The sequence below is a fragment of the Carya illinoinensis genome, chromosome 11, assembly GCF_018687715.1.
Source record: "Carya illinoinensis cultivar Pawnee chromosome 11, C.illinoinensisPawnee_v1, whole genome shotgun sequence".
Taxonomy (NCBI): Eukaryota; Viridiplantae; Streptophyta; class Magnoliopsida; order Fagales; family Juglandaceae; genus Carya; species Carya illinoinensis.
In genome coordinates, this window is record NC_056762.1 from 38,209,572 (window position 1) to 38,281,660 (window position 72,089).

General features: G+C 35.2%; 5 protein-coding genes and 1 pseudogene across 9 annotated transcripts; 4 read left to right on the forward strand and 2 right to left on the reverse strand.

The window, feature by feature from the left end:
* Positions 1–5,352: 5,352 nt before the first annotated feature.
* On the forward strand, positions 5,353–6,537 carry LOC122282471 (annotated as a pseudogene).
* Positions 6,538–15,511: 8,974 nt separating this feature from the next.
* LOC122282117 (zinc finger A20 and AN1 domain-containing stress-associated protein 1-like) lies at positions 15,512–17,489 on the forward strand. 2 transcript variants are annotated; one of them, XM_043094074.1, is made up of 2 exons: positions 15,512–15,769; positions 16,659–17,489. In XM_043094074.1, exon 2 carries the CDS (start codon positions 16,683–16,685, stop codon positions 17,208–17,210), a length of 528 nt encoding a protein of 175 aa, XP_042950008.1. In that variant the 5' UTR covers positions 15,512–15,769; positions 16,659–16,682; the 3' UTR covers positions 17,211–17,489. The 2 variants fall into 2 exon arrangements, with proteins under 2 accessions (XP_042950008.1, XP_042950007.1); XM_043094073.1 differs by having other exon boundaries at positions 15,514–15,769; positions 16,655–17,489.
* Positions 17,490–25,530: 8,041 nt separating this feature from the next.
* On the forward strand, positions 25,531–43,262 carry LOC122281331 (kinesin-like protein KIN-UA). 3 transcript variants are annotated; one of them, XM_043092728.1, is made up of 20 exons: positions 25,540–26,076; positions 26,868–26,968; positions 27,059–27,181; positions 27,736–27,921; positions 28,069–28,290; positions 28,419–28,572; positions 29,276–29,425; positions 29,961–30,049; positions 30,138–30,197; positions 30,298–30,501; positions 31,063–31,209; positions 32,157–32,291; positions 32,416–32,547; positions 33,601–33,736; positions 33,837–33,929; positions 37,050–37,175; positions 37,284–37,409; positions 42,122–42,265; positions 42,496–42,624; positions 42,706–43,262. In XM_043092728.1, the coding sequence occupies exons 1-20, from the start codon at positions 25,896–25,898 to the stop codon at positions 42,852–42,854; spliced, it is 2,787 nt and encodes a 928-aa protein (XP_042948662.1). In that variant the 5' UTR covers positions 25,540–25,895; the 3' UTR covers positions 42,855–43,262. The 3 variants fall into 3 exon arrangements, with proteins under 3 accessions (XP_042948664.1, XP_042948662.1, XP_042948663.1); XM_043092729.1 differs by lacking the exon at positions 30,138–30,197 and having other exon boundaries at positions 25,545–26,076; XM_043092730.1 differs by lacking the exons at positions 42,122–42,265; positions 42,496–42,624; positions 42,706–43,262 and adding an exon at positions 37,852–38,213 and having other exon boundaries at positions 25,531–26,076.
* A 2,667-nt stretch (positions 43,263–45,929) lies between these two features.
* On the reverse strand, positions 45,930–47,527 carry LOC122280894 (AT-hook motif nuclear-localized protein 26). 2 transcript variants are annotated; one of them, XM_043091998.1, is made up of 2 exons: positions 47,375–47,527; positions 45,930–47,105 (listed from the first exon to the last, which is right to left on the reverse strand). In XM_043091998.1, the coding sequence occupies exon 2, from the start codon at positions 47,046–47,048 to the stop codon at positions 46,158–46,160; it is 891 nt and encodes a 296-aa protein (XP_042947932.1). In that variant the 5' UTR covers positions 47,049–47,105; positions 47,375–47,527; the 3' UTR covers positions 45,930–46,157. The 2 variants fall into 2 exon arrangements, with proteins under 2 accessions (XP_042947932.1, XP_042947933.1); XM_043091999.1 differs by having other exon boundaries at positions 47,238–47,517.
* Positions 47,528–60,794: 13,267 nt separating this feature from the next.
* On the forward strand, positions 60,795–62,650 carry LOC122282586 (protein DETOXIFICATION 56-like). Its single transcript, XM_043094522.1, has one exon. It carries the CDS (start codon positions 60,929–60,931, stop codon positions 62,441–62,443), a length of 1,515 nt encoding a protein of 504 aa, XP_042950456.1. The 5' UTR covers positions 60,795–60,928; the 3' UTR covers positions 62,444–62,650.
* Positions 62,651–62,727: 77 nt separating this feature from the next.
* LOC122282587 (ATP-dependent Clp protease ATP-binding subunit CLPT2, chloroplastic) lies at positions 62,728–66,422 on the reverse strand. Its single transcript, XM_043094523.1, has 5 exons — positions 66,091–66,422; positions 65,952–65,990; positions 65,727–65,836; positions 64,034–64,213; positions 62,728–63,094 (listed from the first exon to the last, which is right to left on the reverse strand). The coding sequence occupies exons 1-5, from the start codon at positions 66,411–66,413 to the stop codon at positions 62,937–62,939; spliced, it is 810 nt and encodes a 269-aa protein (XP_042950457.1). The 5' UTR covers positions 66,414–66,422; the 3' UTR covers positions 62,728–62,936.
* Between the last annotated feature and the right edge of the window lie 5,667 nt (positions 66,423–72,089).

Here is a 72,089-nt window from a genome sequence, read left to right on the forward strand (position 1 = left end):
TAGTAGTATATCGTCAACATATAATGACAACATAATGAAACTCTTCTTGGACCTTTTGACATAGACACAATGGTCCTCTGTGATCATCGTAAACCCATTTGAAAGAACGGCTTGATGGAATCTGAGGTACCATTGCCTAGATGATTGTTTTAGGCCATATATTGATCGTTTGAGCTTGCACACTTTGCGCTCTTGACCTTTGACCACAAAACCCGTTGGTTGATCCATATAGATCTCCTCATCTAGTTCTCCATTGAGAAATGCTGTCTTAACATCCATTTGGTAGAGTTCCAGATCCATATTTACTACTATAGCTAGAATCAGGCGAATTGAAGCAAACCTCACCACTGGTGAAAAAGTTTCCTCATAGTCTATACCCTTCTGCTGGGTATATCCTTTCGCCACTAAGCGAGCTTTGTACTTATCTATTGATCCATCCGACTTGCGTTTGACTTTTAGAACCCATTTGTTCCCAATAGTCTTACGCCCTGTCGGTAGATCAACCAGATCCCAGACCTGGTTCGTCTTCATAGACTCAATTTCATCATTAAGAGCTTTCATCCACTCATCTTTAGTAGAAGATGAGAGAGCCTCATGAATTGTGCTAGGCTCATCATCATCATGCGGAGCTACCATAAAAGCTTCCCTTTCAATCTCAAAACGACGACGGGGAATACTTTCACGTGTGCTTCTACGTGGCTGAGATTGTTATGATTGATTGACAAGCGGTGTGCTCCCACTCAGATTTAAGTCCTTTTTATCATTTGTAGGAGTTTGAAAAATTTCTTCCTCATTCTCAACTAAATTTCTTGGAGCACTTTCCTCTTGTTCCACAATCTCATGAAGTTCTAAACTTCTATCAACCTCACCTCTACTTGGAAATTCATTTTCAATGAAGTCCATATCTCGTAATTCAATTTCAGTTATACTTCCATCAGTTTGTTTACCTATTAACACATACCCTTTAGAGTGTTCTGAGTACCTTATAAAGATACACTTCTTCCCTCTAGGGCCTAATTTCTCATACTTATGAGAAAGATCATGAACAAAACTCGTTGAACCCCATGGCCGCAAGTTACTCAAATTGGGTTTGTCGCTGGTCCATAGTTCATATTGGGTGGAAGTTACTGATTTGGAGGGCACTCGGTTAAGAATGTAGGCAGCAGTCAAAAGTGCATCCCCCCAAAAAGATATTGGTAGGTTTGCTTGCGCCATCATTGACCTAACCATCTCAAGCAGTGTTCGATTTCTCCTTTCTGTCGCGTCATTTTGTTGTGGCGTACTTGGCGTCGTTAACTGTCTTTTGATTCTTTTTTCATCACAGAGCCTTTTAAATTGCTCAAAGAGATATTCTCGTCCTCGGTCAGTTCTTAAAGTTTTTAAACTCTTATCCAACTGATTCTCGACCATTCTTAGATATCGTCTAAAACATTCCAATGCTTCATACTTATGGGAGATTAAGTAGACATGACCGTAACATGAAAAATCATCTATAAAAGTGATGAAGTAGACACCTCCGTGTCTTGCCCTCACACTCATTGGACCACAGATGTCTGAGTGGACTAATTGCAGTGGAAAAGATGCCCTAGTGTCTTTTCCAAACGGTTTTCTCTTAGCTTTTCCCGTTAGACAATGTTCACAAGTGGGCAAGATGACTTTAGCGAGATTGCCTATCAGGCCTTCTCTAGCTAATCGAGTCATTCTATCTTGCCCTATATGGCCAAGCCTAGCATGCCATGTGTATGATCTAAATTATTAATAGATGAAGAAAGAAAAGCAATAGATTTATTTATATTAGAATAAACCAAATCCAATATCATAAAACCGTCTTGAAGAAAAGCATTACCATAAAACACATGGCCCAAATGAAAGGAAACATAATTGTTTTAAAAAACAATCCGAAAACCAAGTTTTAATAGAGTAACAACTGAAAGTAAGTTTCGTCGGATCTCGGGAGCGTATAACACATTGTGAAAGAAAAGAGTGCGGTCACCCCGCAAGTCCAGCTTGTAGGTACCAAGTCCCAGTACCTCCACGCTAGTTCCATTTTCCACCTTGATATCACGGCTCCCAGTTGGAATCCGGTGATACTCCACAAATCTGACTCTATCTCGCGCTATGTGCTCGATCGCTCCTGAATCAACAGTCCACAAAGGATTGGAGTCAGCAACCATCACATGGCTAGTTACAAAAACAATGCGAGAAAAGTTAGAGTTTACCTTCTTCGGCTCAGTGCAGTCACGAGCGAAGTGGCCAATCTTTCTGCAGTTGAAGCACTCTAATTTTGACTTGTTTTTCCCGCGCTTGCCCCTCTTGGTGCGCTGAGAAGCTCCTAACACTTTTTTAATATGTCCAGCAGCTATTCCATTCTTGGACTTCTTGCGCTTAGGCCTTGATGCCTTGCACGGACCAGCATTAGCCACATAGGCCGTATGATTGGGCTTAGCAACCTCTAGGCACTCAGCCTCCAATTCCAAGTGACGCGAGACATCATCAAAGTCTTTGATATTCTCGTTATGCGTCAGGTTCTGGCTCATATTCTCCCAAGACTTTGGTAGTGATCTTATCACTGCCTGTACTTGCTGTTCATCTGTCAGGTTGTTTCCTGCCGACCTAAGTTCGCGGATCATAGTTGACATAGCCCTAAGATACTGCTTCATCGTGTGGTTAGAGCACATCTTATAGGAGTCGAATCTCATGGTTAATCCACGCAACCTAATGGCTGAAGTTCCACCAAACTTCAACTTCAAAGCCTCCTACATGCTTTGGGCAGTGTCATAGACCTCGAACTCACATATTAGATCATTGTACATGCTGCTTAACATAATTATGCGTGCGCACCGATTTTTCTTAGCCCATTGGGTATAGGTTTGTTGATCTATCTTGTGTTGTTCCGAGTTCCCTTCCCCGGGTATAGTAAGGGTATGAGATAAGGCCTCCAAGACCTCTTGCTCATCTAAGACATATTGGATCTTGCGATGCCATATGTCATAATTTTCTCCATCTAATTTCTCTCATTTGTTTAAGTCGGCAACAATATTCTTGGATGCCATTTCACTACAATACGCAAAGAATGGATATTACTCACACACCTAAGAAATCTGTCGCGTCCTTTCAAATTAGAAAAAGAATAATTTAGACATGTCGCAAGATCGAAAAATCGCTAGGCTTCAGAATCATCTCTTGCGCCACAATATCCAATTATTAGATTTCTAGATCAATTCCCGCGCAAATTTTTTAAAAATCAAATATGGGAGAATTTATCATCATAAATCTCAACCATACTCCCCCTATCTTAAGTAATCATCTAGGCCTAGTCACATGTAAAGACATAACCTACTAAAACTGCAATAACCTTTTGGGTCAGTTTACAAGGATAGCTACCCAGACCATGGCAACCTGTTGGGCCAGTCTACAAAGATAGTTCATATGAGACCATTACAGTCCATTTTTCTTGTTCCATCAGTGCATTTACAGTTCTTACTGGGGTCACCATGGTCTTTTGGCTATACAGTGCATTTACAGTTCTTACTGGGGTCACTGCAATTCTTTCAGCCTATCATTCACACTGATAATTCTAACTAAGACTACTTAGTGGGATTTTCTATTTTATCACTTAAAAGAAATAAAGACTAATGTCTAAACATTCAAGTCTAACATTCATAGATGATAAAATAATCATATTTTCACATGTTCAATACACACATACATGTTATCACATTTAATCTCAAAATTAAATAAAAGATCACATGTAATATAACATTATGGAAAAGAAAATAGCACGAAAACAAACAAATATTCACATGTTATCACATTTAATCCATAATATTAAATAAAAGATCACATGTAATATAACAATATATCTAAGCATATATTAAATCATGCCAATTTTTTTTTTATTCGGTTTTAAAAAAAAACTTACAGAAAAATAAAAAACACTGGGCTTAAAAACCCAGCCCCTCTTTTTTTTCTGCTTAAACCCAAAACAAAGTGGGCCAAAGGGCCCAAGCCCAACCCAGCCCATTAGAGGGTAGATGACTCAAGTCATCTTCTTCCTCCCGCAAGTTACTGTTCACATGAAGAGTAACTCGGGAAAAAAATTTTCAGCTGCCGTTTATGGAAGTCACCGGCACCTCTGATCGCCGAAAACTGCTTCCAGAGGAAGCTGGGTGCTGCCGTAGCACCGAGCCAGCGATGCTCTGGTGCTAGCAGCACCCCTCTGGTGTGCACAGCACCAACCTGGTGCGCGCAGCACCGAGGCGGTGCTTGCAGCACTACTGTGGTGCCCCCACGGTGCTCCGTGCACCATGGGCTCCCACCGGTGCTTGCTGCACCGTGGTGCACGCAGCACCATTACAGGGGTGCCGCGCACCATCCTCTGGTGCGCGCTGCACCGTCTGGTTAAGGTGGTGCGCACTGCACCACTGAATGCAGAGGTGGTGCCTTTTGCACCACCGTGTGTGGGTGGTGAGCGCAGCACCCTTTGGTGCGCGCTGTACCCCCACACATAAAGGTGTTGCGCGCTGCACCACCCTGTGTGGTGGTGAGTGCAGCGGTGCTACACAGAGGCTTAGCCCAAAAAATAAAAAAACAAAAAACTATTATTTTTTTTATTAAAAAAAATGCAGCACCACATGTGCTCAAATCACATAAAAAACACAATCACAGTTTACATGCATATGCCAAAAAGAAACTAGAAGCGATTATAAAAGCTCTGATACTAATGTTAGAATTGACAGCAGAAAGTACCTCAAGCTCAGATTATAAAGTTACTCCACAAGTTTCTTCAGATCGACAAAAGTTTTTACTTAGTGATAAAGCGTACTACTAGAGTAACGCTTTAACAATCCACAACCTAAATGCTATCTTAAGAGAGAACAAAAGAGAGAGTTTTTTCTGATTGATGATTCAAAATTAAAAGAGGGGGGGTTATATATAGCCCCCTACACGGCTGGCCTTAAAGGCCAACCTTAATCTGCATGTAACGCATGGCTTAAGGTAGAGAAAAGGATGGGTCTGCCCCATGTGGGCGGCCCTCCAATTAACAAAAGTTAATAGGGTTTTGTCGAATTCGAGAGGAGCAAGTAGGCAAGTGCAAGGGAGAAGAGGGGTGGTATGCTAGTTTGGAGGAATTGAATGGGCTATCCTTAAGTGCAGCGATTGCAATTAATGGAGAAAATCGGGATGGAATGAGTAGAAAAGGGATCAGAGATTCAGAAACCTTTTTTTTTTAACTTTTTTTCTTCCAAAGATGAAAGGATAGAGAACTGACAATGGTGTCTCTCGCTAAAGTCTGAAAACACACCAACCAAGATTATTATTAATTTTTTATTTTTTTTCCTTAGCAGATAGATGAAAGAACGTATTCTTGCCAAAGAGTACATTACTGTATTTCCAGTTGCCTTGTGTGCAGGCTCTTCTTCCGTAATTCCTTTTTGTTTTTTTATTTTAAAAAATGAAAAACAACCACGTCAGTGGAGTGGAGTGCACAGTTGCTCCTCAGCGTGACTGCTGTATGTAGCACGTCCCAGGCTGCTCTTTTTTTAGTTAAAAAAAAGGCTTGCATGCATGAAAGGGAATTGAAGTTGATCACTATAAAAATTTAAAAAATAAATTTATTCAACCGGCCCGTGCAAGTGCCAGGTAGTCTCTACATCACTTTAATAAAACGATGTGTTTTAATTAAAGCTGGCAGCAAGTGATGAGATGAACCACGCTACCGGTATTTGGTCTATCATCTTTAATGAAACGATGTGTTTCATTTAAATTAAGTCAAAACACACCGTTTTGACTCTCTTCTCCTTTTCATATGATGGTCTTCTCCTTTTCCCTCTAAACTTTTTCCTTTCTCCCTTCTCATTTCTTCCTTCTTCTTCGACTCCTTCACGCTTCTAAGCTCTTCTACAAGGTCATTGCGATTGAGATCGTGTCCGGTTGGTTCCGGTGCTCTCTATTCTGGCTAGACCTTCTGGACCCAAAAGACGTGGTCTCGAAGCTAATATGGTTTCCAAATGCGAGGACACCTACCTAGAGCTCTAGGAGGACCTTGCGCAGAGTTGGATTATGACTGAACCACTTGGATAGCAGGTGGTGAACCTCTTGATCAAAAAGGTAGTGTATTTCAGTTGCACTGGTTGAGCAAAGAGATACACATACATTTCGTGACGATCCTGACCAATGAAAAAGGATCCTCGTCTGAGTTCAAATAGTGTGAAATTGTGGTAACGTGCGGCAGGTCGGAGGGAGGGGACCTGCAATTCATGAGGGAGGTAAGCTTGCAGGTGGAAAACATGGATGGGAATCACTTGAGTGGGAAGGATGGTTTGGCAATACTTCAAAGAGTGTTGGAGGGCAAAAAGGGAGGGAAGAGAAGGAGCTAAGAGGAGAAGGGAATGAAAAGATACCAAGATTATTTGGAGAGAAAAGAGGGAGAGAAAAGCGAGAAAACTAAGAATGGAAGGGACATTAATCACATTGTGTATGATATTTGGGGTCTTGGTATTTTTCAGTTTTTAGATGTTTGTCTTGTGTAGATAAAAATCACGTCTTTATTTATTTTTTGTTCTGATTTCTTTTACTTTGACTTCATTTCTTTTGTGCAATTACATGCATGAATTATACTCCGATGGTCTTCTCAGTTTTAGTTTGATGAACCAAGTCACGCAGTCCTTCTTTCTTCCTTCTACGTTCCAGTCATTCTTCATTTCTTTTGGATTCCAAGCCAATGGTCTTCTCAATTTCTTGATTCTCTCTCTCTTTTTTTTTTAAATATTTGTTGTTAGATGCTGACATGGCAAATTGCAACATCACCTGGTTACGCAATGGTTTTACGTAGCAAAATTGAAAAACTTATCATAAAATTGAACACAATTTTTTTCATTTTTCGATTATTTCGCAATATATATATATATATATATATATATATATATTCTTTTCTTCCTTCTTGCCTCTTATAGACACGTTTTGAATCTTATTGAATGGGGAAATGCTTATCCCACATATGGTGGGCACCGATTCAGTTTTTTATTTTTTATTTTTTATTTTATCACTTAATAGTAAAGTAAATATTTTTTAATGAATTTATGGTTTTTATTTAGTTTTTGAAAGTTTTTAATAAGTTTAAAGTAATATTTGCGAAATTTTTTTTATAAAAACAACGAAAGAAAATTTACCTTCGATGACTCTCTCGGTGGCCTATGTAGGAGTAGCACCACCTTATTGAATATTTTCCTTGACATGTGTCATCTATGATTTGGTGTTTTTACCTGATCACATTCTTGAATCTGCTATTTCCTAAAATATTGGATTGTATTATGAAACTAAAAGAGAAATGATATTGCAAGAGAAAGAGGATATTGCAAGAGAAAGAGTTATTATTCAAATATAAAACTTGATGATATACAAGTGAATGATACCCATATATATAGGAGTACAAAGGAATAAGTATAGCTTAAGTCTTAATTGATGGCTCAATGGTCTTAATTAATGGTTAAAGATTGGTCTTAATTGATGGCTCAATAGTTTTAATTAATGGCTATGTATGGTTATACAATAAGTTTATAACACTCCGCCTTTGGATGACTATACATAAAAAAATATGTCTCGTTAAAACTTTATTAAGAAAAAACCCAGTAGAAAAAAACCCAGTGGGAAAGGAAAAAGAGTATAATATTCATGTATATCGCTAAATGCTTTAAAATTGTCTCATTAAAACCTTGCAAAGGAAAACCCAGTGGGATAAAACCTTAGCGAAGAAAAATGAGTACAATCAGCACAAGTTTTCAAGACATTACTCCCCATGAAAAGTGCATGATAATTGGTCTTCAAGTCTTCGCTTCCAATGTTCTGCACAATCTTCTTAAATGTTGTAGTTGGTAATGGTTTTGTGAATAAATCTGCCAGATTATCATTTGATCGTATCTGCTTGACATTAATTTCACATTTCTCATGAACTTCATGAGTATAAAAGAATTTAGGTGAAATATGTTTGGTTCTATCACCTTTGATATATCCTTCTCTAATTTGAGTAATACAAGCAGTATTATTTTCGTATAAAATTTTGGACTGTCATTAATCATTAGAATACCACACTTTTCTTGAATATGTTGAATCACTGATTTTAGCCAAATACAATCTCGACTTGCTTCATGAATTGCAATGATTTTTGAGTGATTTGAAGATGTAGCAGATAGTGTTTGCTTGACAGATCTCCATGATATAGCAGAATTTTTATAAGTAAATACATATCCTGTTTGAGATCTACCTCTGTGTAGATTTGAAAGATAACATGTATCCGCATATCCAATTAATTGTGAACTTGAATCATGTTGATAAAATAATCTCATATCAACCGTACATCGGAGGTATCGAAATACATGTTTAATGTCATTCCAATGTCTTCGAGTTGGTGCGGAACTATATCTTGTAAGTAAATTAACTGAAAATGCAATATTAGGCCGAGTACAATTTGCAAGATACATTAGGGCTCCAATTGCACTGAGATAAGGTATTTCAGGATCAAGAATTTCTTTATTGTCTTTACAAGGACAAAATGGATCTTTCTGCTCATCAAATGATCAAGCAACCATTGGAGTACTCATGGGATGAATTTTGTCCATATAAAAGTATTTCAAGACTTTATAATGAAAGGCCTTTGCATTGATGCGTCTCAATATTATGTACCAACTCTTTAAATGATGTAGTTGACAATGTTTTAGTAAAAAAAATTCACCATATTGACTCAAGATTATTAAATTTACTACTCTTCTGGAGTTGTGCTCTTCTGAAGTTCTTGTAAATAATATAGTTAGTGGAGAAGTCATCAAAATTAAGCCGCTAACCTCATTTTTCAACAAAAATGATGGCGATCTATTTAGACCAGACAAGCACCACAAGCTTTTACAGCTTTTCTGTAGCTGTCAGGCGCTGCAGAACTATGATGCTATATCTTTTGTCCCTTGTCTCTTGTAGAGAGATGCTTCATGAGAGATGCAGTGAAGAAATAGAGATGTTTTGTCATAATTTTCTCTATAAAAGAAATATTCAGCTCATTTTCATTTGCATCTCATTTTCTTCACTTTTCTGTAATTAGTCTGCATTCTTACTCTGCAATCTCTTTCTGCATTCTTACTCTGCAATGGCTCAGCAATCTTCTCATGACCAATATATGAGGTATTCTGCATCTCGTTTACTAGTTGTTTCTACTTCTAACGTAGGTGCTACAATGCAATATAATAACGATCTGACTAATAAGTCAGATAATGAAGCTATCTACGAGTTTGTGAGTCTTGGTACTCGATACTTATTAAGCATTGTCGCATTTTCCCAGCGACTACAATCCAAAACTTATGGCGTTAACAAACTCTACGAGAATATTTCTATCATTCAACGACTTCTTCTGGAGTCCAACATGAAGATAGGAGCAATAAAATAAGAGAGTATGAATTTAAAATCTTTACTTAAATCTTTTTTTCGATTGCCTATTCCTTTAGATAAGGATGCCGTGCAGATTCTTGAAGAACAAGAACGTTTAAAGAATGAGGCGAAAAGCCTTAAATTTCTGTAATTTTATTTCGAGATAATAAAATAATATTTCACAAATATTCATATTTGTGTTTCTATCTTCTGGTAGATGTTCTGTGTACTCTATTTTATTTCTCCTTTAATAATGCACATTTCTTACAAAATCGTAATATGAATCTGAAATATTAATTATATTTAAGAGATGGTATTTCATAACTAATAATTTTATTTATCTACCCCTTGAAACCGCAAGGGTTTCAAATTTATATTTCAAATATGTACAGTTTTCATGAACTCTTCTGGAGCCTCAATGACATTTAAATTATCTATATAAACTGAAATAAAAATTAATATAGATACTGAAAATATATTGACAATAGCTTATTCCACTTGTGTTTGGATTGTTTTAGATCATATAAGGATTTTTGAAACTTGATAGAATAAGTACTTTATGACTATATGCTTCATGCATTTCATATCTAGTAATCTATATAACTATACAGTTAATCATACATATCCAAACTCTCGGTAACTTTCAAGCTAATAAAAATATCAATATAATTTCATCCATTTTAAAAGTATATCAATATTTTTTCTGCGAGAAACCGACACATGATTTATATATCACATTTTCATTTCCTTTATACAAATATCCATTGATATTTACAAGTATCATCTCTTTAGATGTTTGGACTACGAGTTCATATGTATCATATTTTACTAGTGATATCAATTTTGCAGGAATTGTCTGCGAGAAATTGACTCGTGATTTATATATTACATTTTCATTTCTTTTATTTAAATATCCACTGATATTCAACAAGCATCACCTCTTTAGGTGTTTGGACTACCAGTCCATATGCATCATATTTAACTAGTGATATCAATTCTGCATGAATTGTTTCTTTCAAATTTAGCCAATATTTTTACGTCAGTATTCTTCGACGGTTCTTGGTTCACTTTCTTCATTACTCCTGGTAATGTCAAGTGCCATTTTATATGAAAATATGTTATCAATAACGATTTTATTTCTATCTAGAATTTCTCTAATATTCATGAAATGTATCGAGATCTCGTTATTTTCAGGTACCTGTCCCTTGAACCTCTTCAATGGAAGACATTTCATGAAAAACCTTTTCATGAGGCATTCTTCAGGAAGTTTATACTATTCAGGAGTTTATATGAGAGAATTTTATACATAAAATTTGGATAGATCTTATTGTTTGTTTTGTCGGTACGACCTCTTTAGGAGCATCAAATTATTTGTGCTTTTCTCTTTCGAAATGCTTTATCTTTTGTATCAATAGGTCTCGCATGCTTTTAGACATGTCTTATATTCATTAGACTGCTAAATTTCTTAATTGTCCTATGGGGACTTTAATCCTCATTGGGATTTTAGCAGCTAGAATACGAGATATTTTTATCTTATTGCATCCATAATTTAATTATTATCTGAACTTCCAGTTCACCTATGATAATCAAGATAATGTCGAATTATTTTATTTTATTTACTTTTAGAAAATTTTTCTTTCCACTCCTAGTGGTAAGACTTTATAGTAAAAGAATCTTCTGGTTCTTTTATGGACGTCCATATAAAAATTTATTCGACTTATCGTAATTGATTTTGGATGATCAAGATAATCATGAAAACATACAAATATTTTGAATCATATCACTTTTAATGTGTCATAATATTTGATTCAATAATTGTATAATATCATCTCAAAGAAAAAACTAGTAGTTTTTCCAATACGAGTTTCTGACCGGAAATTATAAAAGTGTTATAAAGATATTCATTATCACGTCCAATCTTTTAGTTTTTTTTGAATAAAATGCATCATTCTCTTCACTTCAGGGAATAAAATGATATAAATCCAATATCATTCTCTGAAGAGAATGATGAGGAACTATTAGGACGTGATTAATGATTTCTTAACAAAAGTTCATTACTTTGCGTAGCCACTAGAAGACCGGATATAAATTTAAAATATCTTGTAAACTTTCGCACTCGATATTGCTACTTCAGGAGCACATTCGAGGTATTTATTTTAAACATATATTCTTTAGTGGTTTTCTTTATACAATTTCAATTATGCAACTTCAGGTGCATTAATCATAATGAGCTTTTGGTACACGTATCACTCATTTAAACTATCTCACAAAATCAATAGATATTTTATTATGAGATATTCAATAAAATTATTGGTTTAGAGAGATCCTTCAGGAATGCTCAATTTCTATTCCACGATGAATCTTAATATGAGATACTCAATAAAATTATTGATTTAGAATGATCTTTTAGAGATACTCAATTTCTATTTCAAGATAAAACTTAATATGAGATGCCCAATAAAATTATTGGTTTAGGGCGATCCTTCAGGGATGCTCAATTTCTATTTCAAGATGAATTTTATCATCAATAATTCATAACAAGTATAAAAAGTAAAAAGAACTTGTATATAAACTATGTGAATAAAAATTTACCACAGATATAATTAAGATGTAAATTATATAAATAAATATAGAATTTTATCAAGTAATAATAATGAATATAATCTTTAATAATCATCTTAGAGATTGCAAATAATATATTGAAAAACTTACTTGAAGTAGAAGACTACTAACTTCAAAATCGTCATAATCTTCGTGCTGATAACATGTTATGAAACTAAAAAAGAAATAATATTGCAAAAAAGAGAGAATATTGCAAGAAAAAAAAGTTGTTATTCAAATGTAAAACTTGATGATATACAAGTGAATGATACCCATATATATAAGTACAAAGGAGTATGTATAGTTTAAGTTTTAATTGATGGCTAAAGAAATGTCTTAATTAATAGCTTAATGGTATTAATTAATGGCTAAAGATTGGTCTTAATTAATAGCTCAATAGTCTTAATTAATAATTATATATGTTCATATAATAAGTTTATAACAGGTTGGTTGTTATTCTCCATTTTTCATGCTTTCGTGCTCCTATTTCTAAAATCTTCTTCCTTTTTTACCCCTAGACCCAATTGGGCCCTACTCTTTTTATTCTATAAGTTGCCTCCTCATTCTCAAGTTCGGCCGATTTCTTCTTGGTTGGGCCTTCGGAATTCATGTCGGTGCTCTTTGGACCTTCGAGAAATTAAAATTCTTCCAATAACTCTGGATTATCGGTCTATTAAACCTAGGGGAAGATGATTATGATGACCTTCAGGCCTAGCCCAATCTGAGACTCAAAAGGCCTGGTGACTGCCTCCACGCACTCATTTAGGCCCAACAACAAACCTTAGAAGGCCCCATGTCTTTAAAACTGGAAGAAAAGGGTTAGGTAATATAATATGCGCATTTTTTTTTATTATCAAGTCCTGTGTTCTTTAATTATAGGAAGAGATATATCATCTGATTGTTTATTCCGATATTTTTTTAGTAGATGAAGTTTAGATATGGGAATTCAAAAAAGAGAAACGTTAATTGTACTTAAAGTGTATGTTTGAGATTACGGTAAGAAATATAATTTATAACTTTAAGATTTACAACTTATAATTTAAGTATAAATGTTACTATTAAAAAATTATTTATTATTTAGTAATTATATGTTTTAATCACTTTCAAACATATTATGTTTATTTATAAACAAACTAAACAAGTGTTCTCTGATGTAGAAGTTACTATTATTTAAATTTTTAAAAATTATAATCATATTTTTGAAAGTTTGAAAGTTGTAATTATCTGAAAATTGTATGGGTAATTTCATCCATTGACAACTTTTCTAAAATTCAGATTATATTCTGCATTATTAGAAAATCACGTTTGAGAAAAAGTATCAAAATTAATACTTTTCATCAAACGTGCTTTTTAGTTTATTTAAAATTAAAAGTATTTTAATATATAATACATAAACAACTTAATTTTCCATTAAAGAGTATTTAAGATTATTTAAATATTTTTTAAGACTCATATCCTAACCCCAAACAAGCCATAAGAAAAACTTACAAAAAAAAAACTTAATTATCTATATATCAGATATTAATATGCTGAAAATTATAAAATTTGAAAACTAATAAAATGAGTATTATATATAAAATTATAAATACATATAACACTATTATTTAAAATTGCTTATTTCTAAATAACTATTATAAAATAAGCTCTCACTTGACATTTTTATTGTTGAGTGACAATTTGTGAATGCATTAATATCACACAATCTTATCATGCTGATGTGGTATTATTAATGTGTTTTTGTGTTCTGACAATCACGCATTTGTCATAATCACTAAATATCTTTATAATATTTATCACCCATCACACAAAGACAAACGCAAAATTCGAGCTGTGTTTTACTCTTTTGCTTCAAATATCTCAACAAATATAATGTGTAAAGGTAATTTTTTTATTTATAGTCTAAGATAATTACATTATTAATAAAATGAAAAAATTATCAAAAGGGGTAAGGAATTTAAGGAATTTGACAAAAAGCAAAAACACTATATAAAATTATAAATAAAATGAAAAAAGATATTTACAATTGTGAATTATGCAATCATTACGTTTGCTTTTAAAAAAGTGAATAAAACATGGTACCCATATAAAAAATTAATTTTTTAATAGTGAATCACATTATTTTTAAAATCAATTATACGATATTTATGCACTTCACAATTGTATGTAAAATTATTCAAAATAAATTTTTTGGATTGTTTAGAAATATTTATTAGAGTAGACATTATAAGGTAGTTTGGATAGTAAAATGAGATGATATGATTTTATATGAAAATTAAAAGTTAAATAAAATATTGTTATAATATTAATTTTTTATAATTTTATTGTTTTGAAATTGGAAAAAGTTGAATTATTTATTAGAGTAATGTTATATAACCTTCCAACCTCCACACACATTTTTTAATTTTTTTTCAAATTTTTTAAAGTTTAGTTTTCTTAAACTAATTAAATTTTTCTATTCATTATCTATATATTAAATATTTAATAAAAGAGAAAAAAAAAATTCAAAAAAGCGTGGTGTATGGAAGTTGTGTGAATAGGTAAAAAGTTGTTTATCTTTTTTCTATTTATTATATTTTATGTAAAAATTTAATAAAAATTATCATAATAAAATGAGATAAAATATTTCTTATATCTAAATAAGAAAAAAATAAACATTGATTCAAATTAAATCTAGACAATGATTGGAGATCTCAAATCTCACATTTATGGTAATATTTATAGAGTAGATAAACAAAAATTAATTCCTGATAAAATGAGCATTAAAGCTAAACACCTATAAAAAAAACATAATCAAATTTGCACATTTCTAACATTATTTTGTAAAAATAAAAAAATAAAAACTGTAAAATATTTATACAAATTAAAAGAAAAAACTAATTAAAAAAAAGAAGAGCATGTGTTATCTATCTCTCGGATTAGCAAAGCAACGAATCTCTACCCTTTGTCTTTAAGAAAGTGTGGATGAGATTGTTTTGAAAAAGAATAAAATTTATGATTAAAAAATTAATTTTTTTTATATAAATTTTATATTAATTTATTCTTTTTAAAATGACTGCACGTTACTTACATAATTACGATTACAAATATCATTTCTTTTGATTGATTTCTTGCTCTACAGTAGTACGTATTCCATAACCCTTACCGGACAAGATCAAGAATATATATATATATTATAAGAATTCAAAAAGTTGTGGCAAAAAGTCAGATTGGTCCCTGGGTCCCCACCGGCTTTGTTATTCGTGAACCGGGTTCTCCTCGGCCGTACCTCGGGAAGAGGCTTGCTCGCCAAGATTTGTGTAAGCGAAAAGACCACATAAATTAGAAAGAGAAGATAGAAAAAGCAACTTTATAATTATTTGGAATAGACCAATTAGTCATTCGGGGCTCTACAACCAAGCCTAACCGTAGATCTTACGTCATGACAACATTTCAACTTCATCTGACAGCTAGCATTTGTTTAGTGATAATATATATTTATTTTTTTGGTTGGTTCCCCTTGTACCTGAGTTACACCGACATTAAAACAGGGGCGTGCCCTGGAAATATAAAAACGGGGGGTTGCCTCTTCCGACAATTTCCTTAATTCTCAGAGCCCTTCTTGTTCTATTGCTCAGGGTTCTTTTTTTCTTTTTCCTTGATATCCGAATCACCCATCCTCCATTATTCTATTCCCGAAAAACTTCCAATCCGAAGGGTCGAAGAGAAACCCAACCAGATAGAACGAGAGGGTTTGGGAATTCCCGATTGAAATAAGGTACGAAAATTTCTCGTCATCCTTACCCCAAACTTTTCTGTTTTGAGTTTTGGATTTAATCGATTTTCCTTTCGCCTCTCGTCCCGATTTGAGGGCGTAAAGAAACAGATCCGAGTGCTTGTTCATAAAATAAAATAAAATAAAAATGGATTTTTATAGGTTTCCATACCTTGGTTTTCATCGATGAGAAAGAAGATTTTTGTTTGGTTTTTTTCTTTTCTTTTATTTATTTATTTTGTTCTGGGTTCCGGTTGTTCATCGATGACGAAAGTTCATTGTAGCCGTTTGATCGCCTTAGAACTAATTCTCTCGACAAAATTGGATGATTTGAACGGTCCAGATCGAGTTGTGTAAAAAAATATACAACGGATGTGGTCCTTCTAGATTCTCCAAGGAGAGCCTCCTGAGGCGGTTCTTCCTCGGTGAACTCGGACCTTGAGGTTTATCTAAATACCGAAACTACCCTCCCTATATATGAAGTTGAAAATCAAATTTATGGAGGACAACTTCGTCTTTTCTGGTTTGAAATAGACTCATGCGTGTACAATTTTGTCCTCCGTTTACGTGGAGTTTCTGAATTCCCACGAGTTTTATTAAGGTCACGGTATTTTTAATGCCCAAGGTAAAAGGTTAACTGTTGGCGATTTAGTAGAGGGTAGATTAGTCAATTCGTATAACGAACACCGATTGATCCAGGGAGTCTTTGAGGAACCAAAGGGCGAAACCCTTATATAATACCACGAGACCCCTCGATCTCCACGTACACAACAACGATGACAACAACAACAACGTTTCTCTTTGACTGCACAAAACATAAATTTTCAGTAGAATAACACGATCCGTTGAACCTGACCCTTGGTTTGTGTATTTTGTTTTCAATCGAAGGAAGTCGAATTGCGAGGGACGACCAGAGATGGGTTCTGAACAGAACGACGGAACGAGCTACCAGCCATCGGAGCCGAAGCTCTGCGCCAACAACTGCGGCTTCTTCGGCAACGCGGCGACTATGAACCTCTGCTCCAAGTGCTACAGAGACTACCGTATGAAAGAGGAGCAAGCGGCTTCGGCGAAAGTCGCCATGGAGAAATCTTTCAACCCTACGCCGACGCAACCAGACAATCATCAGGCGGCTCCACTGTCCGGTTCTTCCGCGGACAGCCTCGTCTTGTTGACCTCTTCCTCGACGTCTCCGTCAACTTCGTCGGTGTCGGGAGCTGTTGATGATCGTGAATCGCAGCCGCCAAAGGTGGCAAACCGGTGCCTCACCTGTAACAAGAAGGTGGGTCTGACCGGGTTCATGTGCAAGTGCGACAGTACCTTCTGTGGGGTCCACCGGTACCCGGAGAAGCACGACTGTACGTTTGACTTCAAATCCCTGGGTCGTGACGCCATTGCTAAGGCCAATCCTTTGGTTAAGGCCGATAAGGTCGATAGGATCTGAAATCTGAATCTTTTCTCTAGTCTGGTTGTGGGTCGAATTTGGTAAGGGGCTAGTGGGGATGGTGTTTTGCTTGGTGGTGATGAATGAATGGCTCGTGCTTTGGTGGTGGGTTGGTTGGTTGGATGGATGGATGGATGGATGATTTCATAATAAAAAGTGGATCACCGTATTGTTAGTTGCACTTTGCTTCTTATTGTTTGGCTTTCGTCATTTGGTACTTGATAACAATCTTTACCACATTTCGTGTCTTAATGCTATATAATTATATCTTTCCGTCTATATTGGTGCAACAATTACATTGTATGTGCTCTGTTTTTTGGAAGTGTTGGGTGTTCCTTATATCTTTCCATATCAATATGTGGCTTTACAGAACAACTCTGCTTTTTAAAGGGAAAGGTCTAGCAGGATCAGGCTACCTATAATTTTCTATCTCAAAATATAGATACAGCATGTAAATTGCATTGTAATTAATGTTTAGTTTCATACATCGTTTCTATTTCTCCGAGTCCTAGAAAGTTCTTTGTCAACAAATTGTAGAGGATGTTAATCTTGTGTTAAGGGTATAAGATTTAAGGGATCGGGTTTAATATGCGTGCCAGAACCCACCACTTGGTCATTCAGACTTAATAGTGTGTGTATATCGTTCTTGAATAGCTTTGCTCTACCGTTGTTATCGCTGTCCATACAATTCATAAATGAATGATTCTGAAAGCCACCGTATATCATGAACTAGTACTATTATCTCATGGCTAATAGTACTTGAAAGTGTTTGTACGCCACAATGTAGTTTTGGCGAAGCTTTTTAGAGCCGGTTTGAGATTGAGTTTGAAAGTTTTAACTCTTTAAAATCTCAGAGAGTTACAATTACTTTTAAAGAAAAAATAAAATGTTTGGTAAATCTATAAAAAGTATCTTATTAACTAAAAAGGTTAAAAGTTTACTTGTTTTAAAAAGTACTAAATTAAAATTTTTATCGCAAAGTTTTTATAGATAAATGTATATTTTTAACAAATTAATGTAACTAATTTTAAAATTACTTTAAATTCATATTTATTAAACAGTAAACTCCAACAAGGCTATGAGTTGTAATTCAAGAGTACGTTTAGGGTCTTTTGGGGTAGTGGTGGGAGTCTTAAAAATTGTTTAAATATTTTTAAAAGTTCTTTAATGAAAAAATTAAGTCGTTTGGGTGTTATATATTAAAATATTTTTAATCTCAAATAAGCTAAAAAGTATGTTTGAGGAAAAACATTATTTTGATGCTTTTTTTTAAACGTGCTTTTCTGAATGATGCGGAATGTAATTCGAATTTTAAAAAAATTGTCAATGGATAAAAATATCCATATAACTTTAAGATAATTACAACTTTTAAACTTTCATATGATCATAATCTTTAAAAATTTAAATAAAAGTTTTGCTATATACAAGCATAGTCACGCATTAATCTGTGTACCAATACTAATTTATTCATACTTAAAATTTAAATTAACACTGTTTTTAATAAAATCTATTTTTTAACAAATCACATCACATTGATGCATAGATTAGTGCACAATTATGCTTGTAACTATATTTTTCCCTTTAGATATATAGTTATTAAACAGTAAATAATTTTTTAATAATAAAATTTATTATTTAAATTATAAATTATAAGTCTTAAAATTATAAATTATATTTTCTACTGCAATCACAAACATGGTCTCAATATCAAAGCTACCTTTTATTTTTGGACGGAAACACTGCTCATTATATTTTTTGAAACTGAAAAGTAATAGAATAAAAATATGGTGGTCACTGGGCAGCCACCCACACAAAGCCATAGGGTCGTTGGACTACTGGCAAAATAGGATTTCGGCGCGGTGCTGCCGCTCTGTGATCATTGGAATTGTTTTTTTTTTTTTTTAAAGGAAACTCGTTAGTTTATAAAATTTTAAAATTTAAAGAGAATTATTAAACAGTAAAATATTTTATAAAAATAAATTTAAAAATTAAAATGACGTAAGATAAATGTTAAGTTTTATTTTATAATAAAAATAATTATATATTTTAACATACCATATCAAATTACATTGATTTATAAATTTTTTAATTATTAATAAAAAAATATATTATTGTGATGGCTACCAAAAAAATCCAATGGGGGGTTGGTCACGAGATTCTACGAGTGGTGCGACCATCCCGCATTCATTGGACGTAGCCCCGAGGCCATGAAAGACTTTAGGAGCAGTGCTACCATGCCCGCTGGGCGTGCCGTACACGTTAAATGCTTTCTTTCATTTTTTTTTCTCTTTTTTATCATTTTTTTTTAATATATTTAAATATTTTTAAAAAATAAAAAATACATCAATACTCAAAAGATCACTTCTTAAATTTTTTTTTTTTTAATGGGTGATCAACTGGAACAGTACATTTGAAGGATAGGGTAGTGTTTTCCCATGTATTAGACCATTTCGTTACTTGTTCTTTTGACACAAAAATCACGTCACTTGTTCTTCTGTATTTCATTATAAATAATGATAGGCTTATTATTTTATTACTATTTATTTATTATTATTTTTGTATTAGATTTTTTTTTTTAATTTTTTTATTTAATGATTAAGAAAATGACTATTAGTACAATTATATATTTTTTAATTTTTTTTAATAATTAAGAATGTTAAAAAAATGCTTAAAATAAAATAATAAAAAAATAAAAAAACATCAAATACATTTTAAATTGTAAATGGGTACTACCCATGCACCCCCTTTATAAAGTAACACCTTTTTTTGTTGTTATTGTGTTTTGATGAACTTTTTGGGAATGTAAAATTTTAGAAAGAGGAGCTATAGCTATAGAAAGATCTCTTAAGATTAAATCTAAAAATTTACATGATTTCATAAGATAATATGTTAGGTCTATTTAAAAAAAAAAATAATTTTATACTTTAACGTATCATATCTGCACCTCCTTCTTCACTGACCTTAGCGGATGGGAGATTAATACAGAGACCAATTTACCTCGTAATGATCAGCATCCCCGTACGTCCACAGGCCTCCATGAGCCACCCCTTGTTTGGGATTTAATTCACAGGCCGAATTAGTAGGAGCCAGGAGGCCGGGAGGGGAGAGAGAGATCATGATTCTTTCTAAAATGAAAATAAAAAAACGAAATAGCATGTGGTGTTGTATATTCATGGGGACAATGTATTGGGCTTGACTTGGGCTTATTATACTCATCTTGTGATATTAGAATGGATCAAGTGACAAACTCACCGAGCAATTGCATACATTTTAAATGACGAGACAAGTTTGATGATGAACTGAATTAGAGAATATTATTAATAACGTGCTTAAAAGATTATATAAAAATAACTGTATAATTTAAATGATGAGACATGACTCTTCCATGCACTTTAAAAGTCAAGAAATTTGCTGCCGTCTGATCATTACTTGATTTCCATGATGATCAAGGCAATCCGGCCCTTCTTTGATTGACAGGATGAACCTTCTCCATCGCTTAGCCCAATGAAGATTAATTGCTATAAATAATACTTACCCTACCCCAATATTATAATATCATTCATTTGAATAATTTCAATGGAGGAGAGAACAATTATCATATACAGGCCGGCTAACATTGACCTTTGTCTACATGATCATCATCATCATGAGGAGTGCCAATATTGTACTTACTATTTTAGGAGTGCATGGTTCAAGGGTGGCCGGCCCCCCGCATGCACATATGGGCAACAAAATTTGGAGCGACACCCAAATTTGCAGAAAGATGGTCTCTGCTGCATGCCAAATTTCTGTTTGCAGTACTTCACTTGATTGCTATATTTATAGAATCTTCCTAAATAATTTTCCTTTCTCTCAATCACCTGACGTAGAGTGATCAATTGGTATGTATGATATAGACAGCACACATGAATCACTGCCTACACTTCATGTTTATGCAGCTAGCTAGCATGCAAGGGGAAACCATGCGACAATAATATTTCTGTGGTATTTGACATGTACTGGTAGCACGATTTAAGGACAAGTCGCTTTGAACTTGGAACTCTTTAATGCTGATTGGTCTAATGGAACCAGGATCTTACCACGATGAAAAATGAAAAATTGTGAACCGCTTGAGGCTGGAACAAATCACACATTTTTATATTTTTTCTGATGATTCAAAATAAACTACAAACCCTGGTATTTACTATTTATAGCCACGCACTCATGACCATGTACGGAAACCTATTCATATTCTAATAAAAGTAACAATCCTAATTGGCATGAACTAGTTTAAAGCAATAAAATAACTTAAAGCCATAATAATTTTTCCTACTCTAATTAAACAATAACTCTTTCTAGAATAAAACACAACTTCAACCCACTTCGTGTTCTACTCCACTGAGGCTTCCCCACTTCAGAGTATACTTCCATATTCGGTTTCCATAAGTCTTTAATTTGTTAAACAAAGTGAAAGGAGGAAAAAAATGATAATAAAGATAGCTCCCAGCTTGACATGGTGGATCAAGCTCCGGCCATATTGATGGAAGTCTCTATCAAACCAAGGGAATCCTTTCTAATCTCTTTCTCTTAGGCTAGCTCCCACGCTTTAGAACTTAAGGGGCAAAGAATAATTTACTTTATATAAAGAATATTCCAATCTCATGATGTGAAAATTCGACTGCTCAATAAATACTGATTATCATGGCGCATTGGCCGGCGGCCATCTCCTTGGACCATATATATAGGACAATGAGCACTCGCAAAATTCTAGGTCCATTTTCCTCTTTGTTCATTTGGATATGTCACATAATTTCTTTTTTGGACAAAAATTCCTAGTATTCCATGTAATAGCATATGCCCGAGAGGAGTTTGATTAGGTTGCAAGTTTTGTATAGTACTCCTCAAAGGGCTTCATCAGTCTGCTTTCATATGTCAAGTAATATCACAAAGAGCTGGGCCCTGAAAAATGGACATGTTAACCACTAAAATGGGTAGATCCGACTGAACAACCTCCGACCATCCGGTGTTGCACACATCACAGTCTTCTGGATCGACTTGATGTAGGCTCCTTATCTTCGATGGTAGGCTACATGAGTTAAATGAGTGTCTACAAACTGGATGTCAATATAAGTTACCAACAGCATGACCTACCATGTGATTAGTAGGATGGATGATGGATTAGAGTGATGATCATCATTTAAACCGCCAACTTAAGGGTTGAAAAATATCATGGCGTACATAAATGGGAAGATAAGCATTGTGTCATTCGGTGGGTGCACCCATGACCCATGCGGAATTGGACCTTGTCCTTTTTTTTTGTCCCTCAGTGAGTCAGCATTCATCTGTCAAACGTACTCCTTATTGGGTGCCCATTGTCCTTTTATTGACCCCACAACATCTATCATGGGAAATTTGAATGAAAGAATGACGAATGGGGTCTTTTACAGATGTATCAGTTTGGTTTTAGATGGCTTTTGAAGAGATTATAAGACCTATTCTATTCGTTATCTCTTTTTATCTCATCCGCTCATTATTTTATTACGTAACATTATATAATAAATTTATAAATAAAATATAATAAATAATTTCTAATTATTGAATATTACATCATTGGATAATATTGAAAGTATGATTAATGATATTAATTACTCCTTAATTTGACAAGAAAATATAGACTTAGTTATTATATATATTTTTTCTTAAGACACTCTTATATGTGTGAGTGAGGCTCCCCTTCAATAAGTAAGTTCAATATGTATAATGTTCAATATGTATAATGTTTAGTTAAGAGAAATATTATAAGGAAGTCTTACACTATATATATTTATTTAATTAAGATGTGATTTGTTATTTTTATCATTCTATTTAAACACACATATTTAAACATTAAGATAGATTGATAAAAATAATAAATTACATATTAATTAATTATGTGGATTTATGTGGTGCAAGGCTTCAATATAGAATTTCTTTTTAGATAAATTGGGGTAGAGTAATTAAGAGTTAATGGTTCGAACTCAATACTTCTATTCTGATATAATGTAAAATCAATATTACTTATCCTAAAACATTATAAATTAAATGAAATAGGTAGGTATAATCATTATATTTTATCTTAATTATAAGGAGTATCTCTTATTCTATGTTGTTTTAGTTGTTCACGTTACATGTATTAATGCAACCGTAATTCAAGCATATATCATGACTACATATTTATTCGATCGCTAGCTATATTGTTCCTAAAAAAAGTTGGCTAACAAAATAGTTTGATTAAACTTAAATAGATTATAAATTGACTCGATTTTAGCGCATCTTTTTATTAAGCCATGTAGTTGGTTCAATTTGAATCCGCCAATTTTAGTCATGTATTTTTTCCTATTCAGCCACATATTATATGAGGTTTTTTTCTCATTAAATTCGTGACAATATTCCATTAAATAGTACCATTATCATGACCTTGTCCATTGAGGATATTTATATTCTTTCTAAACGGGCATACTTTGAGGCAAATTACATATTACATTACAAGAAAAATGAGTTTTTGTAATTAATTTATTGTAACAAAAATACTATTTGCAACCACAACTAAAATAGTCTTTTTGTTGTAATAAATTGATCATAAAAACTCATTTTTCTTGTAGTGTTATGTGGAAATTTGAGATTGGATATTGCATGAATTATACTCTTATTGGAATTATTTGAATTAATATAATAATATGATTCTTATCATCTGCAACTTATATGTATATATACACGAGTAATGTTACATACAGTCGTAGAATGGACAAATGTCGTATAGTTGCTCTGGAAAAAAGTAGGATCTACTATTAAAAAATTAATTTTTTTCTTATTGGTCTCATATTTATTTATTTTTTTCAAAATAATTATATGAAACTTATACATTTACGACTGCAACTATATATCATTTCTCATTAAGTATATATAACCTTAACATAAAATCACGAGTGAATATATATTTTCTTCCGATCCAAGCCATCTTGTGACTGACGTGAATAAGAAATATATAGCCGTGTGGGGCTTTCCATTATGGACACAAACTATTATATATAATTGAATTAACCACGTTAATTTATAATCTCCTATATTTCTCGCTCTTTCCTTTTCCATCTTCCTAGCTTTATCTTAACTTAAAATGGTACGTAGGAGAGCTTAGGTTATCTTTGGCTCCATAGTAATTTGAATTCAAATATTTCTGTCAGTTAACAATAATAGATTCCGAGCACAATGAGTACTACTCCATCCATCTTTAATCACTTTAGTTCTTCTCTATGCAACAGCTCTCTCTCTCTCTCTCTCTCTCTCTCTCTCTCTCTCTCTCTCTCTCTCTCCATACTCTTTTACGATTCCTCCCGATTTTGAATTAATCCTTAGCTTTGATATAAAAAATATTTTATCTGATTTTTTTAATTATTACAATTTTCTTAAATTTCTATATAAAATATAATAAATAATTTAATTTTTTAAAATTTTAAAAAAATAATATTTTAATAATATTTTATTTAACTTTTAAATTTTCATATCGATTTATTTCAGTTAACTCAATATTCAAACCTCCTTTTAATGCTGTGTACGTCTCAAAGAGATAAGACTGCCCGTCTAGCTTCTGAACTTCGCCCAAACATCGCTCAAGGTTGTCTGATCATATCTTGGTGTGGTTTTAACAATGGTAGTTAATACAGTTGATGACGAGTGATAAAGAATAATATGAGCTACATATATGTGCTATTATCCTTTACCCATACTGCACTGAAACAGTAGTCACGAGTTTATTGCATCAAATATCCAATCAATTGAATGGACGTTCCTTGTTAGCCTCTTCTGTATTGTCGACAATGATCATGATAGAGATCAATGGATTGTAAGATTTTCAAGTGAATTGTGAGAATAGGATGTTTGGATCAAAAGAAAAGAATTCTTTACAATAATTAAAAATTATAATTAAAATTGTCAAAAATAAAAGGTTCATAAACTAAGTACAAGCTCAATAATTATTGTTATTTTTAAGGTGACGAGGTCGTAGATGTTTTTTTTTTTTTCCCCAGGTTAGGTTTCATATATGTCACGTGTAAATCCATCAATACATGGTGTCTCTGTACAGTTTACACGGTTCAAGAATTAACTCAACAAACTCGGCAGTTGGACACTTGGAAGTTGGAATTAAACGCGAAGCCACGTTCTGACACCATGAAACCCCACTGCTTGCGACGGTAAACCGTGAACCAAAAAAAATTTCCAATTTCCAGCTCTACCCTAAAGAAAAGTGAACAAATTGTAAATCTGCAATGGCCAGTAAGTACTTTCACGTCAGAAAAAAGAAAGGAGATGGGAAAAAAGGCCCCCTTTTTTTAGTAATATCAGAAATAGTCAAATATTCTTGGAGTCTCGTCTCTGTCTCTCTGCCCTTCCCCTCCACGCTTCAACTGAGGAAGCAAATCAAAGCAAAGTCCGGTTTTCTCTGAGTCACATCCTACACGATTTAGGTCCACCTTCCACTAAAATCTACCTTTTCCAACTTAGACTTCACACTTGGGTCTTGTTGGGTCTCTCTCTCATATTCTTCATTTTCTCAAGAAAATTTTCATTTTTGCGCTACATTTTTTTTCCACTGTACAACCAAGCAGGAGCTATTCTTCAATGGTCCGAGTAGGAAGACCCAATTTGAAGCTTTACTAGTTCTCGTTGACAATGGCCACTTCAGGTGGTGGTAGTTACAGAAATGGGACTCACAGGAATTCTCTGAAGGTGGATAGGCCTTTCTCTATGAACTCGAACCCCAAGACCTCTGTCAAGTCCAAGCCTTTGTCTTCTTCTGGGCTCCGCCGGAGCAGCACTGGCTCTATCGGTGCCGCCAAAGACGATGCTGGAGGTGAGTTTTTGCGGTTTTTTCTATCTTTGCTGCTTGAAAAATTTGAAATTCTTGTTCTTGGTGATTGAGATCTTGGGCTACCAATTCTCTTGTTTGGGTGCGTATAGGTTTTGTATCTAAAAAATGTGACTTGTGCACAATTCAACGGGAGGTACTGGCATTACGGGTTTTGCATTTCGAGTTAATTCTCTTGTTTTTGAAAGCAAAATTGTATTAGGAAAGTACTTTCTAGATACTAAGCAGATGGGACCGAAGATTGAATTCTAATTGTAGTTAATCTTCCGAGTATTGATTACCTTCTGAGCAGTTATGGACGAAAGTCCTTTACTTGTTAATAAGTTATTGATGGACTGGGATAAAACAAAAATTTGTTAAATTCTCGGCATTATGTCTACCGTTATTTTTAATTGGATTTTGCGATCATCTACTTTCTTTGCGCTTATCAATGAAGAATTACTACAATTAAAAGATAATTTTTTTGATTGGTTTATTGTTCATTTATACCCTCTGCGTCCTTTTAGAGCTCTCGGGTTACTTCGCCTACTTCATTTCGTATCAATAAAACTTTCATTTTACTTATCAAAACAAAAAAAAAAAAAAGGAAGAGCTCTGAGGTTAGGTGAGTAAGAGGTCGGTCCTGGTAAGGAAAAGATATTATGCCTTTTTCTCTTTGTTACTGTTAAAAAAGATTGGCTAGTAAGATTTCCTATTTGAAGAAACTGTGTTTTTTTTTTTAATTTCGTCAGACAGACTTTTTATTATTCATTACATATTTTCTATATTGAGAGTAGTTCCTGGAAGAGTTCGAGTTGCTGTGAGATTGCGACCACGTAATACAGAGGAATTGGTGGCAGATGCCGACTTTGCTGATTGTGTGGAATTACAGCCAGAGGTACTCCTCAACTGATATTAATACTTATTCTATGTGGTTTCATTACCTGTTTATGGCACAGTAATTCGTATTTTGTGTGATCCTTTTCAGCTTAAAAGGTTAAAACTTCGAAAGAACAATTGGGACTCGGACACTTATGAGTTTGATGAAGTGCTCACTGAGTTTGCATCCCAAAAACGTGTTTATGAAGTCGTGGCAAAGCCCGTTGTTGAGGTGTGCATTACGTGTGATGGACTGCCATTAATCTTATATGCATTTGAAATCTGGTTTTGAATTTTGAATATCATATTGCATATTTTGGATTTGAGAAATCCAAGCTGAGAAAAAAAAAAAAAAAAAAAAAAAAATTTTAAAAGCCAAGAGTAAAGAATGTTGTAGAGAAATGAGGAAAAAACTACTGGATCATGTAGACTTCTGATTAAGTGAAGGGTCAAGTTAGAAGCACCTGAAGGTATTATCGAGTTGAGTGTCCTTTTTTCTTTTTACCTAAATGTTGTGTTTGTTGTTCCTTACATCTAAAATTATTATTCACTTATTAGAATTATGCATATGAAACCAGCAATTGTTATCAACTGCTTGCCTTTCTAGTGCTTCTTGTTTTTAAAGTACTTTTGTTTTCACCTGTCATATGCCTCGTAGCCGGGAAAGTATGCTGGAGCTGTGTTATATTCTTCATTATGAATTTGAATAAGTTTGTTTCTTGTTCCTTTTTTTTTTTTTTTTCCTCTCTTTGTAACTCCTCCATGTAACATTCCTTTTTGTGTTAGAGTGTCCTGGATGGTTACAATGGGACCATCATGGCATATGGGCAGACTGGTACTGGTAAAACGTATACTCTTGGACGACTTGGAGAGGAAGACACAGCTGCTCGTGGAATAATGGTGCGTGCTATGGAGGATATTCTTGCAGATGTTTCTTTGGAGACCGATTCTATCTCTGTCTCATATCTTCAGGTTGTTGTTTAATTTTTATTTTCTAGTTTATCGATGTTTGACTTCATTATCATTTTAAATGTATCTCATGTGCTGAAGTATACATTAAAAATTCTGCCAACACTATTAGAAGTTCATGCTTAACATTTTGGTTACATATACATGCAGCTTTATATGGAGACTATACAGGACCTTCTTGATCCTGCTAACGATAACATTCCTATTGTGGAAGACTCCAAGACTGGCGATGTTTCACTGCCTGGGGCTAACCTAGTGGAAATCAGGGACCAGAAAAGTTTTGTAGAACTGCTACGATTAGGGGAAGCTCACCGCTTTGCTGCAAACACAAAATTGAATACAGAATCTTCTCGTAGTCATGCTATATTGATGGTGGATAAATGCACTTTGCTTGTTTTGTGATGCTTATGCTCTTGAGATTTCTTGGAGCTTATTGACACTCATATGAAAAATCTTCTACTATATTAATTGAGCATTAACAGAGAACTCTAATACTGCAGGTACATGTAAAGAGGTCGGTCAAGGGAAAACATTCAGCTCTTTCAAGTGAAAAGGGTAGCAACCTCCACATGAAAACGTTAAGGCCTGCCATTGTTCGGAAGGGAAAACTAGTTGTGGTTGATCTTGCTGGTTCAGAGCGTATTGATAAGTCAGGTATGTGAGCGCAACAAGAGGACTTGACTAGTGCCCTTCCCTTCTAATAACTTGGCACTTCTTTATTGTTGTTTGTTTTATGTTCCTATTCTTCATTCATGAAATAACAGCTTCCTTATGGTTCTTAAATTTTTGCTAGATGATGTTACAATCTGTATCTTTATACTGGGTAGTTTTCGCTCTCCCTTAGTTTATAGTGGGGATTGCTCACGATGACATGGCTTGCAAGTGTCACGTTTTTGTATATATCTTTGACAAGCTAATATTTATAATTCAATATTTTGCTTTCAAGGTAATCTTTTGGTCAGCCAAATTTTATTATAGAGCTTTTAGAAAAAGCATTTTATTTAAAAAGCAGGGAATGCTACCCAAGTACGCTGGAAGTATACATAGGAGAACTAAATATAGTATTCGTTGTTCCAAGTTGCTGAATATGATTTATATTCTGTGTGAGTTTGCACCTGTGCTTTGTTGTGGAGAAAGTTCTCTTGTAAGATTTTCAACTTACTTTTTTCAGCCAGTGGTGTATGTCATATTTATGGATTCTGGGAAATGAATCACACAGAACAAATTAATTCCTTTTGCTTCTTTCTTTTTTATTTTTTATTTTTTTTTGGGGGGGGGGGGGGGGGTGTCTCTCTATGTGTTAACCAATCTATCACATTTTGAAGTTCTTTTTTTCGATAAATATATTCTGTGGCAGGAAGCGAGGGACACACACTAGAGGAAGCCAAATCTATTAATCTCTCCTTGAGTGCATTGGGAAAGTGCATTAATGCACTGGCTGAGAATAGTGTGCATGTTCCTGTTCGTGATTCAAAGCTTACAAGATTGCTTAAGGATTCATTTGGCGGTACGATTACATGTATACGGAGTTTTTTTTCCTTTTGTGTTTTGGGTGAACTAAATTCTTGAGCAAATGATTTTGGGACACGTTTCCTTCCTTAAGATTTGTAGAAATTAAATGACTGAATGAGATGTGGCTGATCTCTAGAGGTTCAAAATGTTGTTACAGATTCTTGGATGAAGGTCTCTGAGTCATCAGTTCTTGCTGATTCTTCTATGTACCAAATCACTTAAGACTGGATTCACTAGCTCAATATGTAATTATTATAACATACCCAAAAATATATGTAATCATTATACTTGAGAAACTTTGTTTAGGGCATGAGATTGATAAAAAAAATGATGATTTATTCCTACGACTGCACATACAGTTTCGGGGAACCTTTTTCTTTTGGCGGATTATTCCATCTTTGGCAGTGCCATTGTACCATGCAAATGCCCAGTATGCTTTTTTTTTTTCCTCTCCCAATTCTATGAAGTACCATTCGGTACATAATTTGGTATTGCTATATATATGACCTAAAATCGAATAATTTTAACAGGCACAGCAAGAACTTCGCTGGTTATTACTATTGGTCCATCCCCACGTCATCGGGGAGAGACAGCAAGTACCATAATGTTCGGACAGAGGGTGGGTTCCAAAATCAGTGCTTTTTCCTCTTCACATTCTAAAATTCTATTCTTACTAGTTCACTTTTCTATGGACATCATTATAACAGACCACTAGCATATTCTGGATGATGTTCCTGTGTGCTGGGACCTCAATTGTGTGGTTCAGGGTAGAAATCAGTCATGGGGGACTTCAGACCACATAATGTTTGTGTTGACTTGATGCTTTATTGTATCGTTTGAAGTTGCTAATGTATTATTATCTCATAGGCAATGAAGGTGGAAAATATGCTGAAATTAAAGGAGGAATTTGATTACAAAAGCTTATCTAGAGGGCTAGACATACAATTAGACAAACTTATTTCAGAACATGAGAGGCAGCAGAAAGCTTTTGAGAATGAAATTGAAAGAATAACTACAGAAGCGCAAAATCGTATTTCTGAGGTCGAAAGAAACTACGAAGATGCACTGGAGGTAATCACTTAATTTACTTATCTATATCTTCAATCTCATCTGTGCTAACATCTGCAAAATGCACGTGTGGATACACGTCGGAGGGAGGGAGGGTCTTTGTTACATGATTGTAGCTTGTGGTGGAATATGTATATATTGTGTTATATCTTGATGTTCTAATCCACTTGAGATTACTGAGATTTACATGCAATAGCTTGTCCTGGTACCTTGGTTTGTATCTTAAGTATGAGGGGATAACTGTAGGCATTGTCATTGGTATCTCTGGGTGCTTCTCTAAAGACAAATGCGCAGTGGCCTCTTTAAAAGTCATATTTATTTTCAATTATATGTGTATCTATTCTGTTCCCTCAAGAAAGCTGTTGGATTTTGACATGATTTTGTAGCTTTGAGAAAGCTAAACTATTTACTTCCAGAGATTTTTAAATCTCTTAATGGGAATAGTTGTTGTAAGTGGAAACTTTGTGCTATCTATGAGTTTAATTGCCACTTGAACTTCATTTAGCAACTATCATGGTTTTCCAATTGCGTATTGAAATTCATGTATGCCTTTTCTTTTTGAAGGAGGAAAGAGTAAAATATCAGAGAGACTATATGGAATCAATAAAGAAACTTGAAGAGCAATTGGTGAAGAATCAGCAAAAACATGGCTTTGAAAAAGTTCCAGTTCGAAGTGAGGACGATTGCTCTGCTTTGACATCTAACACAGAGGCAATATTATATTAAACTCAATATCTTGTCATTTATCATTGAAAAAACTGTATGTACATGCATGGTATTTTTACTAATGCTATTTTCATTGTCTAGTTTAGTTTTTGGTGTTATATGCTAGATATAATCATCTTAGAAGCCAAAAATGGCGCATATAACACGTCTTACAATTTTTGTCTCTTCCCCTTCACACCAGGATATGTCTTCCTTATCCTTTCTTTGATCAATAATATTTTATCTTCCTTATCCTTTTTGACCTTTTTGCTAGCTGCAATTTGCCCCAAGTTTCATTTCCCTTGATGAAAAAAATGATTTTAGGGTTCAACATGAGTCCACGAGTTGGAAATTTTGTAGAATAGCTGAAACTGAAACTTTATTTGAACTGCATATAGAGATTATGCATTATATGGCTCTTACATATCTTGAAGATGTTTGCTTTCTGCATTTTAACTGTTAATCAAGTCAAACAAAGGCCTCATAACTAAATTGATAAGGTTTGCACATCATTATTTTTTTAGTATGCTGCATTAAGGTGCGGTAGTCCCATTAAATTTAGCATCATTTTATTACAAAAATGAGCTCCAGAGTTTCAAACTATCAGTTATGGAGACTTGCAGTGTATGGAGAGGCTTATGAAGGTTTATGGTAGAAGGATGGGATGGTTGAGGGGATCACTTGTTGAAGGCAAAAAGGGGCATAGTATGGTTTTGGAATATGAGCAGTCTTAAAATTGTAGCCTATGCTGAATTGTGCTTTGTGACAGAATGCTCTTTAACAGTTTGAATTAGCCTTACTTGTCCATTTCTGTGGGGTCTTCCAAATCGTGAGTGTTAAATTCTGTAATTCACAAAGGCGAATGGTTGATCCTTTTGGTCCTTTTTTCCCAATAAATGGTGCACATGTGAAACCTTCTCTTAAGATATTCCTCCATTTTCAAATTGGTTCAGAGTTCCAAGATCTCTGCTGTTGAGGAAGTTTCTGAGCTGAAAAAACTACTTCAAAAAGAAAGTCTTCTTAGGAAGGCCGCTGAAGAGGAAGTTAATAGTCTTAAAAGTCAACTAGCTCAATGGAAAAGGTCAGAGGTAAGTTTTATGTATCTCTAAGCAATTATTTTCTCAGCTTTGTCTATGGTTGTCATCCTCTCTCCCTGTTTCCCCAATCTTTGGTATCTTAATCTTACGTAGAATGCTACTTTTGGTATGATAGGCATCAGGGAACTCAGAGATCATAAAACTTCGTAAGATGCTGGAAGATGAGGCACTCCAGAAAGAGAAACTTGAAGGAGAAATAGCAATACTGCATAGTCAGTTGCTTCAAATAAGTTCTGAAGCTGATGAGGTATGCTTTATTAGGAACTTACAAGGCTGTGGCTTAGTTTGAATTTAACTTTCTGTCTGGATGATATCCATTGACGTCCTCTCTTGGAATTTTGTATCGTAGTCCTTGCCTTGTTCACTCATCTGGTAGAAATGAAGCATGGGTTGATAAGATAGTCTTGCCAGAAATCCTTTAATACTTGGGTTATGTGATCACGGATCATAAATCTTGTAGGTTTTGTTCATTGTATATTAATTGGACTCTGAATGTAAAACTTTTGAAGATTTTTTTAAAGTTGGGTTTCATTGAGTCAGTGTTGGGATTCTTAGCTCCTACGGCACCTCAATTCCTGCAGAAGGTGGGATTTAAAATCTTAGTACTTGAGGAAGAATATTTCTTCTCTATTCCAAGTAATAGTTTGAGATAAATCGCGAACTATGTTTAAGATGTGCTATTTAAAGCATGTTCTTGGTTTTTGTTCCTTGGTGCACCATGCATTCAAGGCTCAAGCCAACCACTGCAGTGATTGCATTAAGCAAAACAAGGTGGTTTTGGGCAACCAGCATGGTGGGCAGACACTTTGAGCCTTCCATACCATGGTTTCCTTGATTTTGAAAGCCTGGGCTGCTGGGCAACAGCAAGCCATATCTTAATTTTGCTGTCATTCATGAGCAGAAGATTAGGGGGCCTGTAAAGGAAATTTTGAATTGAAACAAAGCAACGACAATTTCCTATTGCTAATTGTTGGTTGGGGGCCTAAGCATAGTGTATTGAAAGTCTAGTGCAAGCTGATTACTTAAGCTATTTGGGGTATCTACAGACAACAGAGAGTGATTTCATTTTGATCTTTTTGAAAATCTATTGCAATATGAATCTTATCTTGACACTTTCTGGACTGATTTACTCTCATGATGAGAGCTTGCAATTTTTGGGAATTACTCATGATATTTTGTGTCATTTTCTCACCCTCTTTCACTCTCTCTCCATGGAGTTAGAGTATGTTTGTGGTACATATCTCTGTCTACAAAAGTAGCATTTTAAATTTGAGTTATAAATTAAATACCTGATCTGTAGACAAGAAGAAGACTTGATAGAGGTGGGTCTGGTAAAGTTCCTGGTGATCTAGATTCTCTCTTCTCTCAAGTTAAACTTCAACAGCAAGAGCCGGGAAATGGGGAAAAGGCCTCAGTAGCCAAACTCTTTGAACAAGGTAAATTCAGTGCCTGTTCTGACATCTATTTGTCATTTGAAATCATTCCTCTGTTTACTTTCTTGGTGTTTCTTCCTGATAAAGTTCAATATTCTCATAGTGGGATTGCAGAAGATTTTGTCATTGCTTGAATCAGAAGATTCTGACTTGCGAATTCATGCTGTGAAAGTGGTTGCAAATCTGGCTGCTGAAGGTGCCTGCATTTCCTTGCATTATATTCTAATTTATCACCTGATCATTCTGACATCCGCTATCATAATATGCTAGCAATATGGTCTTACGTTATTGTCACATTTTCAGTTGATAGTTTTTTTTATTTCTCTAGTTCTTGCATAATGTAGGCAATATAATGTGTTTTACTTTTGTTGGGCTTTAGTGTTTTCAATTCAACTAAAATGGGGAGACTATGGGTTAGTTGCTGAGACCTGAGTTTGTAACACGTCATGTAGAGTAGAGTTGATTTATCTCTTTTGGACACACATTTTGAATTCTGAGCCATTTCCCTACTATTCTGAGAATTCTGAGTCTTGAGATGGGTTTTTCTAGGAAGAGCCACACTTTTAATGATGACTCACATTAGGGGAATCAATGGCAAAGTGTCTAGGGCTTTTGAGCTGCTTGGGTTTTGCCCTTCAGGACCCAGGTGACATAATCCCTTGAGTACGGAGATGAATGGCTTTGTCTCTATAGAAAATGATGTCATCGTCTTGAAATGTTTGGCATGATTTTTCCAGGTTTATTCATTCTTCATTTCAGTGAAATGTGTGGAAAAAGCAAGCACAACGTCCAGAATTTTATAAGCTTGCAAGCTAAGGTTGAGTTATACTAATTTTGAGATATAGAAAGACAAACTACCTATAAAGTCATCGATTTCAAACTAAAATAAGCTTGAGCTCCAGTGGAAGCTTGTTTGACTTTAGTTATTAGCTAGCCAAGACAATGTCAAACACATTAAGCAGCTCTTTGAACCTTGTTCCATCAAAGTAACCATTCAAAAATTGATTTAAGCTTTGGGTCAGGCCCAAGCTGTTTTTCACTTATCATGCCAAAGCCTAAGTATCCCATAGCCCAGTTTGTTTACAACCCTAGAAATTGCATTGTGGGTATTGTTGTTGTTATTGTCATTTGGTCATCGGTGGAATTCTGGTTGCATTGGTGCCAACAAGGAAATTTCCTTGTATCACTATACTAGCACGCCTAGGCGTTGCTCTTGTATATGTCCTGTATACTTGGGCTATTACCTACTCTTTTGATCAATAAAAATTTGTTTACCAATAAAAAGAATAAGTATTGGTGCCAACAATGTGCAAGTTCTTGGTTTAACTGGTTAAGGTGATAAATTTTTGTGTAAATGTAATGCTTATAACTATGAGTTGAATTGAACCCTTAGGGGGCTCAAGTGGTAAAGGCCTTGGTCTTGGTGGTATGCTCCCTCCAAGGTCCAAGATTTGAATCCCATTGGGTGCAAACAATCTCTAGGGGTCATCAAACTGGGGGATTTGATCCTTGAATTACCTGAGGTACACTTGTGGGAAACTCCTTGTTGAGGGCTTGTGCACGCTCGGGATTAATCGGGACACTGTTCCTGGACATCTAGTGCCCACAAAAAAAAGGGTTGAATTGGGACACAGAGATAAAAGATAAAAACAATTCTTGGGAAGGTAGAAAAATTTATCCGTTGCAGTCGTTAATGAAGACGGGTGTTATAGCAGGTGGACTAGGTGTTGATATCAGTAAGCGAGGGAAGGCCGGGTTCTCCTTTGTTATAATTTTATTCGAGTCTGTATTTTCTTGTTTCAATTGAATTTAGGGTCTGTTCTTCAGCAGAGGTTCCTCTTTGGAACGTGAAGTGTTATGGGAGGTTTAGGGGTGATTTTCCTTTGTGATCTATTGGAAGGAAAAAGTTCAGGAAGGTGATTTTTATCGTACATTTTGACTTTGTTTATGGTGCTTTGCTAAAATTGAAGTAGAACTTTGTTCTTTCAAATCATAATGAGAAAAGCTACTTAGCAGCTGGTTCATTAAAGCAACCGCACACCCTGTTACGTTGCAAACTCGGTTTGAGTCCCATAACGGTTCCCTCCCGTTCTGCTCCCCAGCTCTGCCTTCAAGGACAAACTAAATAGATGTGATTACTTTGTAGATCTGTCTCTCAGTTTCTCACAAAACTCTTCCCCACCCATACTGCTTCTCTCTCTCTCTCTCTCTCTCTCTCTCTCTCTCTCTCTCTCTCTACATGGGGGTCGACACTGTCTAGCAAGGGAGGGGGCTGATTGCAAACATGCGTAAGGGGTGGAGCCATGGAGGGCGAATATGATGGAGTTGGGAGCTATGAGGCTTGGGTACTTGAATAGGTTGCGGTGTCAAGAAACACGTGTACTGGTGAGCCTGTGAGCTTCTGGACCATGTCCCTGAAGTTGTTCTTGTTGATATTGTACACCGACAGCTGATGTTGCAGCAGCTGCTGCTAGACCTGTGGCTGTTGTGATGCTGTGATTGAGGGTGATTATGATTTGACTTTGATTGGCAAGATTAGTAGAGGATTTTTTGATGATGGGTTAGAGATCTTGTGGGAAAGCATGTTGAGGTGTCTGAGGTATTGGTCTCTGTTGGTATTATTGTTGCTACCACTGCTGTTTGTGGTAGCAGACTTAAGTAGCAACAGTGATAGTGGTGGATTGACAGCCTTTATCCTTCGTTCGAATCTCTCCCCTCTGTGGGAATCTTTCCCCCTTCTGAAGGGGTTCTTTGGAGACGGAATTCTTAGTTGATTTTGTTCTACTTTCATGGCCAATTGTGAAGATTGGTTCATTTCATTGGAAGTTGCAGAGAGGTGGTGAGTTTCGATTTCAAATGTTTCAAATACGGAGCAGAGTTATAATTCTACTTGTTTTCATGCAATTTATTATCTGAGATGATTTTTTATTGTTAATTTCTTTTTTGCAAATAAATTTCCAAGAGATTTGAGTTTTTTTTTTTTTTTTTTGGAAGAAATCTGCAAGCTTTTTACTAAAAAGTCAGGATAAATTATCTGTTTCATAGATTGGCATGGGGAACCAAACTGAAGCGGAGGGTAGAGAGAAAAAAATAATTATAAGCCAGGCTGGCAATCGTTTGCGATGTGCTTTAATGAACCGGCTGCTCAGTAGCTTTTCTCAATCATAATACATGCTTGACATTGTGTATCATATTGTTTTGTATTGAACCAAGTTCTCTTTCTGTACATATGGTTATCACTATAGCACTTAAAATTTGCTACAATGTTGCTTTTGCCAGCAATGATAAAGCTTTCCCTATTCCATCCAATATGCAGAAACAAATCAGGAAAAGATTGTAGAAGCTGGTGGTCTTACTTCCTTGTTGATGCTTCTCAGGAGCTCTGAAAACGAGACCATACATAGAGTGGCAGCAGGTGCAATTGCCAATCTTGCGATGAACGGTAAACTTTTCAAGTACATTACTATGAATATATACCACTCTTGGCTGATAGTATTATTTGTTTTGGTCATGATTTTCCTCATATGTGCAACCTTTTGTGTCATATCAGAAACCAATCAGGAGCTCATCATGGGTCAAGGGGGTATTGGTCTGTTGTCGATAACAGCAGCCAATGCTGAGGATCCTCAAACGCTTCGGATGGTTGCTGGAGCCATTGCAAATCTTTGTGGGAATGGTAAACTATCTAAACTCTTCTAATGTGGATTTATGGAAAAATTTGTTAGATTGGGCGACAAGGTATGAAGGAGATGTCACAAGTTCAAATTTTTATATTGGATCGAGGTTAATGGATTGTGCTGGAAAATGAAGCAAATTAGATAACTATTTAAAAGAACTTAGTTTATGGATACATGAGATCAGCTATATATATATGTTTCATTAAGGTCAGAAGCAAAGAATCAAAGATAGCTTTATTTGAAAATCGGTTGAAATAGAGTGACAATTTCTTGGTCCGAATAAATTGGCCTTGAGTTTTCTCTTTATTATATAGACTATACCACCGAATACTATACATGGAAAGTCAGCTATATACAATAAACGGTGCCTAACATTCTTACGGTGCCTAACATTCTTTCATAATTCAACTAATACGGTGCCTAATATATTCTTGTTGACAGTCCCCCTCAAATTGATGCCCATAAATCAACAAGCATCAATTTGTTACTTAGGAAGTAATGTCGATGACGAGTGAGAGCTTTGGTGAAGATATCAGCAATTTGTAGTTCAGTAGAAATATGTGGAAGAGTGATAACACGAGCTTCAAATGCTTCACGGATAGAGTGACAATCGACTTCAATATGCTTCGTGCGCTCATGATAGACAGGATTGGCTGTGATCTGAATAGCACTTGTATTATCGGCATGTAGAGGTGTGGGATCAGTCTCTGAAAAATCTAGCTCAGCAAGCATACCTCGAAGCCAAATAATTTCAGAACAAGCTAAAGACATTGCCCGGTATTCAGATTCCGTAGATGACTTAGAAACTCTGTCTTGCTTCTTACTCTTCCAAGAGATCAATGCATTACCTAAGAACACACACTAACCAGTGATAGAGCGATGTGTATCCGCACAACCAGCCCAATCAGCATCGCTATAAGCGGCAAGACGAGTAGAGTTGCTAGTCGGGAAGAATAAAACCACGGGCAGAAGTGCCCTGAACATAGCGTATGATCTTACGAACAGCAGCCAAATGAAGATGACGAGGAGTCTGAAGAAATTGACTAACTTGCTGTACAGCAAAAGAAATGTCTGGTCTAGTAATGGTGAGATAAACAAGGCTACCCACCAACTTTCGATATAAACTGGGATCAACAAGTAAGTCACCCTCCTCTTTGCGAAGCTTGACATTTAATTCCATAGGTGTATCAACAGAAGTAGCCTCCTGTAGGCCAGCTGTAGCGACCAAGTCACTAGCAGACTTATGTTGATTGAGTGAAATACCAGAAGGACTACGATGCACCTCAAGACCAAGAAAATATGTGAGAGATCCAAGATCTTTCATATGAAAGGACTCTAAGAGATGAGTTTTGAGCTGGCCGAGTAAGACAGAATCGGAACCAGTGATCACAATATCATCAACATAAACCAAAAGAATAACAATACCCATGTCTGATTTCCGAAGAAACAATGAAGTATCATACTTGCTTTGTTTGAATGAAAATTGTAATAAAGTTGTGCGGAATTTATCAAATCAGGCCCTTGGAGCTTGCTTGAGACCATAAAGAGAGCGACGAAGCTTACACACATGTGAAGTCGGAGAGGTGAACAATCCCTGGGGTGGCTTCATGTAAATACACTCTTTAAGATCACCATGAAGGAAAGCATTCTTAACATCCATCTGATGTAGTGGCCAATCATTGGAAGCAGCAAGAGCTAGAATCAGACGAACAGTAGTCATTTTAGCCACAGGAGCAAAGGTCTCTTCATAATTGACACCATATTCTTGATTATTCCCAAGTGCAACAAGTCGAGCTTTGTAACGTTCCAAACGTCCATCAGATTGTACTTTGACTGAATAAACCCATTTGCAACCCAGAGGAACAATGGTAGGAGGACATGGCTCAATGTCCCAGGTGTGATTGGCCTCTAAAGCAGCAATTTCTTCTTGCATAGCTTGTCGCCAACAATCTTGCTTGACAGCATGTGAGTAGCATGTGGGAATATCAAAATTGGATAATGTAGCAGTAAGAGCAGAAGCAAACCATCCATACCTATCCGGAGGTACTGACACTCGAGAAGAGCGACGTGCCAAGTGCTCTGAGGGTGTTGCAACTGATTGGTCCTGGAGCATGGTAGGAGCAGATATTGGTGGAGCCACCGGAAGAGACTGTGGACGGGAGCGTCTCGTATACACAAAACCTGGTCTAAAGCGAGAACTGACGGGATGATGATCTGAGAATGACTGTTCAAAGGAGGGGAGAATCACAGTAGAAGAGGATGACACAGAAGACACAGGAAAGAAATGTTGATTTTCAAAGAAAATAACAATTCTAGAAACCCGTGTACGACGTAAAGTATGATCATAACACACAAATCAGGGTGTTGATTTGTGTGTTAACACACACAACGGATAGATTGAGCAGATAATTTATGTCGCTCATGAGGAGTTAAATGCACAAAACATACACAACCAAATGTACGAAGGTTATCATAATTAGGTTGCGTAGCAAATAAGCGAAAATAGGGAGACTTCATATTTAAGACTTGAGAAGGCAAACGATTAATCAAATAAGTAGCTGTTTTCCGAGCCTCGACCCAAAACATGGATGGAACAGAAGATTCTAACAAGAGAGTACGTACCACATCAAGGAGATGACGATTTTTGCGTTCGGCTACTCCATTTTGTTGAGGAGTAGAGGGACATGAACGTTGATGAATAATACCCTTAGAAGCCAAGAATGTTTGAAACTCAGTAGACAAATATTCACCACCGGAATCTGTGCGTAATGTTTTAATAGAAGCAGAAAATTGATTGTCAACATACGCTAAAAATTCAGTAAAAATACGAAAGACCTCAGATTTAGAGCGAAGAAAGTAAACCCAAGTAAATCTGCTATGATCATCAATAAAAGTCACATAGTATTTAAACTTTTCATGTGAAGAAACAGGAGAAGGTCCCCAAACATCACTATGAATAAGATCAAAGCAGTGAGATGCTCTACTAGCATGCAAAGGGAAGGGAAGAGTTTTGCTTTTACCAAGTTTGCAAGAATCACATTCAAGAGATAAAGAAGAACGATTTTTATTACCAAGTAAACTAGAGTTCAATACATGAGATAAGATTTGAGTATGAGGATGACCTAAACGACGATGCCATACCATACTAAGATCTAAAACATTATTACAAGCAAAAGACTTAATAGAAGAAACTGGACAAAAATCGGGAACAGACAAAAATAGTGGAAACAAGCGCCCCACTTTAGGTCCCTTCGCGATCGGCTCCCCCGTTACCTGGTCCTGCACAACACAACCATTACCAGAAAAATTAACAGCACAATTATTATCAACTAATTGGCCAACAGAAATAAGATTCGTAGAAAGCTGAAAGATTCGTTTCAGACCCCAAGAAGTCAAAAGGCTGACCCCTTCCCCAATACACAAACAAAAAAGTATACTAAATCCAATACCCTCTTCTTTATATATATATATATTCAGTGCTTCCAATATATATATATATTAAAATGTATGATATCACAATCCTAGAAACAGATGCTTTGTTGGGGTTTGAAAATAACAGATGCTTTGTTGGAATGATTGACCGAGGCTTGACTTTTGAGTGAGAATAGGTGAGTCGGTCAGCTATTCTGAGAGGAGAGAATAACGTATGTCAGAATAGGTGAGAATAGGTGGGTTTAAGTGAAACCAAGAGGAGAGAAGAGAGACCGAGTGGATGATGATTTGCCGAGAACCTGCCGAGAGGAGTGGAAATGAGACCGAGAGAAACTGAGAGGAGAGAAGAGAGACCGGGTAGATGATGATTCTGCAGAACCGAGTGGATCCAACGCAAAGAGGAGAACACGAAGCCAAGAACAGAGTGCCAAGAACCGAGGGACCTGCAGAACACGAAATAGAAGAGAGAAACCGAGAGGAGAGGGACCTGCAGAAAGACAACTCACAGAGTGCCGAAAGACACAGAACAGACCGAAACACAATAAAATTTCTGTAAGAAAACAATTTCTGTAAGATCACACTACTAGACCGAAACACAAGAAAATTTTAAGAAAGCTCTGATACCATGACAATTTCTTGGTCCGAATAAATTGGCCTTGAGTTTTCTCTTTATTATATAGACTATACCACCGAATACTATACATGGAAAGTCAGCTATATACAATAAACGGTGCCTAACATTCTTACGGTGCCTAACATTCTTTCATAATTCAACTAATACGGTGCCTAATATATTCTTGTTGACATAGAGAAGGTAACTGCTTCTTCCTGCTACAAAATGTGGACATACTCAAATTATTCATTTTTGTTTCCCTTTTCTTTTTCATGCTATGAGGATAATATTGATGCATTTTCCTTAAATTTGGTCATTGATGATGGGCTCTGTATATTTAGAAAATTAGCTTCACCTAACCATTAAAATGTATCCAGTCACTGTTGTGTTCTGCTTGCCTAATTTTATTACTCATCCGATCATAGCTTGGAAGTCTTCTGAGGTTCTTCTTAAAAAGAGAATGAAATTTAGATTGGGCGTTTCATGTTGTAACTATGGGTAGAGCCATCTTTCTGTGAGGGACATCATGGGATTGTTGAATGTAAACAAGGGGGCTAGCTTGTTCCTTTGGGATGTGATAGTGGTCCAATTACTCAATGAAAAGTTCATTTCAATTACATTGGTGGCTTACAGTCACTAACAAGTAAATGCTACTGCATCATCCAGATAAGTTACAGATGAAACTAAGGGGTGAAGGAGGTATCAAAGCATTGCTAGGAATGGTCAGATGCAGACATCCTGATGTTCTTGCACAAGTTGCTCGTGGAATAGCGAATTTTGCGAAATGCGAGTCAAGAGCATCTATGCAAGGTGAAAAGCTTGTAAAGATTCCTCGTGTTCTAGTTTCTGCTTTGCTTGTCATGTGATACACTGACAAACAATAGATTTGTCTTTATTCTTAAGAATTACTCGATAAGTTTTCTTGTACCATTTGATGAAATTGCACAAAAATGGTACCTGTTAGTTTTTATGAACCACGTGTACTTAAATCATCCTTTTCATCCCTTTCCACAAGTTTTAACTGTTTCGTTATGGTTTAGGAACCAAGACTGGAAGGTCTCTTCTGATTGAGGATGGTGCACTTCCATGGATTGTACAGAATGCTAACAATGAAGCCTCACCAATCAGGCGTCATATTGAGCTTGCACTCTGTCATCTAGCACAACATGGTATGTTTCTCTTTTCTTGTCTTTGAACAAGATTTGAGTTCCCATAGAATGTTTTCTGAGAAGTCTTGGATTACATTTCAGAAGCAAATGCAAAAGACATGATCAGCGGAGGTGCCTTGTGGGAGCTGGTTCGTATCTCACGGGACTGTTCTCGGGAGGACATAAGGACTCTTGCACATCGAACTTTAACTTCCTGCCCTGCTTTCCAAGCTGAAATGAGGCGTCTATGAATTAATCATTGGCAAACTTGTGAAATAACTGAGGCAGCTGAAGTGTGCATAGATAGACAACCGATCCAACTCAAGGATTGATCTTTCTCAAGGTGACAAGCAGGATGCTGTGAGTTTGATACTTCCAGCTGTATTTGCCAAAGTTTTGTTTATTAGTAGGGCATGCTTTGATTGTTTTCCTATGAAGTTGATTACACACGATACCTCTACTTAGTAGGGCATGCTTATTAGAAGTGTATCACCCAGGCGTGACCATCTATGTTAGCTAGTACTTATATAGCATGTAAATTCGATTTGTAAATGAAATAATTAGGATTTTTTTTCTTTAAAAAAGAAAATGATCTTCTTGTTCTATTAAGATGTGATCGGATAGTCATTCAAGGAGCACATACTGATTTATTCTGGCTAGATATGCTTGATTTTCTTTGAATAACAACATTTTATCCACATTTCTTTCACCGATTCTCTAAAATTTATCTTCTGTGAGATCCCACTTCAATTTCTGCCATGATAAGTTCTGTGTGGATAATGGAACTGTGGTTCACTCCTGAGAATTATGATATTCGTATTGGTATTCTAATGTAAACAAAGTTATACGCCTTTTATTCTTTACTATGTTAATTCCAGAGACGTTGATGTTAGAGACATAATTGGATTCTTAATTTCATTTTGTTAAAAAAAAAAAGGGATGTTAGAGACATAATTGGGTTCTTAATTTCAATTTGTTAAAAAAAAAAAAAAAACAGGAATATGCAGTCCGTAATGGTATACACTTAATCAACTGAATGATCAGGAGTGTCTAATTCGACTGATGTTACCTCGACTCATGGATGATAATTCCTACTCACTTGAGATGTAGTGAAATTAGAAGGAGACCCTATTCTCGTAATAATAGAACAGTGGAAATCTATAACGGGAATCTTTTTATAATTACTAGAAGTCTTTATGGGAGACTACGAACTCAGTCTGAAACAGGTACTTTCCTAGTTTCTTTTTCGGTTAAGGGGGGAAGTCAAAGCCCATGGCACCGACATGTGTTCCAGACCGGCACAATTCGTGCCTTAATTATATGGACATCCATTTTAAAGTAGTAGTACTTCATACTGGGGTATAGAGCAAAATCCACTTTGTGTTCGTCTTTGATAGATATTGTTCAAAAGAGGCCGGGGATCATCGATCGAGAAGAAACTTGGTGAATTTTTTTCCTTTTTTAATCTGTGAGGATATGTACAAACTTGTCTTCTCTCTCTCTCTCTCTCTCTCTCTCTCTATATATATATATATGATCCCTACAATTTTTTACATATGCTTGAATGGAGCTTCTCTATTTGTCGTTATGGTATGGTCACCATCCTGCAAAACTTTATGGTCAATCAAATGCGCCATAAAAAAAAAAATAATAATAAAAAAATAAAAAATAATAATAATAATAATAATAATAATAATTAAAAAATAATAATAATAATAATAATTAAAAAAAAAAAAAAAAAAAAAAGGTTAAGAGGCAAATACGTGTGATTTCTGTGCTCTCCCCAAGATAAGTAACAATCAAAGACAAGCGATTTCTAGATTCAATGTTCATTTAAGATTTGGAACTTGTTTCATGCTAAGCATCATGAAGGAATCTCGATTGATAGATTCTGCAATTGATCCTGAAGATCATGCCACTGATATTGCAATCACCAATTGTGCCATTCCAGAAGAATATCACGCTGTTGCCTACATGTACTCAAGGAGAAGATCATGCCGGCCGCCTTCATTCACAAAGGGGAGAACATACTCATGTAATTGATGATTTCTTTGATTTTGTGAAGCAAGAACATGCACTTGCAAAAGAATTTGATTCTAAAAGAGTAGAACCAATATGAGCTGTAGTACTAAAGTAAACCAGTATAACACGGGGAAAAAAAATCCAATAATGAGATTATTCTGAACGAAGAAGAGATCTACAGGCTGTGATACGCAACAGCGACAAAAACATTAATTAACAACAAAGAAGAGGCCGCTGGGAACCAAACCGAGCGCAAAGGTAAAACCGAAAAAAATGCCTCACTTATACAGTAGTACTAGAACGAAGCATGATAATTGACTTGATCCAGAAACTGATCTCTATATACACAAAATCCATCGAGAGAAAAAGGTAATAAAACTTGATTGTGCAACAGAAGCAATAGTTGAATGTAGAGATCTGTTCAAAGATGAATGGATACGTTTTTTATGGCTGTAAGAGCAAGCATTTGAAGAAAAAGAATATAGCAATATTGTTTTCAAAAGGGAGTTTCAATACATGCAGAGAATCTGAACGGGCTTCCGCTTGAACCATTTAAACTTCGAAGATTTAAACTTAGCCCATCCCCGATTCCCTAAACCAGAGAGAGAGAGAGAGAGAGAGTATAACGCTCGAGGGCACTTTGTCGTCGTGGTTGGTGTTGCCTGCCTTGTAATAGAAGTGTTTTGGTGGTGTTATTTGCCTCGAAAAGGAGCTTGATCAGAACAGTGCACGTGTAAACCAGCACCCTAATATTTTCATGTTCCCATATATCGGAAACCCCTCATTACAACTCTCTAGAAAGAAAGAAACTTTTATGTGTAAACTCTATGCCCATACCTCATTTCCTTCTCGTAAACAGTCTGGCAATGTCACCCCCATTGAAACCTTCGGGTTCAATGAACCCTCCTTTGTTCTTATCGGTATCTCAGCAGATATATCATTCATAATAATGAGGCTACAAAAGCGCACATATTGTAATATAATACCTTTCTCTTTCTCGCTAAATGCTGCATAAAATATGTAGTAGTCCTTTTTTTTTGGCATAAAATAGTAGTCCTAGAGAAGTGGATTATATATGTATCGGACAAGTGATCGATAACTTGGGGAACTTTCTCTAGCGGATCGAAGGGACTTTTGTAATTGAGCGGCTACTCAGTGTGTGAGGGGACAATTGTAATTGTAGCTAGATGCAAGTGAGTACTTGGGTGAGAATGAGATCGAGATAATAGCTACTACATTTTCCTGGCTGCTCTTTTTCTTGTGCTTCTATTTTTTCTACTACACTAAACAAACTGCAGCTGCTATTTCATAGCATCAAACTCACTCCAGGAATCCATGAATTTAAAGTTCTTCAGTCATGTAAACACATAATCTGTTCATCAATTGCGAGTCAAAAACTAAACAGAAGAAACAATAAAGACCTGCAATGCTCGACAACCAAACATTCCTAGCTACAACGTTGGTGATATCTTTGTAAAGCTGAATCTGATCAATGTGAAAGTGAAAAACCTGGTAGGGCCTTCAATGACACTTCAGTATGGAGGGCGACCAGTTGCCCAGTATGCCTCAGCTGGCAATTGAACGGAGTTGAGAAGATTAGGCGGTAAGCCTTGAAAGAGAGGCGCATTGGCATCTCCCAAAAGCTGCTGCTGCTGACCAACCGCACCTGGGGACCCAATTGTACCATCTTGCATTGGCACCTGAGTTTCCTCCTCTTCTAGAGGAAGCCTTTCATATGCAGCGTTACTAAAGGAGGCTGCCATGACCACAACCGGCCCAGATGCAATTAGCGTTCCAACAACACTACCCCCCACCACCTGTCCTTGTCCTCCTGCTAAATATATAGTCAATCCTGTCGCAGCAGGTGGTGCTGGTGGTGGTAAGAACGACCCGGCTAGAGATAAGATCTCGAACCGACCGTGTAAAGTCACGATTGCACCGGGTGAGGCCGGCTGCCTGAGTGTTACATTAGTCACTGTGCCGGTCCCACTCATTATGCAGACCCCTCTCTGGCGTCTCCTTGCGAAGGTAGCGACACTCTCAACAATATCACACCCATCACCGATTTCCATTACATGGGTGCGAAGAGCATTGGCGCTGTCGCGTGTGATGATGATCGGTGGCTTGGGCTTGTTCTTGGATCCGGCTGGTCTTCCACGGGGTCTCCTTGTCATCTCTCCTTCTCCTGGGGCCATGACGAGTTCGTTGCCTTCACTGGTATTGATGTTATTGTTGCTGCTGCTGTTATTTTCATCACGATCTCGTTTCTGGGGCCGGTTTAGGCCACTGCTTCCGCTTTGCTCATCTTCTGAATTTTGTTGTTGTTGGTGATGAAATTGCTGTTGTTGATGGTGGTGTAGATGAAGATCTCTTGTGTGGAAAGGAGGGGGAAGAGAATGGCCATGTGCTGCAACTGGATCCATTAGTTTTTGAGTACTTTCTACCTTCTGTTCTTATCTCAAAACGCTCACTTCCTTAATCTAGATAGAAACCAAGCATAATTAGACCAAGAAATGGAAAGACCAAGGAGTAAAGGTTCTACAATTTTAAAAGAAGAACAAAGAAAGTGGGAGCACAAGGTAATAAACAATAAGATGACTTCTGGGTGTTACCCTTTTCTCGCTGTATGTGTTGCTTGCTTTCTTGTTTCTTTATCTAGTTTAATGAACTAAGTATTACTAGCCTTCAACGGAAAGGAGAGAATGAGTGGATTTTTGGTGTCATCCACCGAATTATCAGCGGAACTTACCATCTTTTAGGGGAGCTTTTGTACGTGTGACTTTAGTTTCTCCTGGTGGTCTTGTTGAGAGTTTTGGGAGAGATGAAGAGGAAAAGGATAAGTTTGGGGTTCTGATCTTCTTCTCGGGGATAGTGTTGGGTTAGGGTTAGATTGACAAAATAAATCAGAGATGGGTTTGGTTTCGGTAAGACTGCGTGCTCATGGGCGGTGGATGGGTCCCCACATATCTCTCTCTCTCCTTTGTTGATCTGTCAACGCTCCACGTTCTCTCTCTTTCTTGCATATATATCAGATCGAGCGAGAGGAAATTAATTTTTTAAGCTTTCTTAACTTCGCATGGGTCCAAATTACAATCTCCAAGCTCATTTGATCTTCAGCTTATAAACCACACTTCTCCTGCTTCGATCTTACAAATATGGTCACAATGTTTTCTACGCTCGATAAGTCTCAAATCTCATCAACCTTCCCCCCCCTCCCCTCTCTCTTTACCTCGTTATTTATTTATTTTTTTTTTCACATCTAAGATCCACGATTCTGTGTTTAAAGATATCTTAGATATGTACAAATGCTCTGTTCCAAAAACTCATAAACGAGCTATATATTCAATGCATGTTTGCAACAACTCTTAGAATTGTTTAATTAATTATAACACTACTGAAGAACTTTTAACAACATATGAAAAATCTGCCTTGCTGTAACCTTAGGACCACGTACAACCAGCTTATCTATGATCGCTTGGTAATTTACAAAGCAAAACTATTAATGAAGAGAAAACAGTAGATCAAACAGGTTTTAACAACGTACGTAGGAAACACATGATAAACGTGTTTACGTACAGTGGTGGTTGGTTAATTTAAGCGAAACAGAAACTGGGACATGATCAACGTACGAGAAGGACAGAGAGAGCAAGGTAGATCAAGTGCGTGCTTCAATTTTCTAGATGCCCCACATGCTCCACTTTTGTCTACAAATTGATCCATCTTTATCTCTTGAAGTCTAAAACCATAGCGTTATGGTCCACAAGATGCTTTTGTAAGGCAAAGAGACACGTGTTTGTCCCCCCGCCTTTTTCGGGTCTATTCATGATCTGAACTTGATGTGTATATATATTGGATTGGGTTGCCCTAGCTAGGTTAGTATTATATATGGTCATGACCAGGTGAAATTCTCGTTGGCTATCGGTCGGTAGCTAGGGCAGTTCATGATGGTATACGGAGCGTACATGACCAAAGGGGCGGGAAGAGCTACTGAATCTAGGTCAGTCAGTCAGTCAGTCATGACCTTGTCGTCGCCTTTAATTTGTAATGGGTAGTGATGGGGTTAGTTACTACTATATTACCATATTTATTACTTATAAAGTATTAAAAAAATTTATTTATTTTTATTATATTTTTCTTTAAATATTTTTTAACATCTTTAAACATTAAAAAAAATTAAAAAAATATAAATTTATTAATAGTTACTTATTTAAATATTAAGTAAAATTAAAAATTAAAAAAAATAAATACTAAAAAAATAGTAAATAAATAGTAGAAAGATAATAACCTTTATCATTTTCCATATGTAATACTGGTGAATTAAAATTCAGTACACAACGGGCCATCCAAGGACGTACTACTGTACTACCTAGCACTCTAAGAACAAATCCAAATACAAAATTATATACTTGAGATTTTATTTCAGAAAAACTCCAGCATTAAATTATATATTTTTGAGTTAACATAATAATTAAATACTATTTTATTATTATTATTAATTTTTTTCTTAAAATTAATTTTTTTATATATATTTTATCATTGGCATCCACTTCATACATTTGAAATTAATAATACAAATATAATAATAAAAAATAAAATTTATCTATATATTATATTAAAAATATAATAAAATGATAAAAAATATATAATATATTATAATAGAATGAAGGTAAAGGTGAAGGTGAAGGTTGTGTTGTGTTATTGAGAGAGGAAGAAGAGGAAAGTGTTTAGACTTGAGAGAGAGATCAGAGAGTGGGAGGAGAGAGAAAAATTAATAAAATAGCATTTGAATAATAAATAGTGCATCTACAAACATGTATTGACACTGTTTATAGAATCATAGCTATGGAAATATTTTCACATGCATAATTCAATGTAGTCAATTTAATGGTCTAATTATATAAATATGTGTTTGCATTTGCATATAAATAAACCGATGCATGTCAATGCTTTAAGGGGGCCAAAATTGCATTCTTTGAATTGAATTGATTCAGTTTATAATAACAAGAAATGATATTTATAATTGTAAAGTATACAAGTGTCATATAATTTTTTTTAAAAATAAGTAAATACGGGATCTACATAAAAAAACTAATTTTTTAATAGTAGACTCCACTCTTATAATTATGAAATTTGCTATCTAGCTGTCTATACTACACATTGCATTTGTTTTAATTTTTTTATTCCTATTAAATTAATTGAGTTCTTATACTCATTATCCCTAAACTATATTATATTCTTACTAAGGAAAAAAATAAAAAGATAAAAAATAAAAACATATGTACGGTGTAGATCAGTTCAATGATGAGTATAATTTTTCTATAATTATTAAACAAATTGTTATCATTACATATCCACATTTCTTGAGCGATTATATATGCACATTTAATTATATATATATATATATCCCCTCCAGTCGTGTGTTGCCCCGCGAGCCACAAAGGCAATTAAGCATTAATATTCGTCAACGTAGGCATTGGGATTAAGAATAATAATACGTATACGCACAACTGTTTTACAATCAGCCAAAATCATGAGCATAGTATTATTTTATTAAAAATATAGATTGAGATTTATTTTTTTAATTTCTAGTTTTCTATATGATTTAAAATTCAAATTTGGCAAAGCCGATTATTGTAAAATTGTTTCAATATATATATATATATATAATATGATCCCGATCGTCGCTATTTTGGAAACATATCATTTGTTTCCAAATGATCTACGTACATACTCTTGTGTACTTCACCCTAAGAGACATTATATATATATTTTTTATGTAGTGAACCATAGCGATCTGCAATCGATCGTTAACTGTCATTAACGTTACTGATCAGCAACATCTTATGGGGTAGGGCCATTGCTGCCACAAGGTGCTATATATCCCTTTTGGGGATCAGTAAGAGTTAATTGGAACTGGCCGGGCGCGCACCTTGACTTAAGCCTGTCTAAATTAACAGGATGATCAATCTGCCTCAAGCCTAAGTACATTCTTTAAAAGAATCAAAACTGAATGTCGATGTAATACCAATATAAATATAAATATATATATATATATACACATAAGTGAAAGAATGATGAAGGAATCATAGTTTGACTGGATAATCCAGAGTGTTTTGGGGGAGGGGGGTCGGAGGAATGAGAGTAAAAGACGCTTAAGAGGCGCTGACAAGCACGCAGAAAGCGCCAGTATTACAGGAGCGCTGGAGAGTTTGCTGATTCTGAAACTGAAAGAAAGACACTCGTATGACCCGCGAGTGCAAACCCATGCATTAAAAGATGCTCTTTGTCGGGCTCTCTCATGGCGGGCCCCCTCTACACACACTTCTTAGATCGATCTTTTGCACCACTCTTCAACATCCAAGCCTCTGTCCTCAAAAGAGCTGATCTTGTTATAAGCCAAGAAATAAGAACCCAAACTCGTATACAACCCTCCAAAGGCAACCAAGGATAAGAGACAGCTGAAATGGACTTAATTTTATGGTTAAGCATCCTAGCTAACTATTTCTTGGGCACTGCTGGTTTTCTGTCATCTAAATACATGAATCTCATATTGATGTTCTGTACATGATAATAATAATATTTTAAAAAAAAAAGTTTCTACCTTTCATTTTCTGGCCTACTGATTGTCCTCATCAGTGAATACGATCGATTAATTATTTGGTCATATGATCACAACGAATTATCAAGAAAAGCTCAGTAAAATATTACTCATGTTATGAAGTAATGAATCTATTAGATCACAAGGATGGATCTATCATCCATATCTCAAAGAAAAAGATTGTATGATTAATTTTGAGGCCTAAAGTGAAAGAGATATTAAGGTTGCGTTTGGTTTCTCAACTTATCTCATCTAATCATTATAATTTTTTCAACTTTCAATTTTTATCTTAACTCATTTCAACTTAATTCAACTCAACTCAACAACTAAATGTTTTTGGAGATAGAATCTAATCTTTCATGCATTGATTTCTTTCTAATCATCAGTTTAGAAATTAAAATTTGAATAACAATTTCAAGAAATCTTTCCCTCTCCTCCTTTGGAGGATGGAGACTGGATACCCTATCCTCATTTGGAGGTTAGAGGATGGTTATCTCTATTTTTATATAGTGTTATATTTTCAGACAAACCGGAATTGAAATCTCTATTTTTATAGATTCTCATATCTCAATTTTGTCATTAGAGAGCTTATAGAAGTTATAAAGACAATGCCCGTCATAAAAAATTTGTGTGTGGGAAAGTTCTAAATATATGAGTAGTTTGGCTTATAATATGAGTTTTTTCAATATTTATCAATCACACCTGTAACTTCGGTTTCATTGAATGAAATGAATTCTATTTCTTATATATAAAAAAAATTACTGATTATATATTAATTCTAATTTCTATTAGATATATTTGGTAAGGCTTCTGTTGAGTATTATTCTTACGAGATGAGCTAGCTTATGCTTATATTTAGAGGATTTTATAGTACATGACTCCACTTGATCTTTCGATTCTCTTATTAAAATAATAAAATTAAAAAAAAATAATTCATTGGTAATTAGCTTATCATTAATGATATATCTCCACTCACAGTCCATTTACTTTTGCCCATATCATGATGATGATGATGGAGCATTTTAAATGGTTTGGCGCACAATGTTGGCATATCATGGTGACCTTTTAACGAGGAGCTAGATCGATCGAATAATGGACTGGCTAATTGAACGAATTAAATTCAATTCATGCCTTTGTCTCAGAAATTTGTCTATTTAAAACTTATACTTATTAGCATTACTCGTATAATTAATAGTAAGTCAGACCTAACCCCAGTTGTCTTGAAGCTGATAGAACATAACTCTATAAATTTATATGATAATGATATTAGACTAGTATTCCCTTTATAAAAGAAAAGACCTCTTGCATGCCATGTTGGGTTAGAAATTTTGTGAAATGAATCATGGAAACATTAGTCAGTCTTCTGCTCATGTTTCAAATAGCAATAACCATGCATTATCAAGATCACTTTCGGATTCACAAGAGCGGATCATTAATGTCGTAGCTACTGCGAGGAGGATAAGGCTGAGGAGTCACGGATTGAGACCTCGGAATCTGCAGATTGAACAGCATGATGATCTAATGCGTTGAATACTATATATTTGAGATTTTTCCAGCCAGCACAGTCCTGATATGTAGACGTCAGGAATTTAGATGAAAGTTTGAAATTAATGAAGTTGATCAGGTCCACCATGGAAGGAAGGCATGATTCTACCTTGAGCTAGAGAGAATGAGTGTAGTATCCTAGACCATATATAATTAATATATATGGTTAATTAAGACATTATATCTTAATCTAATTTATCTCATTAATAATAAACAAATCAACCCGTCACCATCTCCATGATTTAAGCAATTAAATGCCATATTGAATTAGCAAGTCAATGCATGCGAGGCTAGCTAAAACAAGATGGAATAGAGGAATTTAAGGGAAGAGAGAGGGGGGGGGGGGGGGGGGGGGGGGGGGGGGATATAATTATTAATTAAGTAATTAATTAATTCAATTCCATCCCTGTGAAAGGCATCTATGACCTCAAATCTGTCTCGGGGTTGCATGTGTCGTTATCATCGGCCCTTTATTTCCGGCACTGGACTACTGTTGCAGTATATCAACGTACGTATAGTACAATATCTCATGTCTATGGGAAAACCAAATGATCCTTTCACAAGTGGGAGTTAATTAATTGTCATATATTGACAAGAGTATTGGAGCTATTTCTTAAATTTAGAGTCTACCTAAGCAAACGACAAACCGGGACACCTGCATGATTAATATTGGCAGTTTATCAAATTGGAATCTTTCATCATGGAGCCCTAGGCTTGCTAGATCATTGCGTGAAATAACATGCATTACCCAGTTTTCCTGCATTCATGTACGTGTCAAATTAAAATCCCGGCCTTTCACTTTGAAGGTTAGCTAGATAGATGTGAATTAGTCCTAGAACTAAGCATGCGTATCTTAATTTGTGTTAAAAGTGGTTGTTAAAGAAATAAAATCCATATTGATCATGTCAACTAGCTAGTTTAAAAACTCGACCATTGATCCAAAAATCTTAGGATTGTTGGATACTAATTTGGTTAAATCTTTAACTTTCAAGTCATAACATTCTACCATGCTTCCTAATCCAACATTTATGACGGCCCACTCTATCAACACTGACCTGGTGGTAACCATTTTCCTTTTGGCAGCTTAACCCATCAATCTATCAGTATTCAATGACTTAATACTATGCTCATATATAGTTTTAAAACATTTTAATCCAACCTATAGGTCACCCTCTCCGTGACTTAAACTTGTGACATGGTCTCTGCTCTGATACCAATTGTTAAAGACTAAACCATTGATCTAAAAACACTAGGACTGTTGGATACTAATTTGATTAAACCTTTAACTTTCAAGATCATAACAATTAGCTAGCAAGCTTTATAGGTACTTTGCTAGACTGTTCTTGAAATTAGCATGCATGCCGTCATAGTATTGAATTAGCTAGGTGTTGTTTGAGCTAATTAATCAAAACCATATTCTCCATTCTATATATATAATTTAATTAATTTGTACATATATATGAGTGAAAAGAAGGGTTATTATAATCATGATAAATTAAACAACTTAATTCATATTTCTCAGTCGTTAGATATTAGACTTTTAACTAAAGCAAGTGATAATTATATTAGTGAAATTATATATATATATATATGTTCAACGGAAATTCCTTGATCTAATCAAATAGATACTTTAATGAACACTTATCTTACCAATTCAAACAACGAAGTCCAAAGTCATGATCAACAAAATGATCATATATAAATATCAAAACCAGTAAATTATACGTATGAGCAGAAGATTTTGTTGACAAACTGGCCGGGATCGGAATATATAGCTTGATTTCTACTACTCCACATTGAGTACTCTAGATCAACTCCAGAATTCAGCTACAACATTAATTACCTCATGAACAAACTTATCTGGAATTGGGAATATTATATAGGGATTAATGATCATGTGACGCAGAGAGATCATGATCATCTAGCAAATTACTCCCTCTAGCCAGCAACATTAATTAAGTAAAGATAAGTAAAAAAATTTCGACAGTAATCTCGAGTAGTACTTGCCTGGCTACATGATGTCGATCTAGTTATTTTCTAGATGACATGCAATTTCGTGAGTTCTATTACAATTAGAATGTATAACTTTCATTGTCAAGCTGTTTTAGAACATGACTATTAATTTTCCCACTCTTCTTTTTCTCATTATCAACTGCTTTGGTTGATTTTAGTTACAAGATTTTGCACCGAATTCAGCGAACTGGAGTTTCCGCAAGAGTAGTGGAGGATCTCAAACTCATGATCATGTTTTGAGTGCTGCTACGTACCAGAGAATATGACTATATAATATCCTGGGCCAGGCTTATTTCATTATCCCCAAACGCACGTACTAAGTCCCATTAGCCGTCATGACTTCTCTCTCAGCCCAAGCAAATGACAGGAGAACGCAGGCCCGAGATGCCGCCGACTCGGAAGAACAACGAAAGCCAGAGATCATACGACTTCTCGATGTGCTACAGTCTTACGTGTTAAAGTTTCATCCAAATTGGAATGAACTTTATCGCTACAAGAAGAAGATTAAACTAGAGATCATCACAAACTTGGAAAAACTTTCGCTTCCTAAAAATTAAAGTTTGTCGCTAACATGTCAAAAAGAGAGAAAATTCTATCATATCAAGTTATGCCAGCATGCAATGCGAAGAGTCATATATAGACCATCCATATCAGCCCGTTTATAAATAGAAGAACTTTTTGAACTTATCTTAATTTGTTCAATTGATATTAACATAAGGATAAGCTCATTGTCGCCACATATTCAAGTATATATATACGCCAATGCAGTTGGTGCGTGGGTCATAAATAAAAGCGTTTGTAAATATTACAGATAGGACGAACATTAATTTTCTAGCTAGATTGTGACTCGATTTATACTATAACTATCATGCATTCTCGTTTTACACGAATAAATTAGAACTGAAAAAGGTACAAGTTTCATAACCATTAATTAATGCACTACGTACGTACATCTACCATATTATCATTTTTAATTGCTTCGGATTTGATTTAATTTTTTTTCTAAATAAGCAAATATCATTAAGAAATGGAAAGCGATCGAGGTACATATGGAGGGTGTAGGGTTTTTCAACAAACATCCATTATAACAATTAAAGCATTAAAGTGAAAAAGAAATTGAGTTTCGGGACCAAAAACTTGGTCCCTACCCATATCTGGTAAAAGAAGACACCATCTTATATTACGGTATTTTACAGGTTGTACAGTTGTGCGAACTATGATAACACTGATAGAAATGATGGTTGTTGTCTTGAAATGTTTTTTAAAATAATCTATATTTTCTTTCTCAAGATCATCTGTTAATTAGGAAAAATGAAAATATGGTAAGAAGATCAATATCGAACAGGCTAGATTGTAGCGGATTGAATTTCTTTACACTCGCTTGTGGCATGTGTGGTCCGCCGGTGATTGTGGGGTGGGGTGGGGTGGGTTTGATATGGAAGATCTTGAGTTTGTGTGTCGTGTTCGATATTCATTAATTAAGCACCCAAGCTAGCCAGCTTTATTATTGGCGGAACAAAGTAAGGAGGAACACTCTGATATTCCACTAAAAGTATTTTATATATGACATCACCTTAGATAGGTATTTGAAAATACAATTTCAAAGTCGATTCCACGTGGAAATTACGGAAATTTCAGATTTAAAGAAGGTAATTAATGGAGCCGCGCGCATGCGGAAATTATAGAATATATAATATTTGTGAAATAGGTACGATGCTATAATGTTTATAATGAAACGAGAAGTGCGTGTCCATAAAAATAAAATTTTATATTATAAGCTTCTGAAATTTAATTTATAATAAAATTATTTTATAATTTAACATATTATAGTAAATTATGTTAACTTATAAATTGATTTTTATCTAATTTTTTATAACTAAAATATTTTTCTAACAAAATAGTATATAGTGTAAATATGATTTTTATTAGGCTGTTGTATAAATATTGAAATGGCTTTATAATTAATATTTTAACTATATTATGTGTCAGTAAAAGTGCAGTAGTAGTATGCCATTGCATGCATAGACCCCAGTGGGAATTTGGACAGATCCATCTCGCCCAACCTTGTCACCGTCGACAGCGACTTCCACCTTACACGTACATGAGAGTAGTGGTGGCAGGCATCCGCCTTTTCTTTTTATTGAAAAGTGGCCGTGGATTAAAAAACCAAAAAAACAGCTGCATGCAGCCTCTACCCATACATAAAAAGAAAAAGCTAGCGAATTATATATGAGTTTTGTTATATATAAATATAATTATGTATTAATTTATATATTAATATTAATTTATTTATATTTAAAATTTAAATTAATATTATTTTTAATAAAATTTACTTTTTAATCAATCACATCACATTAGTATCCAGATTAATACACAATTAACTTACAACTATATTTTTCCATTATATATATATGCCTCGATGATGATCGATCTATTTTGATTTTTAATTGGGTGCAGTGCCGAAGATTAATGTGTTTAAAAATCAGCGTATTTATGTGTTCCGTTTCGTTACATAGTTAAGATGAAAAAAAATGTTTTAAATAATAATAAATAAAATATTATTATAATATAATTTTTTAATATTAATTTTATATTTAAATTTAAAAAATTGAATTATTTATTATATTTTATATAAAAATTTATAATAATTAGATAAAATAAGATTATTTATTTTTTGATATGCAATCTGGGTTGTCGTTGAACTTTCCTTCTTTAAATTCCACTGAACTGATGATCATCATCTATTTTTTGTTCATTGCAATTGCATGCGTTTCTGTTAAAGTTGCACTTTGTTGTAACAATATTCTTTGTGTGTATCTATATATATATATATTATATGGAGTATATGATCTCTTGATCATATATACGTACGCGGTACATTCTCAAACCTTGCAAGAAATTTGCACTTAAAATAATCTTATATGTTTTCGGATTGATACTGATTTCCTCGTATCTCTAATGTGGATCCTTAATTATTTCAAAGATTGGATTCTTATTCATGATCATCAAGCACTTAACATCGTGATCGTGTAGCAAATCTGCATAAAGAATGGAATATTAGAAGCTCATCAAGGTTGATTCCTCGGCACTTATATTCTTCATCAGCATCCAACGGGACCAAGCCTGAGTTCTAGTCAATCAGTCCTGTCTCTCTCTGACCATCGATGATGATGGCCGTGAGGTACGCGGGGAGAGGCCAGGGGGGTAAGATCAATTATAGATCGGACATTATATATAGAATGGACAACACTCGATCGATCGCTAGAATTGAGGCTTTGTTTATACTTTCACAAATGGGGAACAAGTGGAAAACCGAAGTAGTGCTCATTATAAAGAGAGAAAAAATGATATGATGCCAATATCATTTAGATCAATTGCCAACACCTTGATTTTTTATTAAAAGAGTCAAAGATCGAATCCTCTATGTATCAAAAAAAGAGAGAAGATGATATGAACATTGATCCACGAGCACTCCACTGTTCCTTTTCTGGCATTTTTTGAACTAGTGCGTTTTGGGTTATTTGTTATTTAAAAAAATAACTAAGATCATAGTCTAAAAGACCAAGAGGAGAAAATGATCTTGGCCCCCCATACGAGATTCCGCCTTCATAAGTGGATCCAACGCATAATATTTAATTAAATAAGTAAAATGTGCAGTAGGATTCAAATTCACTTGTACATTTTAAAGAATTTAAATTAATGAAAAGATGTAGATTTAATTATTTATTATATTTTTAATACCATATCAAACTAATAGTAAAAATTATTATTGTCGACACATAATAGTAAGATAGAAGTAAGACGAGAATACATATATATGGAAGTAAAGGATTAATATATATATCGGCCATAGTAATATATATCTTGCTTGATTTGTCATGGCTCATACACTGCATGCCGGGCAACAGCATCATTAGCTCATATCATACGTGCATTCTAGATCAAATCCAGCCACCCCATATTCTATCATGGCAAAAGGTATCTGGAAGGGGAATTTTAGGCCATTCGTATCTTCTTATTACATGAATAATATAAGAGAATGAGAAGATAGATCCGGAGAAAATGGGAAGCGAAGAGCATTAGTATTCGGTTCTTCAATATCCTCTTTCAAATTTTGTATAAAAGTCTTAAGTTTTTTATTTTAATGCTGAGTTGATATCAGATAATTTATTTTATTGTTGAGTTGATATCAGATAATTTGATTTGATATATAAAATAATAATATTTTATATATTCTATTAAATATAAAAAATAAGTTGAAATAAGTTTAATATTTTTTTAATAAAAAGTTAAAAAGTTTAATTATTTTTTAATGAAAAGTTAAAAAATTAATACATTCTATTAATAAATGCATGAGAATGTGCTACGGCCAGTTGCTTTTTCAGTCTCTTTTTCCAAGGCGAAAATGCATGGGCCAACGACATCTGAGTCTATAAGGGATTTGAAAGCGTGAAATGACTCTCTCTCTTTTTCCTTTTTTTATATTTTCCTTCAGCGACTCTTATGCATTTAAATAGGCAAGCATCAATTTGCCCTTGCATTCTCACCACGCACTATGAAAATCCACCACCGGCACTCTCACTTCCTTGATAGGCCGTTACAACAGCCCACCAATCTGCTCCTTCAGAGAACGAACTCTTCACGAAACCCATGCACTCAAACGTAATTAAGGTTTTGACAGTGAGGTAGAATGAAATAATTTTAAATAAAAATAAAAATTTGAATAGAATTTTATTATAATATTATTTTTTAATATTATTATTATTTTAAGATTTAAAAAATTGAAAATTATTTATTATATTTTATATGAAAATTTAAAAAAATTATAATAATGAGATGAGATGAGTTAAAACTATCTTTATATCTAAATCTTTTGTTAATAATAATCCAAGTTCTCATCTTTAAGAGTGTTCATTTAGGTTCCGGATCAGGTACTCAAGTATACCCAACTCGAAACCCAGTTTCAAATTTGGACCAACTTATAACCGGGGTCGGAGTTTCGAGTGTACCCAGATTTGGTTTTTCTTTTTTTAACAAAAAACTATATGATTAACTTTTTTCAAGAAAAAGATAATGTTAAAAAGCATAGTTTTCTTTTATCTAAAAACCTATATTCTATTACAATATTTTCAAGAAAGAATATTGAAAAACATGACTTTTTTTAATATATAAAACAATTAATATTTCCAATTAATGTTATTATAAGTGTTTCCTTTCAAAAATAAAATAAAATAAAACCACTAATCACCTTTTTAACTAATTACATTATTTGATATTTATACAATACAATACAAAACACAATTACAATATATGAAAATTAATATCTAATGATTCTATTTTACTACAGGATCCTGTTCCATTAAGGTTGAAGTCACAAAAATTGTACTGTGCAAATTCATCTAGGACATCATAATCCCAACCACTTTTGGATCGAATTATGTTAACATAGACTCAAATGGTTCATCTCAAGCGTAGATAATAAGACTTCTCTGGGACTATCTCAGTAAAAATGACATTTACATATTAATGATAATATTAGAGAGACATTATAATTATAACTTTATAAATCCAAACTAAAACTTAAAAAGAAAAAAAAAAAAATCCAAACTGAGATTGTGGCATCTCTTTGTTTTTCAGTTTGTGTAATGACTAAAGAAAGTTGTTTATTTGATCTCTTCCTGAGTTTTAATTTGGAGTGACCTAAATATTGTTGTTATCTATACCTCCCAATACTAATTAACTAAACAATCGATCCCTATGATAACGATGCTTATGATGTTTTTCATTGTCGTCTTTGTTATTTTTCTTTTTCTTACACAAGGGAAGCCCCGATTAGATTTCCCAAAACCAAACAGGTAGTTTGGATCTACATGTTTGAGTGAAAGCATAAAACAGACGACTGATAGAACAAGAGGAGAAACGAGTATCAAAAGGTCGTCCTGATGCGGCAGGCAGGGCTTCAAATACAAAACACGTTTCCTGCCAAAAGCAGTACGCCCACGGCCCCACTTCAGATTCCTTCACCCATGCACTCAAACATAATTAATATTTTGCTAATAATAACCCAAGTTCTCATCTAGTCATCTTTCACCAATATATAAAATTTATGTCTGGAGCAAACCCACCAAGCCATTCTGCCGAGCAATAATGTCTGCAATCCTGAAATTGGAAGAGAGAGTACCGAGTGAGAAAACTTTTCAGCCACCTTCATCTCCACCACCTCCAGTTCAAAAATGGCCAGCCAGCTTTGCAGGGATTATGCTTTTGGAGCTAAAAGTGCAGTGGAAAATTGCCCTTCCCTTGGTAGCAATGAATTTAGCATGGTTTGCAAAACTAGCGATCACAACAGCATTTTTAGGCAGGCTTGGGGAGCTCAGACTAGCAGGTGGAGCACTAGGGTTTACATTTGCTAATGTCACAGGTTTCTCTGTCTTGAACGGGCTCTGTGGCGCCATGGAACCCATATGTGGTCAAGCTTATGGAGCCAAAAACTTTAAACTCCTTCACAAGATCCTTCTCATGGCAATCTTCTTGTTACTACTAGCAACAATACCTATAGCGTGCTTATGGCTCAATGTTGATAAGCTTCTCATTTATTTTGGCCAACAAAAAGACATTTCCATTGTCGCAAAGACCTATCTGTTCTACCTCCTCCCTGACTTGGCAATTACTTCATTTCTCTGTCCGCTCAAAGCCTACTTGAGCTCACAGGGCATAACGGTTCCTATAATGTTTAGCTCGGTTCTGGCGTTATGTTTTCATGTACCCATCAACATATTACTTGCAAAAGCCAAGGGTCTTGAAGGAGTTTCGATGGCAGTTTGGATCACTGATCTCATGGTAGTGATTCCACTTGCCTTGTATGTGTTTATGACTGAAAATAGGAAGGAGAGAAGGTGGAAGGAAGGAGGATGGTGGGACCAAGGCATTAGTGACTGGCTCAAGTTGCTTAAGCTTTGCGGGCCATGCTGCCTCACTACCTGCCTTGAATGGTGGTGTTATGAGATTTTAGTCTTGCTCACTGGACGGCTAGCAAATGCCAAGCAGGCAGTTGGAGTGTTAGCCATCGTGCTGAACTTCGACTATCTGCTCTACTCCGTGATGCTATCACTAGCCACCTCTGTATCCACCCGTGTGTCAAATGAGCTTGGTGCAAACCAAGCCACCACTGCTTACCAGTCAGCCTATGTGTCTCTAGCAGTGAGCATCGTCTCAGGTTGCATAGGTGGCGTTGTGATGTTTGCAGCGAGGGGAATTTGGGGGCCCCTGTTTAGCCGTAATAAGGGGATTATAAGAGGTGTAAAGAAGTCCATGCTGCTTATGGCTTTGGCGGAAGTTGTGAATTTCCCATTGGCAGCATGTGGCGGAATTGTTCGTGGGACAGCTAGGCCATGTTTGGGAATGTATGCCAATCTTGGTGGATTCTACCTTCTTGCCCTTCCTTTGGGTGTGGTTTTAGGTTTCAAGGCTGCACTTGGACTTGGTGGGTTGTTGATAGGGTTATTGGTCGGGATAGTCACCTGTTTGGTTTTGCTGTTGATCTTCGTTACAAGGATTGACTGGGACTCGGAAGCGGGCAAGGCACAAACACTTGCGTGCGATAGGGAAATTGTTAAGGTAGATGGAAATCACAGAAGCATGGAAACAGCAAGTTATGCTTAAGTATGAGAACAACGTTAAAAAGTATTTGTATTATGATTTATAAAGTCTCTACCATCAAACATGCTGGAAAAGTACCAGTTGAATAGGTTCAATGTAAAAAATTACAAGTTCCATAATTTCCTTTAAGGAAGCACATTTAGAAATGAAACTTCGGGCTAGCAAGAAAGGTACGACCACAACCAAAAACGTTGATTGTCATATCACTAATCTAGCTGGCAACGATGAGCACCACAACATGCTCTAAGCAACTTGTCACCTAACTCCTTGGCTTGCAATTTTGGGCATTGGAAACAATCATTCAATTAAAACGTATCCATAGGGAGGACAACTTACATAGGCATGCTCAACAGGGAAGCAATCTGTGAAGTCCTAACCTAATGAATATGTATTCATGAAAGAACGCGCAACTTCAAAGGACATGCGGTATCACTGATTCACTATTGATAAAACAGAATTACATTAATAGTAACAACAAGCATGTCGAATGAGTGTATCAATCATCAACAGGTCCAGGTTCAGAACTTAAAGACTTTAGTTCTTTGGCTTTCTCATCATTGAAGCCAAGGGTAGCCATGATCTTATGACCTGGCGATTCAACTTCAGACCATATGCCAAGAAGCAGATGAGATGCCGTAACTTCCCCACCATCACCTGCATATCATATGGTTAATCAAGCAGCAAGTTTCGATAACTACGATTTGGGATAATAAGAATCATCAAGTGATGCAGCACTTGAATAAGGAATTCTGAAAAAATATGAGGCACAGCAAAGCTGTCTGCAATACAAAGAACTATAATGTATACTAGTTAGGGACCTCATAATTTTATTTTATTTTATTTTATTTTTTATCGGCACCAGTTGTCTGGAACAACATCCAGACAAATCCCAGAGATGCACAGTCCCTCTGCAAGACGTTATAATTATTATCTATTAGTATGAGTTATTGTTGTAGAAAAAAGATCACGTGGCAGCTATCTCACAAACGAAGGTAAAACTTAGAAATCTTAGTTAAAAGACCTCTTAATGGCACTCGCTTGATAATGAAACCCCAGTCTCTACATTGTCCATTACATGTAAAACGTTATTATCCTTGATTTCTTATAAAATTCAATTGAGTCATTTAGAAAAATGATGCATACTTGTGTTTTTATCTCATTTCTCAATACATACATACACATATATATATACATATACATCCATCATTTCAGGGAAACAACTATGATGTTGCTTTCAAATTAATCAAACTAAGATTCATAGAGAATAGATCTAAAATGATACTGAAATCAGAAATAGTCCTAAACTAGAAGTCTCCCATGATTGATACTTAATATGGCAAGCTAGCTTGAAACATAAAAACCAAATCAACTCCAATGAAATGTATATGATAGTAATGACATTAGTAGTTAATGACCCCAAAATGATATAAAGATTTTCCAACCTACAGTGTTGTCAAAGGCAACAAAAGCCTCAAGGTGCCAAGTCCTAGTGTCGCCCTAACACCTTGAATAAAAGATTTTATTACATTCTTAACTACAGTATATAGAAATTACAAAACTAGCTAAAAGAACACTCAATCAGCAGGAACTTACCAGATTTTAGCTTCTGATCAATAGCCCAGTCAAGGGCCCTTAGAGCTGCTTCAGTTAATGGAGGATGCTCAGGACTGAAAAAATACATGTCAGCTTTCCCAAGTAACTTGATTGTTTCTTCGCGAACCTTGAAAAGTGTAATTCCATTTGCCCGCAAAAACTTTGAAGCCAAACTAGTTCCTGTTAGCGCAAAGGAAAGGGTTCAATGCAGTGCATAATAACCACAGAATTATTGTATTTATAGGAGACAACAAATGGTGGTAATGAAGGTGGAAGTTGTAAATGTCCAAGGACTAAGATAGCAGCAGTGCCATCAATGAAAGTGGTGTGTATCCAGTGGTAAAACAGGAGGAAAGAAAAGTAAGTGAAAAGGGCCACAATGAATTGAAAATGTAAGGCAGGAGAAAAGCCTTTTTTTCTCGAGTAATGACACAGACAACCCTTTTTAACAAAAGTGCCCTCAATTTAAAACAGAGTTGCAAAAAGAATTGTAAAATGGTTGTATATGTATAATTTTCATTTTCTTTCTGTGTCAATGTAAGACATCCCATTTCAACATGAGGGAAGGTACCACTTGGCTAAATGGGCAGGTCTCAGACCTGCTTTGTATCTAACAACTGCTCCCACATTATGACAAAGCCAAAGAACTCAAGCTTAAATAGCACTTTCTACCAAAATTTTGAATACCTTTCCGATGACTGTTTCAGCTAAGGCAATGGAATGAAATATTTCGGTATCGGTACCGTTTCAGGATAAATTATATATTATATATAAATATTTATATGTGATACCCTCATGTGATAAGATTGAGGGAAGGTGGTGTATGGGATTCCACATTGCTTGAGAATGAGATGTTCTTGCTCTTTATAGGGTTTCAATGGGGCTCTAATTGTATCATTGACTAGTCCTTTTGGAGTATAGGCCATGTGGTTTGAGCCTTCTATTGGGGCATTACATTATATGTATATATAAACTAACAACTAATAAAATAAATACATATATATTTAAGTGTGTATCATGTATATGTGTATATATATGGAAGATTTGAAGATTTATAAAATGAATATATATTGAAAAAATTACAAACTTGAGTTTCTACTCCCGTAAGAAAGGACTAGAGGGCAAGGTACTAATAACCTTTAGAAAAACATGCATTCGATTGTGACTCGAAAGGCTCTAGTTCACCTAAAATATGATAGGTCATTAGCATACCGTTCCAACTTCTCACACCTCATTAGTCTCAGGACAACATCATAATATAATCGGCAAAATCATCTCAGAATTATCAAGTATTGGAATAACATATTGACAGAATTCAAATTGTATCTTGTATTGAACTATTATGGATATTTATACACTGTTTGTACAATGTTCTAGAGTATCAAAAGAGAATAAAGTTTGTTATACAACTTGAGACAAAAAACAGAATAAAAAATGTCTACGGTTCCCCTGCAGTAGTCTTTGGCTCCTCTGCTGTAACCTTTGTTTTAACAGCAATATTTTCTATGTTAATATCAAGTACTCTAACTCAATTTATCACAAGATTCACGACGCCTTCGTGTTTCCAGTTTAACTAAAAATTCTCTATCTACCGAAATTTCGGAATCGCTGGAAGCATCATTTTATAGTTTACGATATTAGCATTAGAGAAAGACGAAAAACAAAAACCACTACGACGAATGGAGCTCCGTACCCTCGATGAGAATCCCCATGAGAAGGGCTTCAGTCCCGGTAGTTGGGCACTTGAGCTTCCTTGCCTCCAGCTCCCCCATAGCAAATGACTTGATAGCCCTCCTAGACCATCTGCTCCATTCACCCACTCAAATGTTCAATCCCCACCAAGCCACCAACGAATAAAAAACTGGAAAAAAGAAAACCCCAAAATCTAAAATCCAAAGGAAATTTTAACTAAACTCACTTGGGAACTTTTTCAGTCGAGGAAAGTCTCTCAGGGTTTCTGCAAAATCAGAAGAATCTGAAAAAACAGTTTGTGTCATCCAAAACAGGGAAAAATTTTCCAAAGATTGGAGCTTCGCAATTTCGAGATTTAGACTTACGCAGTGGGGAGGCTGAACGATACCGTGGCAGAGACGGGTCGGCGTTTTAGTATGGAAGGTCTGATATGGGAGGACTGAAGCGAGAGATTGTTGGTGCCAAGCCATGGGTGAGGCAGACCGTGTTGTCTGAGCCTGAGGGCCCGAACCCGACGCGAAGGATGAAGGTCGAATCGTCTTCTGCTATCGGAGTCTGTGAATTGAGCTGTCGTTAGTGGAAACTTCGAGATGGTGCGAGCAGCCATTTTGACGAGAACACTGCGAGAATCGAGATGGTGCGAGCAGCAGCTACCGAATCGTGGATATGGTAGAGAATTGGGTCGCATTAAAAACGACGACGTGTTAGTGGATTTCGTGACTGGTCAAGCAATATTTGTACTTGGTCATACAGTTTGGGCTGAGTGGGCTCGAAGCAAATCTGCGTGGGACTGTTTCAAGGGCTAGACAAAAGGAGTCCAACAATCTGATACTCATGGGCCTGGGCCTAGGCCTAGGATTTCTTAGGACAAGAAGAGAATACCCAATAACCCAATGTAAATTATCCTGGTGAATTTCTGGACGTGAAGTCATTTTAAAAAAAAAAAAAAAAAATTTGAGATTCATTGTCAAAAAAATTCAATTTTTTAAGTTGATTCTACTTTTTTGGAGTTTGACAAGTCATTTTTTTATAATGAGATTGTACATTTTATGCGATTTCAGAAATCAAATATTAAATGAAAAGCTACTTAAAATGTGACACGTCAATTAGTGTAAGGAATGATAAAATCTTTTGAAAAAAAATAATTACAAGCACAATTGTGTACTAATATGTGTACTAATGTGATATGATTGGTTAAAAAGTAAATTTTATTAAAAACAGTATTAATTTAAATTTTAAGTATGAATAAATCAGTATTGGTACACAGATTAATGCGTGACTGTACTTGTATATAGCAAAACTCAAATCTTTTTAAATTAAAGGGTAGCATTTAATTATAATAATTGTCACGCAAGGGAAATTCCTACTATCTGTTTTTGTTTTTAGAACAAAGTTCTATACAGGCCAGCAGCATCCTCCCAGAACCTAAAAACTTGTCAAATAATGATACTTCATTTGATTTCAGATACGGACACTCAGATGGTGAAGGAAATAATGCGTCCCTATTAGCTAGATTCATTCACAGAGTCGTAGCTGATCCCTAGGTACTCCCCCCCTTCTTTGGCATTCCTTCAGATGTAACAACAATTCAATGGATCATGAAAAGGCCCGATTAAAGTTAATAGATATTATCACTGAGCCTTTGTTTGGATTAATACAGCTAGATGCCCCCAACTCATCTCATTTAAATTTTATAATTTTTCAAAATTTTTATATAAAATATAATAAATAATTTAATTTTTTTAAAATTTAAAATAAAAATTATATTATAATAATATTTTATTAAAAACATGACTTCAAATTTATACCATGAAACTAATTAAGTAGTCTTCATCTGTTGAAAATATGACTCATACAATGAAAATAGGTAGATGCCAAAGCAAGCGGAGCGTAGCAGAGTGGAATGACATGGTATGGGGGTATCTTTATAATTTTTTTTAAATACATCTATACATCTAGGGTTAGTATAAATATACATTATGTAACTCTATTTTATTGATAGTGAATTTTTGCACCGTTCATTTTATGTGGATGTAGGTACATCGCCGAACCACGTTAAATTTTTATATCAATTTTTAATCGTTTTTCTCTTTTGATTATTATGTACAATTCATCAATAATTGCATCACGTTTCACAACATTGTCAATGCCCGCCAACATCCAGAAAATTAGTGAGGGACGAACTTTACTACAAGATCATGTGGTATCATGTGAGCAGGCATGGAGGTGATCAGGCAACAAAATCAAACATTGTGGGACACTTTGAGCCTCTTAGGCGAAGGCAGGAGTCAACAGCAAGTAGAAGAACTTCTTCACAAAATGCTATATGGTACCCCACTGTACATAACCATCAGCCGACAGGCTGCGGAAGATCACCCCCTCCGAAACATGTTGCAGCTGATTGAGGAGGCTTAACACAGAGAATGAGAAGTCTGAATGGTCAAATCTTTAATGCATCGATCCCAGTGGTCAAAGTCAGCAGGAAGAAAGATATGTTAAAGTAGATCAGGGACTTCGAAAATCTATGCATCAAGTGCAGCAGCGCCAAGCAAAACTCCAATCTCGTGCATGGCAAGGGTCCCAAATCCAAAGCTTCGCATGTGCCCTTGTGCAGTAAGCGAGGCTCATGATAATGATGTCCCCTTTTTGACTTTTTAATGATCCTTTTTTTTTTTTCGTCTTTTGGGTTCGCAGGGTGAGTAATTTTTTGAGCTAATTTTGACTTTTTACTGCAAATTTGTAAATCGTTTTCTGAATGATTTCAGCCATTACGTAAAACACATGTATGGGTGGCGAGTCGGTGAAAAGGAAAATCTCAGTCTAGATTTTGTTGCTTAGAAAAAAGAGTAATAGCTTTTAATATTAATGGAAATTAGTTGTATCCGTCTACCTGCATGCAGGCAGGTATTTAGGGTTTGACAAAAAGAAAAACACAGCATCATTAGGTCACAGATTCCAATTGTGTCAATGTCTCATTAAGTATTCAATTACTCTTATTATGGCAATTACAGTTGACTTCAAGAACATATATATTATATAACAGAGAGGCCGCTTAAAACCTAATTAGAAGGGTACTTCTCATTGTGTTCTAAAAAGGTTTAATTCCTTTAATTATAAGATGACAAATCACTTTTATGTTTGGTCAGTGTCGGCAAATCAATATCTGATCTCAAGAAGTCGCGTGTTGGCAATCCATGATCGAAAAAACGGAGAAAATTAAGTTCTGATTGTTCCTCTTTTGTTCATCATTTTCCTTTTTAATGATCAGACTTTTGTATTGCATCTAGTTCTTCGGGCGAAACAAGAATACTGGTCATTGACATGTCTCAGCTCAAAAACTATGACAACTCCTATGAAGACATAGAGGATATATGATTAGGCCAGGCTCAACCTTTTAGGAGCTAGCTAGCTAGGAGAAAACTATCTCCTTTTCTCCTTTCCATGTCCCTTTTATTCTCTTCTTATTATTATTATATTTTGTTTCATCATGAATATAAAATGAGCTGCATATATAATATAGGTAACTCTTCATAAACCTAGCTAGCTAAAACATCCAATTTCTAAAGGTGGATGAAGAGAACTCACCTCATGACCCATATCATCTCCATACCTATAAGATGAGGGCATTCATAAGAGGTTATTCCTAGCTGGCTTGATATTGCTTTCATCGAGCTAACAAATAATTAGGGGAAATTAAATAAATACAGTAAAATTAATCAACCCTATTTGCTAATTGGGCAAATTATTTTCCTACTCTTGAGTAGTACTAAAGGCATGCAATTTCAGTAACAAATAGATCAAGGCTTTTTCGGAAAAATTAAAACAAGAGAAAGGAAAGTAATCTGCGGGCCCTGTGGATCATATACATGTAGAAAGTTGGTCACTTTCACGGTTCAGCAACTGGTTTTTTATTTTCATTTTTTATTTTTAATTCTTTGGTGGGTGTCGGCAAATCCAGGGAAGGGTAAATTTAGAAGAAAAGGCGATTTGGTGGGATGGGATCATGGGGCAAATCCTTTATCTCCATCTTTGAGACTTGAAGAGTGACCCAGATAGATATATATGTCATTTGAAAGGGAGCCAAAAAGGTCCCCCAAATGGCCACCTGATCTCTCACCTGTCAAAAACATGCACCGCTAAAATCTACTCATCATGATCATCACCATCATCATCTTAATTCTAAGTCACTTCAATCTAAAATGAATGAATGTTTTATTTTTTGAGAAGGTGTTCTCCAGCTGGCCGGATGAAACTGCTAGCATCTTTGTGATGGTCATGTGGAACCGAAACCCTAAAAGGTGATGGGAAACTGCTACTTATAATTGTCACCAAACGTACACAATGTTATCAGTTTTTTACCTTTGTGCCTCGCTCTCGTACATGATGTCAAACAGCCAAACTGCATATACAATCAATCTTATTCCAGACAGTAAATTTTACCTGCATGATCATGTATTATCTCATCATGTTGACAATTCCGTATTCGAAGTTGAAATTTCTTCCCCTTGTAAGACAATTAATTAGTACATGATGAGAAAAATATATATGTTCACATTTTACCGAACAACTTAAAAGCTAGCCATTAGGTGAAGGCCGCTTGTGAGTAGTTTGCTCACCTTTCGATTTCGACATTTCCACATCTTAATTGGACAGGTTGAAAACCTAGCTAGCTAGCTTTTGATTAGGCCTGTCCACGTCTTAAGCATTCATTCATGACAACGAATTTAAAGCGAAATATTTTGAGAAAGTTTAGAAGAATCATTCACCAGCTGGCAGAGACTTGATTTAGTAACCCGTTAATTGAGATTATATATTAATTGGATGGCGCTGATTGATGGTACTTGCAACCTTCAAATTTATAAGCATGATCAAAATTTCCTATTTCTATGAAATTAGTCATATTTCTTACGTATAATTTTGTTTTTATTTGTATACGTGTATATATATATATATGCTCTGCACGATATCTATATATATATATATATAGATAGATTTGAAGCAACATGCTACCTATGAAGCAGACACTTATACATAATCATATTCCAATACCGAATTTAAGATTAAACTTTAAAGTCAGATTCCATATTGAAACAAAAAAACAAAAAAAGTCGATCGTTATATCTTCGATCATGTACTGTATATAAACATCCATTCGTCATGAGTTTGAAACAAATTAAAAATGGACATGATTGTTTATGTCTGACTTTAAAATGTCAAAAGTGCTTAAGTATGTAGATTACTTTGCATTCAGGTTATCATGATGTACTGGTAAATTAGTTGCAAGTATTGGCATTCATATAATTTATTTGTTTGTGTACGCAATTTGTCTCGGCCACTCACTTACTTGTTTTTATTGTGCATATTGTAATATCTGCTCATGATGTCTACTTACCAATTAATTACATACCTAGCTAGCTATTAACTTCAATGTATTAGTCTTCATATCATCATGAGTTGGTGCACGAATCATTTATCATTACTTGCATTATACAGGGGCAGAACCAGAAAATCTTGTTTGGTGGGGCCAAGTTACAAAAAAATAATTGAGGAGAGGGCAAATACTAATATTTATATAATCTACTTTATAAAAACACCTTTTAATTTTTAATCTTCATCATACTATGGGATTTGGTCCGCCACCTTCTCATACTAAACCCAAAGTATTGCACTAGCAACTAAATTTGTGAAGCCTTAAGTGATCCTTTGATCCTCAACTCAACCACGTTCATGAACACCGGCCGTTTGATTAATTTTCATACAAAAGAGCTCGAGAAGGTGTCCACATTTGAGTTCTAAAGGGTATCTTCTAACAACTAAATCATAATATCTTTTTAAGTCACTCATCACGATCACCATTCATCTTCTAAATGGGAACTTCCTCCATTGAATACTTATAAACTAAACTAGGATGCAACAGTAGATATGACTCATCCCAAGATTGGTATAGGTGTTATTGCTCGAGACTATGAAATGAAGGTTATTGCTACATTGAGAATGAACAAGAACCTCTTCCCAAATCCTCTACTTGCTAAATCATATGAAGCATTGCAAGCAACAATCTTTGGATTAGAATTGGGACTTAGAAAGGTCATTATTGAATATGACTCTTTACAAATTATTAGGGCTTTTAAGAATGAAGAAAAATGCATGGATCAATGCAGGGATGTTTGTGATGGAAGCCAAGGATAACCTAAGGAATTTTGCTAAGTGGGAGTTCTATCATGTAGGACTGTTCATACGGGCCGGATAAAATCCAGCCCGGACCGGAATCCGGTAAAAACCGGAATCCGGATTTCAAAACCCGGACCTATGCGGTCCGGGTGCGGGTTTAAAATCCGGGTATCGGATTAAAAACCCTGTACCC

Bases quoted from the DNA above. Each gene is read 5' to 3' on its own strand.
- LOC122282117 (XM_043094074.1), top strand. From the start codon at position 16,683: ATGGGTTCTGAACAGAACGACGGAACGAGCTACCAGCCATCGGAGCCG.
- LOC122281331 (XM_043092728.1), top strand. From the start codon at position 25,896: ATGGCCACTTCAGGTGGTGGTAGTTACAGAAATGGGACTCACAGGAAT. The intron at 28,291-28,418 runs GTGGATAAATGC...CTAATACTGCAG, and splicing joins GTAGTCATGCTATATTGATG to GTACATGTAAAGAGGTCGGT. The intron at 42,266-42,495 runs GTGAAAAGCTTG...GTTATGGTTTAG, and splicing joins GTCAAGAGCATCTATGCAAG to GAACCAAGACTGGAAGGTCT.
- LOC122280894 (XM_043091998.1), bottom strand. From the start codon at position 47,048: ATGGATCCAGTTGCAGCACATGGCCATTCTCTTCCCCCTCCTTTCCAC.
- LOC122282586 (XM_043094522.1), top strand. From the start codon at position 60,929: ATGTCTGCAATCCTGAAATTGGAAGAGAGAGTACCGAGTGAGAAAACT.
- LOC122282587 (XM_043094523.1), bottom strand. From the start codon at position 66,413: ATGCGACCCAATTCTCTACCATATCCACGATTCGGTAGCTGCTGCTCG. The intron at 65,837-65,951 runs GTGAGTTTAGTT...TGAATGGAGCAG, and splicing joins TCGACTGAAAAAGTTCCCAA to ATGGTCTAGGAGGGCTATCA. The intron at 64,214-65,726 runs GTACGGAGCTCC...TTGCGCTAACAG, and splicing joins CATGGGGATTCTCATCGAGG to GAACTAGTTTGGCTTCAAAG.